This window comes from Medicago sativa, chromosome 5 (assembly GCF_051527215.1).
Source record: "Medicago sativa cultivar Bolivia chromosome 5, Bolivia_mono, whole genome shotgun sequence".
In the NCBI taxonomy this organism is placed as follows: domain Eukaryota; kingdom Viridiplantae; phylum Streptophyta; class Magnoliopsida; order Fabales; family Fabaceae; genus Medicago; species Medicago sativa.
The window spans coordinates 3120833-3181800 of NC_140753.1; the positions used below are offsets into that span (position 1 = coordinate 3120833).

The following is a 60968-nucleotide window of genomic DNA, read 5'->3' on the forward strand; positions in this document are numbered from 1 at the left end:
TTCTTCAATAGAAGGTACTGATGAACTACCAATTTTGAGCTTGTCAGCAGCAACTTTTGCCTTTTTAGTAGTTTGTTCAACCTCTAGATATTGCTCTGCAGTCATCTTCCTTTTTGACTTTCTGCCTCTGGCTCGTGGCAGAGCACCACCATACATTTCCTCTGGAATATCTTCCAATCTGATTCTCTCATTGGTTGCCTCAAAATGTTCCTTGATATAGTACATCTGCACTTCAATGGGATCCTTCTTGCAGATAGGTGGAAAGTCCTTCATAAGATCAGACTTAACAAAAGATTCACTTAAATCAGTTTGAAGTTTGGTGACTTCACTGACTAGCTTCATATTCAAGAGAGTATGAGCATTAATGAATTTTCCAGTTTTTGTGTCAAGTAGCTGATCTGTGAAGCCTTGAGATTGACTGAGACTGTCCAAGATACCTCCTTGATAGAATATCTCTGAGAGGAGTCTTCCAAAAGGAACCAAGGGTTTATCCAGTAGCTGACTCTGTTTCAAACACTCTACCAAGTACTTGAACATGTATTTGGGCACATTCACCTTTTCCTTCTTGATGAAGTGCTGGAGAAGGACCTTCTGAGCTAGATTTGGCTTCACACAGTCACCACTTGGAAACAGGGTCTCATTCTGAATCTTCAGAAGCATCTTGGTTTCCATGCTCAATTCAGCATATTTCTTCTCCTTCTCAGAATTGTAAATCACCAAGTTGGCTTGCTTTTTCCAAATGCGTTTTTCAGCAGCATCTGAAAGATCAATTCCAGAGTAGTATCCAGAGGCTGCAGCCTTGAGAACATACTCTATGTGCCATTGTGCAATTCTTATTGGAATACCACAGATGCTCGACCTGATTTCATCTTCAACAAATGGCGCAAGACCCATTTCTTCTCTTGTTTTCCCTTCTAATTCAGGATACATTAGCACCATTTGACTTTCCTCAGATAAGGATGCCGCTTTGTTGTAAAATTTTGCTCTTACCCAGAAGTGTCTAACCAGAGCTTCATATGTTGGTCCATTCAACATTCTGAAATAATCCATGAGTCCTTGCTCTTCATAGTAGCTTCTGATAGAACACCCATGAAAATTCAGAGAATCAAAGTCCACTGGATTCTCTATCTGAACTTGCAAATCCCATTCTTCCAATTTCATGCTTCTTCCTCTGTAGTCATATTCAGGGACCATTCTTGAAGTAGATACTGAATCTTTTCGTTGCGAGCTTGATGATGCCATTTGATGATTGACGAAGATTTGAAGAAGATGAAGATTTTTAGGGTTCTAAGGTTGAGAGAATGCGCTTACTTCGCAAACGGTTTGAGAGCAAATGTGTTTGTTGTGAGTGAGTAGTGTGTGAATTGACAAAGTGTTAAAAGTAAAACGATTGCAATTCAAAAGAGACAAACAAACATAACATTAATGACAAAATTGGGGGCGCGTGAAAAGTACTTTCAAAGCTTTTAAATCATCATTGCCCTTTTAGTTATACACCAACACATACAGGCCACGTAAGAAGTTCACAGAGTAACTACCAGGTTAGTGGGCCAGAAGTTACTTTAAAAAGTAACTCCCAACGTTTCCACTTATTCGACTATTCAGAAGCAACAAATCCAGCTTCTGGACTTCAGATGCTGATGTCATCATCAGAAGCGAGTTTTCCTCAGAACCTCAATAAAGAGCTTCTGATGGACTACTGCTTCTGAACTAACTTCAGAACCTAAAATCCTATTCAGGAGCAAGCAAACATTTAATCAGACACGAAGTGCATGTTCAAATTTTTCTTTATAAAATCAAATCTTTCAACAGTTAAAGGCTTAGTGAATATATCAGCCCATTGATTTTCAGTATCAATGAATTGTATATCTAAAATTCCTTTTTGAACATAATCTCTGATAAAATGGTGTTTGATTTCAATGTGCTTAGCTCTTGAATGCAAAATTGGATTTTTAGACAAACAAATAGCAGCAGTATTATCACAATAAATGGGAATACTGTTAGCAGTTATCTGATAATCTTCCAACTGATGTTTCATCCAAAGTAGTTGTGTACAACAACTTGCAGCTGAAATGTATTCTGCTTCTGCTGTAGACATAGCAATAGTTGTTTGTCTTTTGCTAGCCCAGGATATAAGATTATCACCCAGAAATTGACAATTGCCACTGGTTGATTTTCTTTCAATCCTATCACCAGCATAGTCAGCATCACAGAATCCAATTAGCTTATAATCTAAGGATTTCCTATAAAGGAGTCCAAGATTAGTTGTTCCCTTCAAATACCTGAAGATTCTCTTGACAGCAGTCATATGAGATTCTCTAGGATCTGATTGGAATCTTGCACACAAGCATACACTGAATAAAATATCTGGCCTAGATGCAGTGAGGTATAACAAAGAACCAATCATACCTCTATACAGCTTCTGATCTACTTTAGCTCCTTCATCTTCTTTGCTCAGGTTGCACGTAGGATACATTGGAGTGTTCATCACTTTACAATCTTCAAGTTTGAACTTCTTCAGAAGCTCCTTTGTGTACTTTGATTGATGAACATAGACTCCATCTTTGCATTGATTGATTTGAATGCCAAGGAAGAACTTCAGCTCTCCCATCATGCTCATTTCAAATTCATCCTGCATTAACTCAGAAAATTCCTTGCAAAGAGATGCATTAGTAGAACCAAATATTATATCATCAACATATATTTGCACAACAAGAATATCTTTCCCAAGGGTCCTTCTGAAGAGTGTAGTGTCAACCTGTCCTCTCTTAAAATCATTTTTGATTAAGAAATTACTTAGTCTATCATACCAAGCTCTGGGAGCTTGTTTCAAGCCATATAGTGATTTCTTCAATTTAAAAACATGGTCAGGATATTTAATATCCTCAAATCCAGGAGGTTGCTTAACATACACTTCTTCTTCTATGACACCATTGAGAAATGCACTCTTGACATCCATCTGATATAATATTATGCCATGATTAACTGCATAGGAAAGAAGTAACCTGATTGCTTCCAATCTTGCAACTGGAGCAAACGTTTCAGTGTAATCAATGCCTTCTTGTTGACTATACCCTTGTGCAACAAGTCTGGCTTTGTTTCTTGTTACTTCACCTTGCTCATTCAGCTTGTTTCTGAATACCCATTTTGTTCCAATAATGTTCTTGTGCTGAGGTTTGGGTACCAGATCCCACACATCATTTCTTTGAAATTGATTCAACTCTTCTTGCATAGCTAGGATCCATCCATCATCTGAGAGTGCTTCATCAACTGTTGTAGGTTCAATCATTGAGATTAGTCCAATCATTGACTCTTCTTGTCTGAAATGTGATCTTGTTCTTCTTGGACTATCTTTGTTTCCAATGATTAGCTCCTCAGGATGTGAAGACTTGTGTTTGAATGTGTTTCTGGGAGGATCTTCTTGATGTGAGCCATCTTGTGCTTCATCAGAAGCAGTTTCATCTTGCGCTTCTGATGTGGGTTCAGCTTCTGGACTATCTTCAGACTCAGCTATCTGATCAGGTTCTGGAGTAGCTTCAGGAACCTGTATCTCTGCAAAACTTTCACCCTGCTTTGAAGTTTTATCTTCAAGCTCCTTGTCATCAAATTTAACGTGCATAGATTCTTCAACACAGAGTGTTTCTGAATTATACACTCTGTATGCCTTTGACCTTTCAGAGTAACCTAAAAAGATTCCTCTTTGGGCCTTGGCATCAAATTTCTTTAGGTAGAGCTTGTTGTTCAGAATGTAACAAGTACATCCAAATTGATGAAAGTAAGAGATATTGGGTTTTCTTCCTTTAAAGAGTTCATATGCTGTTTTCTCCAAAATAGGTCTAATATAGATCCTGTTTTGAACATAGCATGCTGTATTCACTGCTTCTGCCCAAAAATGTTTTGGTAAATTGTTTTCATGAATCATGGTTCTGGCCATTTCTTGTAAAGTTCTATTCTTTCTCTCTACAACTCCATTTTGTTGTGGTGTTCTAGGAGAAGAGAATTCATGGAAAATTCCATGTTTTTCACAAAAAGCTTCAAATGGCTCATTTTCAAATTCTCCACCATGATCACTTCTGACTTTCAAAATTTTTGATTCTTTTTCAGATTGAATTTGAGTGCAGAAGCTACTGAATACATCACACGCAACATCTTTACTCTTTATGAATTTCACCCAAGTCCATCTGCTGTAATCATCAACAATGACTAATCCATATCTACTTCCATATAAGGATGCAGTACTCACTGGTCCAAATAAATCAATATGGAGTAATTCTAAAGGTCTTGAGGTTGAGACAATGTCTTTGGTTTTAAAAGATGATTTCACAATTTTCCCTCTCTGACATGCACCACAAAGTGCATCTGAATGATAGTCAATGTCTGGTAGCCCTTTCACAAGTTGTAACTTACTAAGCTTAGAGATTAACCTCCAGTTAGCATGTCCCAACCTTCTGTGCCACATCCATTTCTTATCATTCACTGATAGTAGGCAGATCACCTTCTGATCAGCCAGTTCAGAAAAATTGATTTTATAGACATTGTCAACTCTCTTTCCCTTGAACACAATGGATTTGTCTTTCTTGTTGATTACTGTACAGTTGGGTTTTTCAAAAAGCACATCATAACCATTATCACAAAATTGACTTATGCTCAAAAGGTTATGTTCAAGACCATCTACCAACCATTCATTATTAATTGAGGTAGAGGAATTACCAATAGTTCCTGTACCTATGATCCTGCCTGACTGGTTGCCTCCAAATTTCACATTTCCTCCCTCTTTCATTGTTAGGCTGAGGAACATGGACTTGTCTCCTGTCATGTGTCTTGAGCAACCGCTGTCTAGGTACCATGATCTTTGCTTTGGCACTGCTCTTAGACATACCTGCATCATTGACATTTTTAGATTTAGGCACCCATTGTTCTATGGGTCCTGGAAGGTTAGTACTTAAGGCTTTACTCTTCACTTCTTGTACCTTGTGCTGTGAGTTGGGTTGCTTCTGATTAGCCATCACCTTAGATTTTGGTACTTCAGAAGCAGTAACTGTCTTCTTCTGAAACTTAGACTTCAGAACCCCAGATTTTGGTTTCACCAGACTCTGAGGAATAGGTTCTGATCTTTTCAGGATCCTAACCTTTGAAGTTTTGGAATCAGATTTGATCATAGCCTTTGACTTAGAGTTCTTTGGCTTTGAAGTAATCTTAGCCTTAGAACTAGAAGCTTCAGGTTCTGATTGAACAACAGTTTCCAACTCAGCCCCTTCTGGTACAAAGAATGTTTTCAGACCTTCCTTGATGCATTCACAACAAGACTTTAGATTGGTTTTCTCCAGTTTCACTTCTGGAAAGCCAATTCCTCTGCCATTGTTCTTGTAAATGCTATAAATCATAGAAGCCACTCTGCTTCTGTCAATGCCAGATATAATGAAGTCTTCAAGAGCAATTTCATGATTACTTAAAGGTTTTTCATTACACTTTTCTTGTAGCTTCTGACATAAGAACCTGAGCTGGTCTTCATATGTTTTACACATGAAGTCAAAGCCCCTAAGTCCCTGTTCAGAAGCTTTCAGATCCAATAGAGTTGATTTTTGCTGTTGTACCAAATCAGCATATTTTTCTTTTAAATCCTTCAACTCATTGGTTCTTACTTCAAAATGTGTAAGAAGTTCTTTAAGTGACTCAACAAGTTCATCTCTGGGAATTTTGGAATATACCTCATTTTCATCTTCTGAGTCTGAATCTGATCCAGCTTCTGAAGTTGCTGTTGCTACCAACCCAACAGCTACCTTTGCATCTTCATCAGCTTCCTCTTTATCAGATCCAGATTCACTACCCAAATCATCCCAGGTTGCCATTAAACTCTGCTTAATCTGCTTCTTGAGTTTGCTTGGTTTGAAGGTAGACCTCTTTGACTTGTCCTTTGACTTTTCTCTTTGAAGATCAGGGCATTCAGCAATGAAGTGACCTGGCTTCTTACAGTTGAAGCATCCCTTCTGATCTTCTTTCCTTGAGCTTCTGGAGTTACCCCTTCTGGAGAGGAACTTTCTGTTCTTCTTGGCCAGATATTGAAGTCTGTTTGAGAGCATGGCCATTTCAGCAGCATCTGGTTCAGAGTCTGAACTTGACTGTTCTTCCTCTTCAGATTCAACCACTTTGAGAGCTTTTGATGACTTGCCTTTGGATGGAAGAGCTATTGATTTACTCTTCTTAGTAGACTCATGTTCATTAAGACTTAACTCATGAACTTTGAGAGAACTAACAAGATCTTCGACACTTAAAGTGTTTAAATCTTTAGCTTCCTCAATGGCAGTCACTTTTGGTCTCCATCTGGCAGGTAAGCTTCTGAGTATCTTGCTTACATGATCAGAAGCAACATAGCTCTTCTTTAGAATCTGTAGACCAGAAACTAAGGTTTGAAACCTTGAGTACATCTCCTCAATAGTTTCATCATCCTTCATTTTGAATAACTCATACTGATGTACAAGCAGGAGAGCCTTTGCTTCTTTGACCTTCTTGCTCCCTTCATAATTTGAACAGAGAGAAGCAAACATAGCTTTAGCAGTGGATTTGTCACTCATCTTCATGTATTCTGCTTTGGGTATGGCAGTGACAAGAGCTCCTCTGATAATATGATGCTTCTTGTAAAGTTTCCTCAGTTCTGGAGTATGTTTCTTTCTATCCACAGCAGCTCCTTCTTCATCAAGGACTAAACCACCAACGCCGTCTTCCAGAATATCCCACAATTCTTCATCTAGGCTCATGATGTAACTGTAAAAATTGGTCTTCCACCAAGAGAACTCTTCAGCATCTCCATTGAACTTTGGAACTTTTCCAACACTGGTTTTCTTACTATCACTATAATCATGTGAGACATTTTTATAGCTAGTATCACCATCAGGAGGAGGAGTAGTCATGTTTTTCTCAGATCTTTGACAGTTGCACGGTTAAGTGATACACAACAGACCAAGGCTCTAGATACCAATTGAAGGTGAGAAAAACACAAGAAGGGGGGTTGAATTGTGTTTTGAAAAATTCTTCGTTTCTCTAAATAACTGAATACACTGATCAGAAGCTAAGTGAGACAGCTTCTGAAGTGATGATCAGAATCTAAATGCAGCGGAATAAAACAGAGAGAGAGAAGAAGAACGACACAAAGCAATTATACTGGTTCCTTCCACAATCCGGAAGTAGTCCAGTCCCCCTTGCACTTCCAAGGAGATTTCACTATGAGTAATATCTGATTACAAATGCTCAAGCACACAAGCAAGAGACTTCCAATGCTCAAGCACACAAGCAAGAGACTTCCTTTGCTCAAGAACACAATCAAGAGACTTCCTGCTCAAGCACAACTGCAAGAGACTTCCTAACTAAACAAAATTACACAGAAAATTGTTTAAGGTTGAACACTTGATATACAATCAGAGGTGCTCACAATACAAATCAGATACAGACTCAATGGACTTAAGAATTTCTAAGATATGACTTTGAGACACAGAAATTCTAAGTGAATGCAGAACAATTTCAGCAGAGGTTTGGTACTTGTGAAAATCTTGTGAGTCTTTCGTTCAGCGTTCTTGCATTACCAATTCTCTAGGTCTTCACTCCTTTATATAGAGGTGTGAAAGAGACGTTGTGAAATTGCCAGCACACCAAAGAGTCGTTGTTGAAGCTTGATCTTTCACCAATGATCTTTTGCCTGATTTGGTTGTTGTCCTATGAAGAACAAATTTGAAATCCATTCCTTATCCAAAGGAACATCTATGCAGGCGAGACCGTATTCTGGAGCTGTTTTCTTGTCTTGAAGTGCAGACACAAAACAGAGTAGTGGAGAACGTGGTTGTACAATTCGTACAAAGTACAATGTCAACGCTTTCGTCCAAATTGCAAACACATGCCTTCAAACACCTTTGAAATGACCGTTGCAAACTCCACTAATCCTTTGTTTGTGTTTTCGAATCCAATAGACAGCTTTTGCATTGATAATTCTTCAATTCTTGATTCTTTGCAAATCCAGTTGATATTCAGCTTCTGGTGAAATGGCTTCTGATGAAGCAGCTTCTGATGAGGCAGCTTCTGATGATGCAGCTTCTGATGATGCAGCTTCTGATGATGTGACTTCTGGACCTCTTGTCTTCAGGAGCACTATTCTTCAGGAGCAGCTATTTCTTCAGGAGCAGCTTGACTTCAGGAGCGCTTTTTCTTCAGGAGCAAGTTGCCTTCAGGAGCGTCCAAGCTTCAAATTTTTGTTGTTTCCATAGCTCTTTATTTGCTCATTCAGAACCAATGATGATGTAACTTTATAATTATGGTCCTGTACACTTGAACAAATATTAGCTAATCCAATTTACAATTTTTAATACCTTGTTATCATCAAAACTCTTTAAGGTTTATTGTTAAACACATTTTGTTCCAACAATATCATTATAAATTGTGAATAATTTACCAAACAACTAATAAAAACGACCCACCTTAGTAAATTTGCAAGTTGAGTAAAAATTAATTTATGGATACCACTTTTAATTAAATTTACTTATGCGATGTTCATTGTTGTTTAATGGGTAGCCTAGACCTCACCAAATTAAAATGATAATTTGATACCAATATTCATAAGTTATATGAACAGAAAGAATGTGAATAATTAAACAGCCCAAATTGTCAAACCGACTTGGACTAAATTTAGAAACATAGCATCTGAGAAAAAATGTTAAAGAAATTCGGTAAGGAGACCAAAGTGTAGAAACACAGCTCATTCGATTCAAGACATGGTGAACCTCGTGAGACATAGGTCAAACCGCCAAGGGCCACTCGTTAGTTATTCATCAACTTGACGATATATGTTACTATCGTTAAATTTTCTGTTTCAAAGGAATGAGTCAAATTATAGTATTTAGTTGAGAGAATAGATTCTAGATTAGAAGCCATTATGGCTTGCATGGTCAACTTAATTAATCCCACATATAATATCGGCTCTCTTGAAAGAGTCTTAGTTTTTGCCCTACTTCCTACCGTAGCAAATTAAATGCGATTTTAGTCAGCGATCAAGGGAAGTACGAGAAAATTTTACTAGTTTCAAGCAAGGATTATTAAAGCATTTTCGGTTAGGGATTTTGAAGCAATGCAATTTTGTTTGATTTGCCATTACTATGTGGTTCTTAGCTTAAGGTGCAGATATAAAGATGACTTCCTAGTTGGGGTGAGAGTTAAGGAACAAAGTGATATATGATGGTCAACGATTCCATCTCTGTTGATCTCTAGATGTGATCTTTTACAATATCATGTCTTATTTAAATAATTTCTACGCATCAATTTACACCAAAAATATAAAACTTATCGGGTGCTTGATTGTCCACTGTTGGTGGTGTTGGTTCTTTAATGAGCTTTTGTTAGGGGTTACGGAAGTTTGAGGGTACTGATGGTTTTTCTTTGGGGTTTTTTTTTGTGTTTTTATTTTCTCTTTTCAATGTAATACTTGGGATTTAATCCCCTTATATATATATATATATATATATATATATATATATATAATATTTTGCCATTAAAAAAAACTTATTTACATGTGTATCCAATCAAATCAAAATAATATTTAAATGAAAATGTGAAACGTATACGTAATGTATAGTGTTTAAGCAAACCAGAAGGATGTTGAACTCAGGGGCGTAGCCCTTCATATGGGAGGGGTAGCCTTGGCTACCCCAAAAAAAATATTATTCATGAAGTGGTCGGTATGTATTTATATTCGGATACCCTAAATAATAAACATTGAGCTACCCCAAATAAATTTAGTTGCAAAAATTAGCATAAATAATAAAGTAAAAAAATTACTACAAGATTGATATATTTATTTGTATTGGTTTGATACTTTCGGTCTCAATAACAACAATAGAGAAACCTCTTTCAACAATAAAAATTATCAAGACAATAATCATAGACAAATTAAATGGACAATGAGTTTCTTGCGAATAACCTATTTATTTACATTTGAAAAGACATTATTAATCTATTATTAAACAGACAATTATTGATGAAATTGGGTTCTTGAAACGCATTTTGCCCAACGTTTCTAAATAGCGATTTTTATGTTAAGTTCCTAAGATTTGTTAATTTTAGTCCTTAATTTTTTGTTAGATATTAAATTCAAGACTAAAACCACTTTTTTTTTTGTAAAATTTTAAAAAACTGAGACAAAAATTGGATAATTTTTTTAAGGACTAAACCTAAAAAATTATAACTTATGGGACTAAAAAGTTGGCCCCTGCATAAATTTTTTGCGAGCTTCGTCGCTGGTTGAACTAAAACTGCTTTCATTTTAAATATGAGGATTTTTGTAGTCATAAACACGAGTTTAAATTTATTTAGACACACAAATGAAAAAGATAGAAAAAATAATCAATTTATTATTATTATTATTGAAATAATTAAACAATGGTACATTTGTGTTGATTTTGATTTGTGAACGTTAGGGCAAAAAATTATGCCTTAAACTTAAACATTTAGAGAGGTAAGCAATATGTGACATGCAACGTAACTATATAGTAATGCATGTATTCCACACTGTGTTGTCTTATTTTGTTAAGATTTGGGGTAATGAGTCCTATCAAAAAGAAGGAAAAATAAAGTTGCATTAACTATTAAATTATAGTAAGCCATGAAAGTATATGAAATGCAGGGATACTCGTTTAGTTGGTAAATAAAAAACAACGAGTTTTTCCTGAGTTTAGCTCAATTAATAGAACATTACATTATATATGTAATATGTAATGATTAAAGTTCGAACTTAGACACCCCACTTATTTATTTTAAGAGATTAATTTTAACCAATAAACTTGATAAAAACAATAGGTTCAATTCATCTCTCGTTTCAATTCATCTAAACATTGTATAATAAAAAAAGTACACATCGAAATTAAGTTGGATTTGACAAAATAATTGAGATTATATTGAAAATTTAAAGTCGGAATTTCCTCAAAACTATAGTACAACGTGATTCCAGTAAACTCAATCAATACAGATATACATAGATCAGTCTCATGGAAATTTTATAGGTGTATAATCTTCGAAAAATATTTCAAAATATTGAGAGACGAAATCAATGGTGTACAAATTATATATTTTAGATTAAATTTTTTGAAAGCATGCATGTATATACGATGTATAATGAAACAGTGATGTATTTGCTAACGTAATACTCATCAAGAAGAGTGGCAACAACAGAAGTTTTTGTGGTCGAAATCTTGTGACCAAGTCACCTACTCTGTCCCCAAATGTCTTATAAAATGGGTCCTATTTATCCAATTAATGTCCATGTGAGGGGCTCACTCACGTCTCTTCTAATATTTTTATCTTTTTCTAAGGTCCCTTATCATTACAATGCCATTTCTTTTTCTTATCCTTCAATTTCGACGTGCCATGCTTTCACTCTCCTATCGGCACCAACATTTTGAAATTCCTTTCCCCAACTAAATAGGATGATGATTGATGCACCTTTCATTTCTGTTCTCATGAGACAATCACTCCTTCAATTGAAAACAGTGTCAAATCTATCAATAATTATTTTATTTTATTAAAAAATAATTGATCTCTTAATAATTGATAAGATTATTTTATTCAATAAATTATTGTCTTTCTAGATTGTTCTTTTTTTAATTCAATAAATTATTTAATAAAGATTGTGCTAGATTGCATTTTGATTGAGTAAAAAAAAAAGTTGTATTTTGATTATTGTTTCACTTATTAATGAGGATATATAGGTGTGCAAGTTTTAATTAAGATTGTAAAAATTTCATAACGAAAGACTTTTAGGTCTATACCTTTCGGTTTTCAGGAAAAAGATGTCATGTTGTTCGATCGTGAGTGTTTCATAGACAAACTCGGGTGCTACTGATCTATTTAGCTAAACAAATGTTTCTTTGAGAGGTTAAACAAATGTTAATTAACCACTTGAATACAATCACTTATTTAATTGAAAATGAAATATATCATGAGGAAAAAAATGATATAGGAGAATTTGTGCCAAAAAGAGATAAAAAGAAAGTTTCTCATAGCATCTTTTTGTCCATTGATGGCCACAATGGCTACCGACTAAGACCCATCAAGGAAATTATCGTATGTAATGGTTCGTCATTACTCTTCATCAGATCTCCTCAATGCGCATATGCATGTCAATCACGACACAAAAATGCACACCACTTTTTACCCATACACGTTGGAATACTTGCATGTGGCACCCTCATTTTTGCTATAACGGGAGGATGTTCACTGGTCCAACCAACTTTCTTAATCTAATCAGATCAAAACAAAGTCTATAGGTTACAAATGATTACTCAATAGATCATTTGAATCGCTACCCCTTAATTGATCAAATCGTAACTTTTAAACTACTTTTTATGCAAAAACTCCAATCTAATTGTAACTTCCGATCGTCTTTTTAAATATCCGGCCATCAGTCAAAAAAAAATATCGGCCTTATAACGAAAAGTGAAATGTTCACAAGAAATTGCCCTTTTTTTCTAGGGTAGGCTAAAGATAAGGTGACACGCGTCAAAGGAATAGAGCATAACATCCTAGATGTGGGGTAGTGACCCGCCGCGATTTACTATCCGCCGTATAAGCCATCTGGCATTTATTCATTTATTTCTCCATTAAGATATTGTTCATAATTATCATATACTGCCAAAATACACCTTTTTCAGAATCCTCATTATTATTACCACGTTCTAGAGATACCTACACGCGTTATCACTTTATTTGCTCTCAATTATTGCTATGCATGTACCCTTCTTCTCCACCTAATTCACACTTTTACATAATTGCCCTTCTCTCATGGAGTACTCCATTGTAAATAATTCATTTTCGTTACTAACGTATAACACATATTTTAGTTAGAAAATTAATGGACTAATGACTTCATAAAAAATTAAGTTGTGAAACCTAATGCTATAACTATATATATATATATATGTTCCACCACTCGTGTACGGAAATTCTATATCAGTTAAAATAATAATATATGTATATAAAAAATCTTAGAAGGATTAGGATACACCGTTGACTGAGTGTGTAAACAGTGCATGTATCTAATTCTCATCTCTTGTTGTTATTAGGTAGAGTGGGTCACATGGGTTTACAGAAAAGGAAAATAAAGAGAATGCTTTTGAGCCTTGGAAATACTGAGACTGAGTGAGGAAGGGTTGTTTTCAGGACACGAGTAATGTCCTCCACATTTCAGAAAAAAAGGCCTACCATTTTCCCATACCTTTTCACATCTACCTTTATGTATTTAATATACCATACTGATTGATTGATGACTATTATCCCCACTTTCATGGTTAAAGGAACTATTCATTCATTCTTGTTTTAGTTACTTATCTTCTTCATAAATCATGGTACATTTGAAGACAATAATCTCTAAACTCCTCCTCTCCATTCAATTATATATCACTCTTTTCATGATTTGATTGCGGTGGATAATTGTGGCCTAACCTCTTGCTCTTCTAGTCTAGGTTTGGTTTCTTTGGTATATGGAGAGAAGAATGGACTAAAAAATTAAGGTGAAAAAAAGAGAATTTTTAAAGTTATTTGAACCAAGAATTCTTATCACTGCCGTTTCAGATTGATGTCGAGTGTTTAACACCTCTCTAGACCGATATTGAGTATTCTTAGTACCACCTCTCAAGGCTGATGTTAGTTTCCAACATTTCCACTTTAGTTTCATCACTTAGCAAACCATGCTCAACTAGTCTAACTAAACCTATGTCAGCAACATGAACATGGAAGGAGCTAGAAATTTAAAGCTAAGGGGACAGAGTATAAGGAACATAATTTAATTAAAAAATAATTGTTTAAATACAAAAAGGTATCTAAGAAACCCTAAACTAGTATTATTTTTTTGTTTGTTAAAGAAAATTATAACTAGATAGACGAAATTCCCTAAAAAAAAAAACTAGATAGAAGAAATGCCAAAGTCATTATAAACTAACACACACATGTGGAGATGTTGGAGTTCAAACATCGGTCATGGCGTCTGATCTAACAGTTTCGACAATTTTTGTCAGTTGAGCTAGAACTCATGATTTTGTAGAGACTAAAAACATATTTAACCCTGTATTATTTATGTAGTTTTGACTTTACTTACCTCCCAGCCGAACTCCGGATCACAATGACCTCATTACCGTAAGAATCAGAGGGTTAACAAAAAAAAAGACAATTGACTAAATAGAAAAACTTGTGTACGAGGGTAAAAGACATGAGATTTTTGTCAAAAGAGAATATAAGGGACAATACATTACAGACTAAACTATATTTTGTTTTGTTTTAAAATGGTCTTTTATTTTACAAAGTTATATCATTGTGGTTCAGTCCATTTAAAATATGTTATGGAGAGGACCATATCAATACATTTTATGACATATGAGATAATTTAAAATAATATAAAGTATAAAACTAATGATATTGGTTGTCAATTAATCTAGTAACGTATAAAAAAAATTACATTTTTTTTTGTAAAAAAATAACCATTTTAATTAGATTAATTGGGGGGACCTTGGCCTAATATATATTTTACTAAACATTTTAATATAGTTAGTTGTAGTGTATATTAAAAAAAATATTGAAAATGTGGGGGGTGCCATGGCCTCTAAAAGCCCCCTAGCCTTTCCGCCCTGTAGACTGACATTGAGTGTTTAACGTTCCTCTAGACTGATGTTGAGTATTCTTAGTACCGCCTTTTAAGGGTGATGTTAGTTTCCAACATTTCCAATTTAGTTCATCACCTGACAAACCATGTTCAACTAGTCCAACTAAACTCATGTTAGTAACATGAATCAACCTAAAGTCTCATATCTCAAGATTACCATGTGAGTTTTGACTAGCTAGTGATGCATAACCAATAATAATAGAATCATCTAACATATATAATCCACACACTTCGGTACCTCTACCTATTATATTTTCATCATGTGAAATTTCCATTATCATATGATGAATACTAGTGTCATAGCCTAACTCATCAAACATATGCACATTGATAGTAAATTTCTCCTAAGTTCAAGAACACACCTCACATCTTGCAATAGGAACTCAAATTGTCACACATCATAAGACGAACCGAACCCATACCTTAAACTTTACAAGCCTTTCCATTTCCAAGATGAATTATTGCATTTTCTTCTAGCTTTAGAGTCTCAAAGTATTCCTTCCTTGAGCACATGTGAAACGGGCATCTTGATTCCGTGACTCAATTCTCCTCAAGTTCCCAATTTGGTACCATCATTACACCCGCATTGTCATAATCCTCCTCTGAGTCAAATGCAACTTGCATGAAATCATCATTGCTCCTACTTCAGGATAATTCTTCTTGAAGTGATTAGTCTTCTAACAATTAAATCACTTCAACTTGTAACTGCTGGTTGATTTTAATTTAGCCTAAGTCTTCTATAAAACTCTCCACCTTCAAGTCTTAAAATCGGATATCTCATTTTCATCTTATGAGCCATTTGGACCTCATCCAAGGTGATAATGCATTCCTTTCCATAAAACATAGTATCCTTGAAGTGATCTAAATATTTAGGTAGTGCACACAATAAGAGTAAAGTATTATCCTTATCCTCAAAGGTTCACTTTAATGTTCATGGAATCATCTATGGTTTTATTAAATTCTTCAATTGCTCCACAATGGGCTTTAACTCGACCATCCTAAATAAACAGAGTTGTTGTTTTAGAGTTGTATATGAGCCAATTATTTGGTCATATACAAATACTTTAATATGGTCGACATTGTCGTTGTGGTCTTCTCCATCGAGGCCTTCCTCAACACCTTATCTCTGAGGCACAAGATAGTGGCACTAGTTACCTTATCACTCACCTCGATCTTTTATGTTTGTATTAGATTGTCGGCATCAACGCCTCATCATTCAAAGCTTATAAACATTTTTGTTGAATTAAAATTACTTATATCTTCACTTTCCATAACTTTATATCATTTTCATTGGAAAATCTCTTGATGTCCCATTTGGTACGCATGGTGCTCAGAATAAGAATTTTATGCATTCCCCCAATTGTTGTGAAGTCGAATTTCTTGTTTAAACCAACAAGAACAAAAAGTGTTGCAAATAATAATGGTAAACAACAATCAAATGGTCCAAGCAACCATAACCAACCAAGATTAAATCTAGTAACATATATCTGTAAAAAATCCACAATCATAACCAAAGAACAAAGATAAAGGAAGAAGAACAAACACACTATTTTTTTTTTTTGACATGATTCAAATAATGGATAACCATGACTTGAGTCTCCACGGCCAACAATTCAAAAACACACCTATCTAAAGTTATTTTCGCAAAAAAAAAAAATTACGAACAAAACAATTATGTTATTTGTACACAGAATTTTGAACAAAATAATGACACCACCGTATTCAGTTTTTTTTTCATTTCCCTCCTCTCCCCTCTTCTACAACGAAACTCTCTCTGCTACCCCCACCTTCGTCAGCCTCAACCCAAACACATTATCCTCGTCTCTCTCCATCTCTCCCTCTCTCCTTCTGCTCTGTCATCTCTCTCCCTCTACTTTGCCTCCCCTGTTTTTTCATCCCCTACCTCATCCGCTCCCTCCTCCACCTTGGATCTGACTGCCTCACTATCAACCCACTCTCTCGTCTCACTCTCTTCGTATCTCTATGAGACTCAAGATATGTCGACGACAATCAAGGTTGTTGGTGACAACGAGACAAATTGCGATGATGATTGGCGACAACAATGGAAGGAGAGGAAAATAAGAGTGTGAGGACGGCGCCAATGAGATGAAAGGGGGAGAGAGAGAGAGTAACAATGGAGAGAGAGGGAGAGAGAGAGAGAGAGAGAGAGAGAGAGAGAGATTCAGATATGCGAGGGAAGAATAGAGAATAGTGAGAGAACGGGAAGGAGAGGGAAAAAAGAGGGTAAGGGTTTGTACACTTCTACCCCCACTTTTAAGGTTGAAATGTCGAAAGTACCCTTGACGTCAAGTATTTGTCCCATTTTTGTGTTCAAAATACCAATACCCGTGTTTGATAACAAAAAGCTTGTAAACTCTATTTTTGCCACTCCTATGCGTTGACACATGCATAAAATAATCCTTAAAATTATGTATGGCTTTAATTCATTCAAAGTAAGGGGAAAACTGTCTAATGCCCTACATACAACTCCGAATTTCAGTCTCATGTCTACGCCTAAATTTTTAAATATAAAATAAAACAAGCTCCACGCCTAAACATTCAAAATTCAACCCTTTACAGTAAGTACTCTATGAAGTGAAAATAGGGTTCGGTATTCGGCATGTGCTCCCATACTGGCATCTAGATGATATAGTAACTAACTAATATGATTTGAGAGCTTATTTTTCTCACCCCCTATACCTGCACTTCAAATATATATTTTTGAAAAAAAAAATACACTTTTTACCCTTGTAAAGTATACTTCTTGATACAATGTTTAACCATTAAAAAATATAATTTTGAAAGAGTCAAATATGTATTACTGTATCAACTATCAAGTACAAGAGTAATTGAAAAGTTACTTTATAGTTGGCAACCATTAGTGTAAATACCTAGCTCCCCCATGTGGTTTTCTTCATAGTGCCACTATATATCACTGCACAAATATAGGATTTGTTTCTTTTTGCGGGAAAATATTTTGTGAATATTGACCAATTCTCACTTCTAATTGTCTACGACAGCAAATAGTTCAAAAGTATCTCAATCACATTGAATGATATAGATGTTTCTATCTCAAGATAGTTGGCATAGACACGTATGGTTGTAATTGCTGGCAGCTTGGAAAGTCAACACAAAAAGCTTATATTTATCCTTTATTAATGCTTATCCTCCAATGAATATGCTTGTAATCACATAAAAGAGAAGCATGAGAAAATGAAAAAATAGAAACAGAAAAATAAACTGTAATTTTAATTATCACCTCATGAATTTAATTATAAACTTAATTATGGCATTGAGTTTAGTTAATTTCATTTTCCTAGGGTTTTGGCTGATAACTTCAATTACAAAATAATAAAAAACAATGTACATTGATGCAAGAGTCAGATGGAAAAGAGGGAACGATTTCCATTGTTAGAAAGAAAATACCTCATGTACTTCGTTTTCTTTTCTATACGTCTCTTTACCCATTAAAAAAAAAGACGTTGTTGACGGTTACAAGATTAGAGTATCGAAAATTTTAGCCCTCAACAATTTTTTTTTAGCTTTAGTTAATTCTAACTCAACCTTACGGAATCGGCTCGTAAGATGGGTATTGCCTCCACTTATAAATGTATCTTCAAACACTCTCTCACTCAATGTAAAATACTTAACACACTCGTCTCCAAAATCGAACATCTGGAGCGTGACTCGAGTGGTGCAATAGTGGTGACCTGATAGAAGACGATCCAATGAATCTTTGAATAAACTCTAATATGATTTTAGAATTCAAATTGAGTTTAACTCAACCATACAAAACTAATTTATAAGGTTTGGGATTGACCTACTTATGAACTCATGTTCAGATTTTCCCTCATCTAATGTGAGACGACTCTTCCTCTATCATAGCCACTCCAGCCAGGATTAACATCATCACCCGGACCATAACCATTTTTACCATTGCGAAGATTATAATTCTTGGAAGAATCATGAGTTGAAAAGAATCCTAGAGTTACCAAATGCAACACCATGAACCTAACTCTCTTGTTGCAAAACTAAAGAATAAACTTTGCCAACAGATGGTAAAGGTTCCATAAATAAGATTTGAGACTTAGAAGTAGTAAAAGAATTACTTAAACCCTTCAAATAATAGATGGCATATTCTTATTCACAAAGTTTCTAAACCTTTGAAATGAAGTCACGAGAACATTTGATGGTGCAAGAAAAAGCTTCAATAAGTAGTAAATTTTTTAAATCATCCCATAGTGACTTAAAAGGAGTATAAAGTCAGAAACGGATCTTTCACCTTGCTTAATGAAATGAATTTTATGAAGAAGATATAAAAATAGCAGGGTAAAGAGTGTGATTGATCTTTCACCCTTGGTGAAGTGTTCTTTCAATTTATCTCAAAGTGTTTTTGTGTTATCAATGTAAACAACACTTGATGCAATAGCAGGGTAAAGAGTGTGATTGATCCAAGAGACAACCATACCTTGCAACTTTTCCAAAAGACACTTGATGCCAACCTTATGGTCGACATGGTTAGACCTACTTTACCCCTTGATGAATTAGGGTAATTTACCCCTAATGACAAGTAAGATTCGATTCTAGAACGAAGAAGATGGAGATCACATGTTGAATGAAGAAGATGAAAAAGTTTAATGTTCTTGAGATGAAAATGATAACTAATTGTAAGGAAAAACTCTATAGGTGATACCTACATTACCCCTAATTCATCAAGGGGTTATGTAGAAAAAACTGGCAGATATTCGTGACTTTTTGGTAAAAAAAAATTGGAACTTTGCCTTACATCATATAGAAAAAGCCTTTAATCGTTGTTCATGAGCCTCTTTGATGCATTTCCCCCGCTACATAGTTTTCAAAATCGTAAAATTGATTGTATAATAGAAAAATGTGCAAAATCATGGTACGATTGCAGTACAATCGCACAAGAACCTAAAATCACAGCAAAATTGACGATTTTGAGCCATTATGTGCAATTTTGGAATAAGTTAATTTGAGTTGGGCCTGTGCGAACCAGGTCGGGTGAAAATTAAAATTTGATTTCCAATATAAAATTGAAACCTGTTCTTCTCATTCTCACTCAGCCTTACCAAAACAAACCATAACCAAATGGCGATCCTAACTTGACCCTCTTCTGGAGAAGTTGTTTGTCGTTGTTGGCTTCAACTATGTTTTTCACATAACCCTTTTCAATGGCATGAACTGGTGATGTATCTTCTTCCGCCCCTACTAGGGTTTCAATTCCAAACAACGTAGTTGAAAATAAGACTGATTTAATATGGCAATACGTTGTGTCACTTGATACAGAATCAAGAAGGGTGACATGTAACTTATGTGAGCTTCCATTTGTAAGAAGTTATAGAGTGAAGCATGATTTACTGGAACTAATAGAGATGTTCAGCCATGTCGAGTGGTTCCTCCAAATGTCAAGAAACTTGGTTGGAACAAATAGAGATGGAACTAGCATAGATGAGAAACTTATTTTAAACTTGATAGTTTTTTGGTGTATTTTTTTTCTCTTTTTTTTTTTTCCTAACAAAAGAAGAAGAGTAAAAAGGACAAAGTTAGTATGTAAAAAAGACGCGTCGACAAGAGAGGACACACAAAAACTTTCCATGATACGTTCTGACCCGTAACACCACTCCTCGCTTTCCCATCAGTAGTACCTTATCACTGCAATCAATTTTAAAAGTAGCTTTTTCCTTTTTTCATGATGTACCACTGCAAGGACATCGACCCTTTATGGCCTACGCGTAAAAGTCAAATCTTAACCCCCAAAGTAAAAGGAAAGGATGCAATCAAAATTCTTGCTGCCTTTTTCATTTTAATAAATTAATTCTTTGTCACTAATATCTCTACTTATATTCTTTCTAGTTTTAATCAAGGATTTATTAGTAGTAAATCTTAACACCACTCCCCTCTCCTCAATTATGAGTTTTCACTCTTAATTTGCTTCTAAATGTCATACCCTAGTATATGCTTACTAGTACTTTCTTAGGTTGTATGAGGTAAATATTAATGGTCATATATAATATATCATATGGTTAACGAGAAACTAATCAAGTTGTTAGACTCAAATGTTTAATGAATTTTTTGTTTTTACGTTGCTTTCAATTCCAGGTAACCAAAGTTGAAGAACCAATTTTCAACCAAACGACTTCTAAGAAAACAAGCAATGATTAGTGAATGATGTTTAATCGGCCAGATTAAACAAGTTACAAAAAAATATTTACATTTACCTTACCCTAAGCAGATTAACCGGACTTGCCCTCGAGGACCCTATAGTCATTTAAGTCAATCCACAAAGACAATTGAGACGTTTTCCCAGTTGTGCGTGTGAATAGGGAGTGGGATTCGTTGTCTGATAAGCAACTATGCTATGCTCTTCTTGTTGCTAACTATAAATGCACCCCACCTATCCTATCACTTGCAGCAACCCATACATACACACATTTTCTCTTTCTCTCTCAACTTTTTCTTCTTCTAAGTTCTAACCTTCACTAACTCATAAAGAAGGTACCAATTTTTTTCAGTAACCTTCTTCCTAATACCATAATCATGGAGGGAATGCAAAACAGAGATATTGGATCATGTTTATCAAATCTCATATTATCAAGTTCAACAAACACACTTGACTCTATTTTCTCAGATATTCCTTCAACAAACACCACCACAAACAGCACAACCTTCTTGGGCTGTTCAAATCTTGAACCTTTAGGTTCCTCTGTTTACCTTCGCCAGAGAGATATTTTACAAAAATTCCACGAAGAAAGCCGATTAAACGGCTCATTCGTTCCATCTTCATTTTCACATCAATCTCTACTAAACCCTTCACTATACACCACAAATTCAAGTTCAATTTCAAGTTTTTCAAGTTCAAGTTCGTTCACTTCTTTGGTGAATCCTTGTAAGAAAAAGCTATACAGAGGAGTGAGACAGAGACACTGGGGAAAATGGGTAGCTGAGATTAGACTTCCACAGAATAGAATGAGAGTTTGGCTTGGAACTTATGAAACTGCCGAAGCTGCAGCTTATGCTTATGATCGTGCAGCTTATAAGCTTCGAGGCGAATACGCGCGTTTAAATTTTCCAAATTTGAAAGATCCAACTAAGTTGGGTTTTGGAGATTCTACTAGATTGAATGCTTTGAAGAATTCTGTTGATGCTAAAATTCAAGCTATTTGCCAAAAGGTGAAAAGGGAAAAAGCTAAAAAGATTGCTGCAAAGAAGATGAAGAAGAATTCAGGTAGTAGTAATGATACAAAGAGTGATAAAAATTCAGACAAGATTATTAATTCATCTTCTTGTTCTTCTTCTTCGTCTTCGTTACCGCTATCACCTCTTGTTTTTTGTGATGATTGGGTGAATGAATTGTTTTCACCAACTGTTTCTGAGGATGGAATTTGGAAAGGGGAGAATTCGCCGAATTCTGTTTCGACAATGGTGACAGAGGAAACAGAGTTTGAAGATTGTTCCTTAGCAAGAATGCCATCTTTTGATCCTGAATTAATTTGGGAAGTTCTTGCTGTTTAGGGAAAATAATAACAAAATTATAACGTTTTCCTTGCATTATCTAGCTAGTGTAAATGAAGATTAGTTTTTATTCTATGGTTTTTATTTTTCTAAGTGGGTGTGTTATGTATTTTATTTAGGTGTTAGATTTAGTAAGTGAGAGGGTTCTTTAGCATTTTGAATGTAGGATTGTTGTGGCTGTCATTTCGGCTTTGCTTTTTTACTCAAAAGCTTCAGGATATTTTTCCTATGGCAGTTGTTATGTTAAAAAAATGTTATACTATCTATCTCTTGGTTATAAAATTTTACTTATTGAGAGCAGTAATTTTTATCTTTTTTTGATAATTCAAAATATCCTTGCGCATAATTGAAGAAATTAATCGTTCTAGAACGATGAGATCAATTTAAGGAATTGACAACTGCAGATCTTTATATCTTTTTTAGTACAATCTTAATTCTGGTTTGGGTCTAATTAGTAATAAATTTAGTCTATTAATTTGGTACTCTAGTTGGGAGTGGAAGTATTCGTTATGACTTATTTAGTAATAATTTGTATAAAAGAACAGTACTTAATCAATCACCATCACAATATGCAGTTTTGGATTTTTTTTCTTTTTCTTTGTTTCTTTGGGTAAGATGTTCTTTTTACTCGTTAAGATGAACAAACTACAAAGACAACAACAGGTCATGCTCTGGTCCCTATACAGTGTGTCAATTCTACACGATACCAACTTGTTAAGATGAATTGTACTACTACTGTGTTGTGTAGGGAAGACAATCTTGCACCCATAGACACCTGTTCCAAACCATCACAGACGGAGTCACGGTGATCCACTGCGGTTTTGTAAAAGCTGCAAAGTATTGTTTTTGAAAAATTACGATAGATCAACATGATTCTGACAAACTCACTATGTTACTAAACATAGGTTAAGATCTAAGGATCTATTACATGTCATCAACTATTTTTTAAGGTATTTTTTAACATAGATTCTGATAATGTTATTTCTTTGAGAAAACCCCAAAATTCTCTATTTGTTCCCATATAATAGATACTATAATTTGGAATAATTGTTAGCTACCTAAGATACTGAGATGGAAGATTGATAGAAAGAAGCAAAAGAAAAAAACAATTAATTTTGCCCAATGTTGAGAATAAGATAAGATAGAAATTTCTATTACAAGTCTTCCCTTTTTTACAAACAAAGCCACAATTATGTGCACTCAAATTTCATAAATCTTAACATTTCTCTTCTACCATTGCATTGCATTGCATCCTCCTATTAATTATGGAAACAATTAGCCAACTACTCTAATTGTCACCAAGTCCCTCTCCCTCTTATGGTTTAACAATACCTTAACTTGCGTGTGAAAGGGTTGACAATGTAATAGGATCAAATTCTTTAAATAGATTGGAATCATTTGGGACACAGATACAGCCTAGAACAAGGACACATTACTGTATGCATATTGAATGGAAAGAAAAAAAAATTATTTGCACATTTACTTGTCGTTAATTATAATAAGGGAAGGTACATGTCTGGTTTCAACTTCTAAAAGGCAAAAGGAATTAAAGAAGAAAAAACACAACTCAAGTGTTAGTACACATTTGGTCATACTCAAGCATGTAATAAAGACACTTAACAAATTATTCACACTTTCATTTTTTAGTGTAGTTTTAATTATCACTTAGTTTACCGTTTTAAGTGATAAATACCACATAAAACTTACATGTACAACGACGAAGTCTCAATTTCAAACTTTGGTGAAGGTTTTTAGCCTAACAATATCAACATTGTCAGTTGAAATAGACTGTCTAAACTTTAATCGATACTATGTGAGTCACACACAAATTATTAGTATGCTCACTTTACATTTATATTTATAATAATAAAACTAAACCAAGAATTAATAAAAATTACTAAAATTGTTTTTTTAAAAGAATTTACTAAACTTGTTATTCTCTATCTTTTATTTTTTTCCAATCATTCGAAAATAGTAAAATCTTATCGTTATTGTGGGACAATTTCTGCCTATTTAATTGCAACTGGATTTAACTGGGGTGAAATATTGAGTCACCTTAAGCTCATTGTATATTCACAAAAATAAAATTAAATAAGCTCATCATATATTTTTTTTGAAAGGAATAAGCTCGTTATAAAACAACTGCATGTTGGAAATTGGCATCAATCTTCCTTGTGACACTTTTTTTCAAGTATTGATTTTATTATTTAGTATTACTTTTCCCATCCTATGGCTTTCCTCGCGCGCCTTATGTTTTACAAAAATACCCTTGACGTTTCCGGATTTCATAATCCGGGATGGTGTTTTCCTTTGTTAAAGGGTGAAAAAATGAGTTACGAATTTTTCCGGATTTCGTAATCCGGAAACTCCATTTTTCCGGATTTTGTAATCCGGAAACTTCAAAAAATAGGGTGGGCTACATGATTTTTTCAAATTTCATAATCCATGACATATAAAGACTAGTACTATTTTACAAAGAAAAATGTGCTTATTGGTTGAACATATTTGTTGACAGAGGCAAAAGAGTGAGTTAACTTATGGTGTCTGCACATTAGAATATTCAGACTCAGAGGATGTCCTGTTCTTAAACTCAGGATGTTTAATTTCCTCAATCATTCTAACAGCTTCATCCATTCTAGGCCTCATATCTGGTATCTTAGCCACACATGCAAGTGCAATCTGAAGCATCTGCACCACTCCCTCTTCAACATATTGTCCTCTAAGAAGTTCTTCATCAAATACTTCAGCTGTCCATTCCTCTCTCACAACAAATTTAACCCATCTTGGAAGATCAACAACATCCTCATAACCAGGATATCTCATTGGAACCTTTCCTGTTAGCATTTCGAGTAGCAGCATGCCAAAGCTGTATACATCGGACTTCTGTGCGATCTTCTTGGAATCGGTTACTTCTGGACAAGGTCGTCTTAACAAATTTGTTGGCCCTGTTTTGGTCTTTAAGGATGGAAAAAAAATATTAAATTTTGGGTCCCAAAAGACTAAGTAAGACTAAATAATGCACTAAAAAGAAAATTAATAATAAAAAAAATAATGCACTAAAAAGAAAATTAAAAATAAAAAAAATAATGCACTAAAAAGAAAATTAAAAATAATGCACTAAAAAGAAAATTAATAATATAAAAAGAAAATTAATAATAAAAATTACTCTAGTGGATTACTCTAGTGGGAGTTGAACCCACATACACAACCAATTCTAGGGTAGGCACGCCACTGAAGCACATTGATTTCTTTGATATATTTGTGCATTAACTATATATAAATATTAATTAAGTGCCATACATATTAAAAAAAATGTTTTGGGCCCCCAAAAAATCGAGGCCCAGTGCCATAGCCCAGCCTCGACGGGCTATGGGCCGGCCCTGCTTCTGGAGCTCTATATCCATTGGTTCTTGACATTGTTGCTGATGCATTCATCAGAGGTGGTAATCCAACATCAGAAATGCAGCTATCAAATTCTTCTGTTATTAGTATGGCGGTTGACTTGATGTTTCCATGTGTAAATTTTGAACCTCCTTCAATGTGAATGAAAGCAATTCCTTTAGCTGCTCCAAGTGCAACCTTCACTCTTGAATTTCAATCATGTAGCAATTCCTTTTACTGAGTTCATAACGTCATGGATTATGAAATTTGAAAAAATCATGTAGCGCACCCTATTTTTTGAAGTTTCCGGATTACAAAATCCGGAGAAATGAAGTTTCCGGATTACGAAATCCGGAAAAATTTCTAACTCATTTTTTCACCCTTTAACAAAGAAAAACACCATTCCGGATTATGAAATCTGGAAACTTCAAGGGTATTTTTGGAAGAAAAAAAATAGGGCGCGCAAGAATCTCATATGGTGGGAAAAGTAATACTCTTATTTATTTATTTTTCTGAATCGAACAGAGGTGACTGGATCAAATAAGGGAATAGACCAGGACCAGGTTTCTTTTGGGCATTCAATGTGCCTATTAAATAGGTTGCTATTACAACTCACCTTTTTCATTAGTACACCACTTCACGTTTTATTTCTTCATTTTTCAATAATGAGGGATCCTACAATATTCTATCCAAATATACAATTGTTTTTGTTTATATTTAAAATTCTAAAAAATATTTAAATTTAATTACTTTAACTATATTTTTTGAAGTTGTTTCTAAAACACTACTAGATTATCCTTAAAAAAAAAACACTACTAGATTAATTAAATTTTATTTTTCGATGATTTTTTTTCTCATAAACAAAATTTCATGAAGGTCAAATTTAATAATACACTACTTATATTTTATAAGAACATAGTTGATCAAAAAAAAATGTTATAAGAACATAAATGCATTTAACAGTAGTTTATTATTAAAAAAATATTATCTCCGTCACAATGAGTAACATATGCATTTGCTAAAAAAAGTTATCATAAAATGAACAACGCTTTAAATTTTCAACGTAATATAATTAATTTTTTCAAATTGTACTGTGTAATTAATACTACATAGGTGAACATCAAATCAATTTCTTTCACCTCACATCATGGATAACGGTGGGTACACAAATATTTAATAAAAGTTTCTCTCAAAAAAATATATTTAATAAAAGTAGTGTAAGAAAAATTTTATTATTTTGATTTCATGTATACATTTTTTTTAAGATAACATTTTTTATAAAAAACATTTAAGAAAAGAAAATTATATTTGATAATGGTGACGCTAATTGTAGTATTGCAACTATTTAAACGACATCTCTTGAGATCGTAAAATCATGTTCTTACCGGGGACAATAACCGTGTGCATGAAAATTTTGTAGGTACTACAAAATTTACAAGGAAGGTTATTAAAAGGAAGGTTATTCTTATTAGAACAATTTACAAGTGGTATCACCTTGACAACCAATTTCCCTCTTATTTTATTTTGCATATATATCTCAACAAACCAAATCTATTATATTTTATTTTATTTTGTATATATATCTCAACAAATCAAATCTAATTTTACTTTTTTAATTTTATTTTTACATAAATATCTTAACAAGTGTTCTTTTTCTTTTACATCTAACTTTCTTAGTTGTTTTTTTTTCTTCTTCTTCAAAGTAATGATTTGTTAGAAGATTCTTAATTAATATCGATCAAATCACAAATGTACGTATTGTCAAAAAAATCACAAATGTATGTTGTTTTTTTTTACAAATTTACAAATTTTATTTTGTTATATGCATATTAACAAAATAAAATGATTTTTATTTAAGTAATACGACAATTGCATAATTTTACTAATTTAATAACAAGTACGAATTTCTGCGAATCTGAGTACTTAAAAAATGTTTGTTTTATTCTGTGTTAATAATTTTACTAAATCCAGTTAATTTCATCATATTGTGGATTTATTAATTTTTGGGTACTTTAAAATATGGTTTATTTTATTCTATTCGTATGTACCCATTAAGATATATATTATTCACGTATCAATCCGTGGTCAATTTTATTTGCGGATACAATGCATACACAATTTTCATCATTCTTAATTTTATGTCTAACCCGGGTAGCGTCGGGTAAACACGCTAGTTAAAATTAAGTAAACAATAAATTTAAAAGTCCATATTTTGTATTGACTAAAAACTAAAAACTTATTTAATCCTTTTATCTAAATTATTACGTAAATTGTTAAACAATATTTTTCAACACACTCGATTAAAATTCATATAGTTCCACCAAATTTACATATAACCACTTAATTTTATACTTAAAAAAAAAACCACAGAATTTATATCTCTGTATTAAACAGGGTGTTCTTAGGCTTATCACAAATATAAAACCCCTCCATTCCTTTATTAAATACGTCCGCGAAAGGAGGAATATATGCACTGCAAAGGGAAAACAAGATAAAGCAATGTACATTAATGTCCGCAGAGAGTGGACACCAATAAATATTTATCCAACCCTAAAATCTGCAAGGTTATTAATCATATACATGCATTCATGTTTAATTTCTGCATTATTATTACACATATCTATTATCTATACTATACCACGTATTGCATATAACATGCTACGTATGTTAAAACAACAAAACAAAACAAAAATACAAAATCAAAGTGAAGTGCTTCAAGACCGGTATATATATACTCTTGTCTTGTCTAACACTATATGTCACATGAAATCTAGACGCCGTTCAAAAACTTGCGGATCCTTTTGACAAACGTTGACCCATTGTCCTTAACCTTAGCTTCAGCTTGCTCTTGATGGCGTTGGTTATAACGTTCATAAACCTTCCTCAGTAACTCACTATTCTCCATTGCTTTGCTACGTTCACGTGAAAACATTATTGGATCATTAATATTGTTGTCATATCTCATCCAATCAACCGGAGTCCAACGCGCTACCGTGTCAAACTCCTTACCCTCAACATCATTGTTGATTTTCGTGATTACCACGTTATTAGGGCGGCGAGGGAGGTGGCGATTGTTCCATGGCTTGTAATGTTGATGGGCATGGTGGCAACGGTGGTGGATGGGACGACGGGATAATTGAGATGGTCGCGATGGACGTCGAGGAATACGTGAACTGTCAATGGGACCAAAACGGAAAACTGTTAAAGGAAGAGTTTTAGATTCTTTCGATGATTCTGTTGTTGTTATTGTTTTTGTTGGTGCAACAATTTTTGGTTCTTGGTATTCAATGGTTTCTTCAATAGGTTCGTCATATTGGACTAGAGTTGCATGTTTGGAATCAGGTTCGGGTAGATTCTCACTAGGGAGGAAAATAGAGTTTTGATCAAGAGGATTCTTAACAGACATAGGAAATGATGAATCATGGTTGGTTTGGTCAATATCGTCGACATTGACATTATTAATCTCGGATGAGTCGAAGGAAGTACGAGTAGAGGATGAAAATGTACATAAAAACAAAAGGAAAAGTGTGACAATGATATTGAGGGAAAAAATAATGTTTTTGGCCATGGTGTGATTAATTGTTGATCAAGTAACGAATTTGGAAAATGAATTGATATATAAGGTGTTGTGTTGAATATAATGTGAATATAGAGATACAAAATAGATAAGAGTTCTATTTGGGGGGTTGAGCAGCAAAGAACGGAAAGATGGATGGAGAAATAGAATCAAACAAGGGGTAACCGACCACGTGATTGGAGCCAAAAACCAATGTTGTATGTGACTTGGTCTTTTCTAATTCTATTGTGTTCACAAGCTTCAAATTTAGGAAGAAAAAAATACTCTTAATGTATAAACCAAACAAAAAAAATTAAAAATACTCTTCGTCTGTTTGGTTCGATTTAAAAAAGAAAACGTCAACAATTAAAAATAATTGTTTTGATTTGATTTTTGTAATTATCTTATGAAATTTAAATTAAATCAATGAAAAATAGGCTGATTTGTTTCAGTTCAAACATATGATATTAAAAAAAAAAAAAAAAACCCCTAAAAAATGTCTACATGGAAAAGGATAAGATATGCATTTCAGCAAACAGAATTTCCCTAACAGGATGTGGTACCATCAGCTTTATAAATTAGACAAATATTGCAAGTACAGTATTTCTATAAATGAACAACATAAATAACAAAGATAAGGACTGATTTTCTATCAACTATCTTCTGGAGATAATGATATAACCAGAAAATTGTACTCCTAGTTACAAAAAACATCTCATCATTTTATCTAAATTCCATGTAACTTGCATCAAACAGTCAAGGTGTTGAAAATTATGTGTGCACTAGCTAGTTGTTGTAGTCTCATAGACAGTGATCGGCGATCGCCCTGCAGACGCATTGGTATTTGGTAAGAGAATAAGATATGCATTTCATGAGTTGGAACTTCAACTCAAAGTTAAACACGTACAACTAACATGATCACTGGACCCTCTCCAGCAGCTTTTCAGCCATTATTTTCTGTTGGACACCACTCAATGTCTCTGAGTTTATAAGTGCATTAGCTACGATGATAGTTGTAGATGGAGATGAGGCATTGACCTAGATGAAACAACAATTTCAAGCGGAAAACTGAAATTAATAGAATGAAAATTTTCAAACACCAGGTCATAAATAATGGTCAATGCTTCAAATGAGACAAGAAATAAAATATGGCACGCTGAAACTACAAGGTGTCTGCATACCCAAACACGTCCATTTAAGCCAACTGCAATCTCGAACGAGAGTTTCTTCCCTATAGTATCAAGTACTGGACATGTGGGTGTGCTGAGAAGCCTACAAACAACATACAATTTCTCATATCATGATCTGTTGAAACTTGAAAGTATGCATGGGCAGATAAAAATAAATAAATTACATACATTCTTGAGAGACCAGTTGAACACTCAAACATATAACCTTCTTTTAGGGCACCAAACTCTCCAGCTTTCCCACTAGCTAAACAAACACCATAACAAAATCAAAGACAGAATTGTGTTTGCAAAACTAAAATGGAAAGAAACATAAAATCAACCTGAGAAAAACTCCATGATTTAAAGGTAGCCACGAAAAGGAATTTAAAAATGAAGTCAAAGAATAAGACACCAACCATCAGTGCATGATAGCTCAGGATTCATTCCAGGGTTTGCTTTAACGACCCGAACATAAAGCAAAGCACCTACCTGCATCGTGAAGAATTAGGCAAAAGAAACAAAACCACGGTGGTAAAAAGGAAACCTGAACATTATATAACAACAACAGGGGAATGACAGGTCAAGTGTTAGTTAGCCGGATAGAACAAAAGAGGGAAAAAGAAACATGTGAATTATTTTTGCATGTTATCTCTAACAATGATTAATAAAGCATGCTTCATATGTGCTTGTTTGGGATGGAGTTTGCAAGCAAAAAAGCAAGTTTGGGGGATTTCCAAAGCAAATTTGCCGTGATTTTTAAAAGCCAGCAATTGGAGCTTTTGAGTTAAAGTGGGTTCTGCCGTGCTTTTACAGAAAACGTGGGTAGAAAAACTCTGTACCAAACAGGCTAATAGTCTTGGTCAGATCTTAAATAAAAAAATAAAATATATATACTGTGCTGATTTATTCTCTTCACAATTAGTGAATCCAAAAGTTTTGGGTGGAATACAAGATTAACCTGCAACGTGCGTTCTTAGGAAACATTTGATAATTACCAAATCCCATATGGAGATAACCTATTAATCCAAATGCATGATTCAGACCAAGAAATACTTGAACCTGCTCCACATACGTCACTAGTATTGATTTTCAAATATTCCTGTGAGCATTCTGAATGTACTCTTTTCATTTCGTTTTTCTTGATTGATATAGCATTGCCTCAACCTCAATCATCCTGGTCATAATCTTATTTATTAGATTGACAAACCTAGTAAAAAACTATACAATGAAATGTTTTAACTTGGGCCAAGAAGTACTAACAAATGGGGAAAAGTATTCAACAATAAACTTGGAAAGGCATGAGTCGTTATAGAAAAAATAAAAAAAAATTGCCAGGTGTTCACTAATCTGTTTTCTGTTTGTGATCTTTGCTATTCATCAATAAGAGAATTATTAATCAGAGGTATTCTTAATTCTGTTCTACCAGTTCTATCATAGACAAGAGGCAAGATTTCTCAAGCAGGCTACTGACTTGACATAAAGATCAGTTAATGCCTTCGCACATCCCTCAACAGCCACGATAATTGTTAATGTCATAATTCATAAAGGAAAGTAACTAGATGTTGTCATGACTTAATGTTGAAAAGGATACCACAGAGCGAAATAATTATCCTAAACAGGTTTCTATTATATATAATAAAGTTCTCTACCTGCCATAAAAAGATAATATTATATACATAAAGTATTGCACATTTCTACCACTAGAGAGTTCTAAGATACATAAATAATTTTTACACACCTCAAACTTAGGTATATTCCTTCTTGTTCCTCCTTCAAATGCAAGAACTGGTAGAAATGCCAATGCAGGTCCTTTTATATCCACGAGACAGTTCTGCACAGATAAGAATTAGAATTTTAAATAAACTCTTAAGAAAAAAATCAATTCATTTTATGATTTTATAGTAATTTTTTAAATATCTCAAAGCATTGACATGTTATTGGTTAAGATTGAACCACTCCTAATTACAGTCACGAGCTTGTTGTGTTTGTATAAGCAAAACAAAAACTATAGTTTTGAGGGAGGGCAATATCACCATGCAATGACTAATTCTATTTTCTTAGTCAAAATTAAGGACTTAATAGAGTGGATAAATACTGATGTAGAACTATAAGCCTAGAGTACTCCTCTAGGACAATGTACTAATGGGACTTGGGTTTCAGAAAGTCCGAGGTAAAAGATATCACAATATTAAAAGATTATGCGAAAAGGAACCAATATTTTTCTGAATATAGACCAAATGTCAAAATAAGATAACCCTATTGTATGGTGGAATAAGACAATCCAACATAGAATAAATACAAAAAATAAAAATAGTCTGAAATTGTTAACCCTAATTTCAAAACTGAAATCCTAAAACTACTTGCCGAATTGACACCACATACTTTATAGTTAACATAACCTATAAGAATTGCATTCAACAAGAAAGTAGGGCAGAACTAAAAGACTGGTATGAACTGAAAAACTGAACAACAAATATATAAACTTTCTTACATCTGATCTGGAGTCAACAATTATTCCAAGAACGGAATCCTCTGCATGTGGCACATACTGTACAAAACAGCATAATCAAAATATGGAAGGAAAGACAATAACATTGCTCTGATCCTACAAGTTTATTCTTTATGAAACAGGCAAGGTAAATTATATAATATAGTCCAATGCTGAAAAGGAAAAAAAAAAATTATGTGCTTCCAGAATGCAAGCCTACAATTCATCTTAAAAAGCAAGAATTTAACTCTCATATACTAATATGTACAAAGTGTGTTAAGGAGTGAAAATTTAAAAGAAAAGCCGCGCACGCACACACACACCTTTCACAGTAACAAAGGACATAACATAACAATGAAAAGCAAAACAATTTATTTTGGTATATTATTCCCACCAACTTCCACTTTAGCCCTCTTGTTGTAGATCAGAAACGGTTAGGCCAATTTATTAAAAAGTTATTTTCAAACATTTTAACCTTTTTACAAGGACTATTTTCATACTTTGCCCATATTTTTAAAAACAGAGTGAGGATAAATACGAAGAATCCAAAATTACAAATAGCAGAGAAACATGTTATAAAACAGAATTGAATTGAAGCAGTAATGCTGACCCTCTTTTGAGAAGTTTGAACCCAGTATTTATTGGGCTTAGAGAACCTAAGCCTGCCAGACTTCATTACAGAAATGGCATCACAGTCCTGACGTAGACCACCTCCAAGCTTAATTGTGTTGTTAGTCATGGACATGGTAGATAGGTCAATAACTACATCTCCCGGATACTATAAAAACAAACCATAGAAGTCATGAATGAATTTTATTATTAACAACAAACAACAACCACTCACCACTAACTTATCTACAAAATTTGGAATCGAAATTTCCATTTGATGAAGAAATAAGAAAATGATGCTGCAAAATCAACGGCTATTCAGAAATCCCAACAACTTTCTACTTGAAAATTAGGTCAGTAATTGAAAAATAAATCAAACTAACTTGCAATTGCAAATGAGTAGTGAGTGAAGTAGCACTCGCAGTGACGCAACAGGAGTAAGGGAGGAGGACGAGCTGCCGAGCTGGTACTTGTGTTCTGGCACTCTCTCAGGAGGTTCTTGAAAATTGCTCTTCTCCAAAAACAAAAAAAACAAAAAAAACGCTGACTCTCATGCAAAGAGACCAAAATCCCGTGAGTTAACTCACGCAGACTATAACCCCAGCAAAGTTTTTTTTTTTTTTTTGTTTTTTTTTTTTTACGGTAAAAGCAAATTCATTCAATCAAAGCAAATGCCACAAGGGCTACATAGTGAACCGTGTTTGGACACATCTTCAACATGATAAAAGAAAACCATTACAAATAAAGTCTAACAAGATATTATAATCATCACTAAAAAAAATTGGCTAGCAGTTAAATTGATGTTGGTCAACCAACATCTACGGACTAACAATCTTGCTTGCAAAGTCTTCCGCACACGATCAATGACACCGAAGATGAGGGAATCCACAGTCTTTATATCTATCTAGTTTCGGATCAAATTGGCTACGGCTGCAAGCTCAGTTCGACTATAAGTGGTCTCGATTATGTCAAGATTGATCACATGCTTGGATGAGAAATGAAACAAAGAGGAGTTGCACAAGTTGGTATCAGCAACAAAATGTGACTCTGCCCAATCCTTCTTACCCGACAACATCCATCTCATTTGGGGCATTTTAACAAACATGTAGAGTGCAGCTTTACTATTGACATCTTGGAAGCACAAGTTACCCAAAAGGGACATGGTAAAGGCACTTACAACAGCAAAAAAAAGCAACAACACAAGTAAAACATAGAGAACAAGGACACAACAGCACAACACCACACTTTACGTTAAACACAAATACACAACAACACAAGTAGAACATGGAAAACAAGGAAACATCACAATAAACAAAGTTGACCGATTTTGAAATAGTCACCCTTGAGGACTCAAGTCTGTCGAAAAATCCATGGTGACTTTGGTAGAGCTCTCTTCCTGAACGTGTTTGCTGGTGGAGGAGGGACTGTGACATTGAGGGAAGAAGGTGGAGGATCTGGTGGTGGGCGTGTCATGGGAGGAGAAGCTATGGCAGTCAAGGGTTGTGAAGACCAACACATCAACCATTTTCCTTGATTCCATCAGTAACGAGATCTAAATCCAAACATAACCACTGTGAAAAGAAAGAAACAGGAAAAACCAGGAGACCAGGAGGTGCTGGGGAAGGCCAGGAGGTACTAGGGACAACCACCACTTAGATGAATAGGGTATCCCTAAACAGAGCTCGGGAGGAGAGGTAGAGAGAAGTTAGAACTTCTCTCTCTAGAAAGTCCATGCATCGCGCTTGACCCCTTCCATAACCCTAGCGAAGTTAACTCATGTAGATATAGGTTATACTCCCTCCCTATTTGTAAGCACCCTTTAATTAAAGATAAAGGGTGTTTACATACGGAGAGAGTATTTTAGTTTATCGAAAGTGAGTTAACTCACGCGGAGTGTATTTTGGTAAGTTTGTATGAGAGTTAGCGTTTTTTTTTTAGGAGAAGAGCAATTTTCAAGGTTTTTTAAAAAGTTAAATAAATTTTTTAAATTTGGTTTTTAATTCCTCTAAAAAAATTAATTTTTTGTCTTTCAAATATTTTTCGACACTGCTTTTGATCCTTACTTTTAAGTCATATCATATGTATCCTTTGTATTTTTTAATGAGTTTTTTCATGAATATTTATAATATTATAAGAATTTCTTTTTAAAAAAATTCAAATTTTTTAACAAAATATTAATTAAATATAAATTTTTAATATTATAAAATTTATATTTAATTCATTGTTAAAAAATTCTAGTAATTTGAAAAGGAGAATTCTACAACGTATTAAACATGATTGTGTTTGCGCGAGCTTAACTTAATTGGTAAGAACATTGCATAATATATACAAAGATCGGAGTTCGAACCTCTAACACCCCAGTTATTCACAATAAGAGGTGAACTTCAAGTCATTAGACTACCTGACAAAAAAAAACCATGATTGCAAGATAAAAATTCAAATTTTGAATGAATCCACGTGAGCATAGTTATAAGTGGTATCGGAAAATATTAGGAGGACCACAAATGGAAAAAAAAAATTAGAGAGACTAAAAGCAAAATTTAAAACATTTATAGGGACCAGATACTTATTTCGTCCAATTTGAAGAAAAAAAATTGTATAAAATAAATTTTATATATTATTGATAATATTTCTCTACGACTTGATTTGACTATATCAAATCAAGTCCCTTGAAATAACGATTGGTGCCAAAATCAAGAAGACGAGTCTTCGTGATAATAACTTCAACCAAATTGATAAAGGCAAGAATTTGTACGATATGAAAAACAATGTTAGATCCGTCCTGATAATAAATCCAACCATTGGCACCAATCGTTATTCTCATTCTCTCTTTGGTCGTTTCTTACGCCACTTTTTAGGTGGTGTGTTAGACCCTTTGTATTAAAATTATGTAAAATAATAGCCTCTTCAAAAAAAAAATTATGTAAAATAATCAAGTAATATGACAGTAGCAATCATATGACCGTGATATGGAGACCGTCATATTCAATGTTGAGGCAAATACGTCGAACACAAAGCTTATGTATTTTTTTTTTTTTTGACAAAAACAAAACGATATTTATTCATTCAAATTGATAGAATCGATAGAATACATCAGAATCAAGATCGCTAAAAACGTAAAGGATGAATCTGCGAACAAACTCACATCACCCAAGTTAATAGCATACAACGGCAAAATGCCTACAAATAATATGATAAAATCTAAATCACCAGAATACTCTTGCTTCTGGATCTGCAACGTTGACGTCCAAATCATTGATTGAATCTATGATTGACTGAAGCTGATCTTTCAATATGAACCAACGAAAATCGCAACAAGATGCCAAACCAAACAACGCCGCACAAGACGACGAACAACACAAGGTCGCACTCAGACGACGAAATCACAAAAAAAAAACACAAAAGAAAACGCTTGATATTTGTGAAAATCACTTATTTAGATCGAAAGAAATGGAAAAAAAAAGATGCAGAGGGGTGATTTTAGGTCAAAAAATGACTTAAAACCACCCCTCCTCGATGAGGGAAAAAGAAGGAAAACTTAGAGAGATGTTGGAGTTTCTCTCACTACGGTTAAATTTTAGGAGATGTTGGAGATGTTATACAAAGCTTATGTATAACAAGTAGACTCAAGAAGATTTTAGGAACCGAACCAAAACAATCATTTTTATTGGTTTGGATTTATTTTTCTGAAAAACCGACCCAAATTGACTCGCTAGAGCCTTAACAACAAATGAAAATAAACAAAGGAGGGGAAAAGATACCGAGATTGAATGGGACGATCAGAAATGAAGTGACGAAGAAGACCAATTGTTAAAAGGAGAAAACGAGACAAAAGTGATGTGGGAATAAAAATTTGATTTCCAATTTCTTTCAAAAATTGGACAAATTAGTCTCTATTACATGGTGATGGCATTGAGTTGACTTACACCTCTAGGCTCTATCCACATAAGTTAACAAAAAACCAATATGTTTGAAATCATAAAAAATAAAAATAAAAAGTTTTTTTTTTTCCTATTCACAAATGTCAAGAGATCAAATGATGGAATTTAGTCTAAAAAAAGAATGATGGAATTTAGTTATAAGCTATGAAGCCTAGATACTTCAAAATGGGTGACGTACCGTATCCCCTGCGTATCATGTACCGATACCTGCCCGATACTTTCCGATACGTATCGGAAGAGTATCGGATCATTAAATTTTATTTTTTTAAAAATAATTATCCGATACTTTTCCGATACTTCCCGATACGTATCGGATAATATAAAATTTAATTTTAAATTATTTTGATTTATGCTTTTTTCTTTAAAAAGTAAGAAAAAAACATTATATTACTATAACACTAACAACGTTCCATTGGGATATAGTATAACATTGATGATGCTCTTTTTGGGATATATTGTATATGTAATTGACTAATCATCACTCTCTTAATAGTCAATATTACTTATATTTATGTTGATATGCTACGAGCCTATGACTGGTTTCTTGTGTTTGTTAATATATTTGCATATTAAAAAAAATTGTTATAATTATATTGTACATTTAATTATATAATTTTTTTATTAGCGTATCCCGGCCGTATCGTATCTTGATTTTTTAAATTTTTCCGTATCGGCGTATCGGTGCCGTATCGTATCCGTATCGTATCTTGTATCCGGGCTTCATAGGTTATAAGTTATAACTAGTGATGAATTGGTGGTTGGTCCACCTTGCGAGCGGTAGCAATAAACAGTTGACCGCTAATAGCTATAGTTATTTACGCCCTCCAGTCATTATTATAAACAAAAATCTATCCTTTATGTTCATTCATTAAATGTTGTATGTAACCTAAATATAGACCACATACAACATCTAATGAATGAACCTAGAAAATGAATTTTTGCTTATAATAGTGACCGGATGGTGTACATATTTCTCGCTCAATTTATAATTTAGGTATATGTTAGACGTTAGTTAGGAGAGAGTACGTAGGTATCAATAGAATATTATTACACCATGTTGCAGAGTCAAATTGTTGTATCTTCTTTCTTAGTAATACCCAGATAACAAAAGGAAAATCATGTGTAGGACAAACGGTCAAACTAATTAAATTAACCTTAAACTATGTACTAAATACAAAATCTCTTTCCATATAAAGCTTCCTTGAGACATGGAAGTGTCAAACCTTCAACGAGAAGCAATACAAATAATTCTTTAAAATCCAAAACAAAGTTTATATGCTAGAATAATCATGCCTAGGAGAGAGATATAATTGAACAAACAAAATAAAAGTCCTAGTTAAATTTGCTTTATCTTCACTTCTTTCTTTTGGCGGAAAAAGCATCAGCGTGTTTCATAATCCAGAATCTCTCTATTTCTTCTGCTTTACGACCTGGAATGCGACCTGCTATCAAATTCCACCTGTTGCATTGTGTAGTTTCTATAAATCAATCCTTTCATGTAAAAGCTTACGACAAAATAACATATGTCTCTAAAATGTCAAAATAACATTTTGTCCACCAAACATCATACAACATAAAAAGTTGGTCAATACTTTAAAGGTTTGTCATATGTTGTTTGTTGTGTCTAGTATTTGCTTTTTAGCCTATCAAACACATGTTTAATAAAATCTCTCCTCACAATCACATTTTATCCTTCACCGTGTTTCTAATTAGTTTCTAATAACTTGGTCTTTCGGTATATGATACTAATTGCATGTTTGGTAACATGGTGAATTTGTCGAAATCACGTTGAGTCGTCATGATGATTTAATAAAAGCTACACCCTATAACTTTTGCAAACTCATAATGACTCACTGACCGTGATTTTGAGAAACCCTCGGCTTCTTTATAATTGTAGTTCTTGCAGAATTATTTGTTCTTGTCTATTAACCTTAAAACGTCAAAGCTTCTTTAAAAAAAAAAAAAAAACTCAAAATGTCAAAGGAATATAGACAAAGTATTATATATGGTTAATTACCTATCTCCAACTAGGTCGTACATCCTCCGAATGAGATCCTCCTCTTGCTCGCTCATCTCTATGAACTCCCACTCAGTGCTGCTCACTTCTGCACCAGCTAACATTTAACAAACAACAAACATTAAATACTGGTATGAGGTTCAGTTAGTTATACTCATAGATGCATCATATACTGGTATGAGGCCATTAAAGAAAAAAATTGAAATTTGAAAAAGCAATAAAGAAAATAATGGCATGTTGGGGTGTGTGTGTGTTGGGGGGGGGGGGGGGGGGGGTAAATTAGAAACCACCTTCAGAGGTTTGACTTGTGTTTGGGGAGATATTTGCCTTATTTTGGGAACGTTCTTCCATATTTTATCTACCTGGTGGTTACTGGATATAGAAACAAGATGGGGCAGAGGCTGCGGTTTAATAAAGGTACAGCTGAAACATGGGGAAATTTATAGTACGTAGATAACTCTGCCCCTCGGTCAGTCAAACTAATGTTAATTAATAATTTATTTACCTTCTAGATGATATGAATGAAATATGCACAACAACTAGGGTACGTTCTAATTAACGTTGTTTAATATTCAACACGATTTCCACCATAAGTAGATAAAACTTTTCAAGTTGCTCAAGTGTTAGGAACATTATTTTGTTAACACTCTCTATAACATCTATTTTTTATTAGATCAAATTAATATGAATCCTACATTTTAAAAATGAGTCTCTTATAAAATGATGCGACTCTTGTGTATTTGACTTAATAAATAAGTAAGTGGTAAATAGAGTATTGAAAACATAATGTTTCTAGTACTCTTCAAATAATAATTATATCAAGTAAATCAATAAAAACTTAAGAATAAGATATAAGATATAGAGCTACATCTTTCAAAGAAAAAATATAGAGAGGAATAACAACATCATAATTTCATAAATTTTATTTCTATGTGTTGGTTTTTCATTGATTTATTAAATACTAAGGTTGAATAATTATATTTTAACGAGTCTTTGAATATTCATCTTGTAATCAATGAATATTAGGTATCACATGGTTAATGTGTTTGAGTAGTAGTCGATAATTGAATAAATCTATGATGGTGGAACTATTCAACTCTTCATAGAAAGATATGGTTTGAAATCTTACGACTATTCATGAAATAATTAACAAAACCATTGAAATCATAAATGAAAGAGTTGTGTACTTTCTCAATAGATATATGTCTTCGGATATGAGCAATGACTTAACTCTAATTAAGAACTTTTAACTATTGTAAGAGACTTAATGTCAATGCATGCACATTGGTTAAACCTTAAGAAAGAATAAGAGGAGTATCATATCATATAATCATTCAAGAACATCAAATCAACATTAAAAGGATGACTACAAGCAATAAGTTTTTTTTTCACATTTCTTCTTATCATTTTTTTTAACGGCAAAATTTATTAAAAACTTGATCTCTGCTCAGGACGAACAAAGACCAGCATTAGAGATTACAGAACCAAGGCGTCGTATATATGCGGAACATCCAAAAAAATATCATAAAAGACACAGTACACCCATCACCTAACCAAGACCTACCTTCAACACTCAAAAGAACAACAACCACCAATACCAACTTCACCACCTAAATCAAACTCTGTCACAAAGGGCCACTGAATTAAGGACTAATTGATTATTTATTGGACATAATATTTGTCATGACGTGTAATATATTCTAAATATGTGTCATTAGAGCATTTCATTTATTTCATACACATTTCTTTAAAAAATATATATTTCATACACAAAACAAAGGAAAAAATGATTGCAAAGTAAATTGTAAAAAAGAAGTGAACTTTCCAAGGTTGCCCTCTCAAATCTTTTAGGAGGAGTCCGGGATTTGATATCATTTGTTGATTCCTTTATTGCAGAGGGTGTATATGTTAAACTACGTTCCATTAACATATATCGACTTAAATGCAGTTTGATTCTTCTATTTTGTCAAAACCGTAATTTTGGGTTTTTTTTATCTCTATACTTGTGCAATTTCGGTCCCTCGTTTTAATTTTTTGACTAATTCGTTATTTTAACCATCTAGTTTGATGACATGATAATAAACTGGTTACTACTAAACCTTTTGTGTCATTTCGGTTGATCTTCTTTCGACCGTATATACTTGATCATGACTCAATTTAACACCTTAATTTTTAAGAGCCTCAACAATTAGGTCATTTGTTTTTATGTCAGGTCGCCTAATATATTGTCACATCGTTAAATTAGATAGTCAAAATCATAAATTGGTCGTAATTTTTTGAAGCGGGCCAAAATTGCACAATTAAAATTGAGGATCAAAATTATGGTTTTGACAACATAAAGGACTAAAACTACATTTTAAGCGTAATATAATTTTTGGTGCGAGTTCAACAAAAAAAATTGCCGTCAAAATAATGTAGTTATATATATAGCTGACTGCTTGGTGGTGGTACAAACCGATCGATGTAGATTCATAATGCTATAAGTATATTGACTGTTAGTTGTATATTTTAACCTTTTCAGATTGCAATTATATGCATTTCACAAAAACAAAAATGACACAACTCTCTCTTTATATAATAACCGCCAACCAAATATATATAAACTCGTGTTCTTTTTTATTCTATTTTCAAAGTTCTTTATTTTATTTTAGGGGATTCTATTTCCAAAGTTAACATAATGTACCCGTATATATTACTCCCTCCGTTTCAAAATACATGTCCAATTTTTACAATGTGCACTATTCACTTGACTTACTTTGACCATACTTTTTTACTAATGTATAAATACAAATATTAGCATGTAAGATGTTGTTTGATTTGTCTCGACAAATATTTTCAAAATATTAAATTTTTATAATTTTTTACTTTAGATAATTAAAGATATTAACGGTCAAAATTGTGCATTGGCATATGTGAAGTTGTTGACTTGGACATGTATTTTGAAACGGAGGGAGTATTTTCAAAGTGGACTTTCTTTAATTTAACTATAATTTGTTTCCGATGAACTAATAGTTGTTTTTAAAAATAATATTATGTGATTAACAATATTTTTTTTTTGTTGTCTAACAATCTAATGACTATAAATTCAATTATTAAGGTGAACCAGAATCCGGAGTTTGAACTCCGACACTTGCATGTTGAGACATAGCTCATAGACCGATTAACTTTAATTTTTAATTGACATTATTAACTACAATCCTTATAAGATGAATCGATAGCTAGCTGCACTTTTTTTTCTTTTTTTTTTCTTCATTTTGCTAGACGCAATCACATTACTACGTCCATAAAAAAATAATGGTTTAAATGTGTAATTGGTCCTTGCACTTTCAACAGATTTTGGTATTGGTCCCTGCACTTTTTTTTGTTTGGCATTGGTCCCTGCACTTTGTAAAAATATTGTCATTGGTCCCTGCACTTTTTTTTGTTTGACATTGGTCCTTGCACTTTGTAAAAATATTGGTATTGGTCCCTGCACTTTGTAAAAATTTTGGTATTGATCCCAATCATTTCATGCCACGTGGCACCAATACCAATATTTGTCCAAAGTGCAGGGACCAATACCAATATTTTTACAAAGTGCAGGGACCAATGCCAAACAAAAAAAAGTGCAGGGACCAATGCCAATATTTTTACAAAGTGAAGGGACCAATGCCAAACAAAAAAAAAGTGCAAGAACCAATGCCAAAATCTGTTGAAAGTGCAGGGACCAATTACACATTTAAACCAAAAATAATTACGTTGCTGCTTGGTGGTGATAGATTCATTTTTTATAATTTAGTTGAATGGTTGGTTATATTATCCAATTCTAGAAGCTTGCTTTTTTAAAAAGGAATTGAATAAGGATAAATAGATGACCGTATAGAAAGTGAGCTCCTTTGCTTCTCGATAATCCCTTCTTCGTAAATTCTAGAAAGCCATGGGCCCATGTCTTAGACTTGTCAATCATGTTTGTAAAGATTTTGTTAACTAAAAATAGATTGGGTGGTGTTAACTTGTACCCTTAGGGCACATGTTAAGAAATCCAAAAAAAAAATATTCTCTAAAATTTTGTGCATTCAATTTATTAAAAAGTTAAAGATTAAATGTAATACACACATTACAATAAAGTATTTCTATATTTAGTTGATTAATTTGTGCCTTGAGGGCACAAGTTAGCATTTCCCAAATAGATTATACTTCCTCCGGTCACTATTATAAGCAAATTTATACTTTTTAGATTCATTCAATAAATGATGTATGTGGTCTACAATATAGACCACATACATCATTTATTCAATGAACCTAAAAAGTTAAAATTTGCTTATAATAGTGACCGGAGGGAGTATATGTTTAACTATGTTATACTACACTGGTGACGTACGGGCACAAGTTGCACAATATTTAAAAATGCTTAATAGCAGTTTTCGTCCCCTAACTTTCACGAAGTTGCGATTTTGGTCCCCAAAGAAAAATCTACAAAATTGCCTCCTAAGTTTTGCAACTGTAGCAGTTTTGGCCCCCCAAGGCTAAAAAAATAACAGTCAAAATTGGTATTGGAGCCAAAACTGCCATAGGTGTAAAACTTAGGGGCTAGTTTTGTAGTTTTTTTCTTAGGAGTTAAAATCGCAACTTTGGAAAAGTTAGGGGGCTAAAACTGCTATTAAGCCTTTTAAAGATTGTTCTATACATACTCCATTTCATATTAAGTGATATAGTTGATAATGTCACATATGTTAATATATAACTTTAATCTTTAATATATTTAATTATTTATTTAGAAAAATTATAAAAATTTAATATTTTAAAAGTATGTTATTTAGATAACTTACATGGTCAAATTAAATCACTTAATATAAAAAGGTTAAATTTCAATCATTTCTTTTATTAAATAGTGTATAATATGTTTGTCCAAAAACTAGTAGCCTGAAGATTCTCTTATTTTATAGGCAATTTTTTTTTGGTGGTGGTCGGAGTTTGAACCTCAGATCTTGCATATATTATGGCTCTGTTTGGTAAAATTAGCTGATAGCTGATAAGCTAGCTGATAGCTTTTAGCTGATAAGCTAGCTGATAGTTTTTAGCTGATAGCTTTTAGCTGATAAGCTAGTTGAAGTGTTTGGTAAAATTAGCTGATAGCTTTTGCTTTGAATAATAAGGGTAAATATGGAAGAAAAATGAGAAGCTAAAAGCTATAAGCTCAAAAGCTACTTGAAGTAGCTTCTGAAAAATAGCTTATAAGCTCCTGAAATAAGCTATAAGCTCGTTGTACCAAACAGAGCTAAAGTGTTACCAAACAGAGCTTTTTTTGTCAAATGAGCTTATAAGCTAAGAGCTAAAAGCTCTTTTTTTGGGTTTACCAAACAGAGTCTATGCATTGTCTATACCAACTGAGTTTTTTTGAAGAAACTAAATGAAATATATTAAAGAAACAATCAGTCCCTCAAGCACAAGGTGTGCCGGAGAGAGCTGAAGAAAGTTAATTACAATACAGCAAGGCTAAAACAGCCATAAATCAAAAACAAAACAAACATTACATGACAGTCTGTAAACAACATAAGGGATTTTGTCTCCAAAATGAATAGTCAAAAACAAAAGTGATATAGTTTGCTTTCAACCACCAATATGTTTGAAGTTTAACCCTTTCAATAAGAGCTTCCAGACGATCACCGTGGTTTTGAAAAATCCTCTTGTTGCGATCTTTCCATATAACAAATAAGACCGAAATCCATATAATAGTAAAAGCTGTTCGAGAATTCTTTGAGAACCCTCCAAGATCACAAAACTGATTAGCATGTGTATTTAAATTGCCATGAAACACCGTAACTATACCAAGCCAAGTCGATATCAAGGGCCATAACCGACTATAATGATCACATTGAAAGAACAAATGGTCCCTTTCTTCCTCCTTACCACACAAGGCCGCACAAGAAACATTAGTAGCCTCAAGGACATTCCTCTTGCGAAGATTGTCCTTTGTAGCAAGTCTATTCAGAAAGAGACGCCAAACAAAGATGTTAACCTTTAAGGGAACCGCTTTAAGCCATAAAAATTGAGCAAAATCTGCATTGATGTTGAAGTCCACCGTTGTTAAATAAGAATAAGCTGAATGCACCGTGTATATTTGTGACGAATGGAGTCTCCACACCCACCTATCAGAAGTGTCTACCTGCAAAACAATGTTAGCCAACTGCTCCACACACTCCCCCAACAACTCCTCCTCCCACGCAAATAAACTCCGCCTCCACCTCCATGCTCCCCCATCTTCCCCCCACCCTAACAAAAACATCTCCATCACCGTAATCTCTTTATTTTCCGACAACTCAAAAAGTCTAGAGCAAGACACAGCTAATGGAACATCTAGCAGCCAAGGATCCTCCCAAAACATGGTGGTGCTCCCATCTCCTACCTTCCTAACTATGTTATCAACCAACCACGAAGCATCTGCCAAACCCACACCTGATCTAATTTGGTTTAAGTGACGCCACCAAATCGACCCAACTCCCTCACAAAACCGCACCCTCCCTCCAACCTCTCCGTACTTCGCTCGCAGTACCACATTCCACAAACTCTCCCTATCCTCTAACACCCGCCACACCCATTTCCCCAACAAAGAAATATTGAACTCCCGCAGCCTTTTCACCCCCCAAACCTCCATTCTCCTTCTTCAAACAAATATTGTCCCATTTGATCCAAGAAAGTTTCCTAGAATCCTCACCGCCACCCAAAAAAAAATTAATAAAAATAGAGTCAAGGGTAGAAATGATACCTGAGGGAGCTTTGAAGAAAGAAAGGAAATAAACCGGAATGGACGACAGAACGGACTTTAGCAAAACCAACCGACCACCTAAAGATAAATTTTTACACTTCCAACCTAATAACCGGCAACGTATCCTTTCTACCAACGGATACCAAAAATGAATTTTCCGTGGACCTCCACCAATGGGCAGCCCTAAATAAATAAAAGGGATCCGACCATGTTTACAATGCATTACCACTGCTGCCTCATGAAGCCAAGAATCATTAACATTGACTCCGAATAACATACTTTTGTGAAAATTAACTTTCAACCCTGAGACAGCTTCAAATAACAACAGGATTGCCTTCATAGCCCGAACATTAGCCCACGACTTAACACCAATCAGTAAAGTGTCATCTGCAAACTGAAGATGGGACACTGCCACAGGTACATGCGCCCCAACACTATATGGTGTAAAAAATCGTTTGTAACCACCGCAGACATCATAACGTTAAGACCTTCCGCTGCTAACAGGAACAAGAACGGAGTAAGAGGGTCCCCTTGACGAAGACCTCTCTCCAAATTAAACTCATCAGTTGGGCACCCATTTACTAACACGGATGTTGTTGCCGTTGTTACACATTCCATTATCCAAGAACGCCACAAACGTGGGAAATTCATTTTAACCATAACCTCCTCTAGGTAACCCTAATCAACTGAATCATATGCTTTCTCGAAATCCACTTTAAACATAAGTAAATCTTTCTTTTGACACTTCGCATCATCAACTAATTCATTAGCAATCAATATCCCATCAAGAATTTGTCTGCCCTTTATAAAAGCAGACTGAGAAGCAGACACAACATTTCCCACCACCATTCTCAATCGATTAGCCAAAACTTTGGAAAGAATTTTATAGACACTACTCACCAAAGATATCGGACGAAAATCAGCCACCCGTTGAGGATTTTCAACCTTAGGAATCAAAGCTATAAAAGTGGAATTAAGGCCTTTAGTAAGCTTACCATGATGATAGAACTCCGCAAAAAAATTCAGCAAATCAACCTTCAAGACTTCCCAAAAATCTTTGAAAAATCCTAAGTTAATACCATCTGGGCCAGGGCTCTTATAGCTATCACAGTCCCACACCGCTGCCTTAATTTCCTCCATCAGAAAGGGTTTAATGAGATCAGCCCCTTCCGTTCCTGTCAATGACTTAAACACCAATCCACCAATGTCCGGCCTCACATGCGGAATCCTCTTGAAGTGATTATGAAAATGTTGAAAAATAGTTTGCCACACTGGTTCCACGCCTTCAATATTAACTCCATCAACTAACAAAGAAACAATAGAATTCACCCTCTTTCTGGAAGACATAATACCATGAAAAAATTTAGAGTTTGCGTCACCTTCCTTCAACCAGTTAACCCTTGACTTCTGCCATTGCATACTTGTTTGGAGTTTCGATAAAGCCATGATGTCAGCCGAGAGCATGTGAAGCTCGGCTACCTCCTGATCACCCATTAAGTTATTCTCACCAAGAGCATCCAACGTAGCCATACAATCCTGAGCCTCCTGAATTTTACTATCAATGTTAAGAGTATGATTCAAATGCCAACTTCTCAAACTTTGTTTTAATGCTTTAAGTTTTTCTTTCAGAATAAAACCACTCCACCCTTGCACCTGAATCGATCGCCATTTATCTTTAACAAAATCACCATAGCCTGGAATATCCACTCAACATTTTAGCATTCTGAGGGGTTTAGGCCCCCAATTTTCCTCATCAATGGTTAAGAGAATAGGACAATGATCTGACAAACTTCTAGGAAGAGCCAATTGAATACAGTTAGGAAACATAGACACCCAAGATTCTGATAACAAAAAACGATCTAGACGGCTCATGGTTACACCATCTCCCCGATACCAGGTAAAATTACGACCACACAAAGGTAAATCAATGAGAAAGTTACCATCAATGAACTGATTAAAAGGAGCATAGTCACCAGAAAAGGAATTTTCCGCTCGCCCTCTTCTTTCTTCACTAGACCGAACGGCATTAAAGTCACCAAGAATACACCAAGCAACTTCACCATGTACCTGAATCAAGTTAGTCAAAGCGTCCCACAAGTCTTGATGCCCCCTGATATCGCATGGAGCATAAGTATTGGCCAAACAAAACACTTCATTATTTGTTATGAACTTCCCTTTAACAATCAAACAATTAGCAATATTTACCGACAACCAAACATCCAACACACCAGGGTCCCACATTGTGATAATACCACCAGACGCTCCAACTGAACGTTTGAAAGAAAAAGCCAACGGATCAGATCCCCACAACGAACGACATAAGAATTCATCTACCACCTCCAGCTTAGATTCTTGAATACACAACACAGTCGGCTTCCTCTCTGACATCAACCTCCTAATCTCCCTCTTCTTCTCTGTTGCCTCTAAACCTCTAATATTAACAGATAAAATCTTCATTTCTACCACCAACTCCCCACACACCACCACTCGACCCCCACACACCCTAAACCACCCTCGCCCCCTTCTCCCTCACCTCCCCACCACCTGATGGCCCTCCACGTCCACCCTTTCTAGAAAGAACCTGAAAACTATTACTACACCGAACACCGATAGCTTCTCCCACATCTACAATGTCTTCCTCTATTACCTTTGCACCCCCATGAAGGACTGACCAATTCTTCCAATCTTTAGAGTTAGCTGAATGTCCCGATCCCGCAGACAATGACACCCCATTTTTCTTACAAGAAGATGTTTTGGATGAAGTTTTAGAGTTCTTCCCCGTCACTATATGTTTTTTAGAAGTTTTGGATTTTTTCAGAGACCGAATCAACGCTAATCTATCAGTTTCTGATAATCTCGCAATTTTTTTCAAACCAACCAAAGAAGGAACCACCTTGTGCCTTTTTGCTGAGCGACTCTTCTTAGACACTTTCCTCAACCCGTCATCTCCCTTCTCTATAGAATTTACGGCCAAGGTCTTTGCTGTTGAAGAACTCGAATTTTCCTTGACATCAACATTGTCCACTTTATCTTGAATAGGCTTGATACTATCGGACTCACCCAACTCCTTAGCATTATTAGAACGTTCCACCCAATCCTCTTGCATTTGTTGAACAAGAGCATCAACTAAAGGTTCCTCCTCTTCCATACAAGCTGGGGCTGAACAATGTGAATTAGTATCATTTTCATATTCTACTAAACAAGCGTCTTCAGCAAAACCAAACTCCATATCTTCAATAAAATGAATAAGATACACCCTCCCATCAATCTTAAAATTGACAACAAAATTTAACTCTTTTAATTCGGATGTAGCAATCAAAAAACGAGCAAAATCCATTTTTTCTTTATTGACGGTAACATCATCTATCTTGATTAATCTACCTCTAGATGAGGCCAACTCTAGGAAAAAAATATCATTCCAAGCATGTAAAGGCACCCCATAGCACCTGACCCAAGCACCCCTCTCATAAGGCACACTAACATCATTCGTCCAAGGTCGACAATCACATAGAAAATTACCAATAAATTCTGCCGCTGAATTAAATAATTCCATAACATCACCGTCCACACACGGATGTAGCAAAACAGTATCCCCACCTAGTGATATTATCTTAAAATCCTCAAAACCAGCATCAACAAAAGATTGTTGGATAACAGAGAAACACTTACCATCCTTAATTTTGGCCAAGATGCATTTCTTAGCCCATTCGACATCGTCATGGAAAGGTAAATATTCATGAGTCGCTTGTGCATTATTACCACACGCAGATTCTGTTTCCTCCCCAACAATAGGCTTCGGCCTCCCATCATTGTTCACCTCAACAACCTTCGACTTAACACCTTCCTCCGTCCCCACCTTCAGCCCCTTCGAACCACCACACTCCACCTCCCCCACCGTAAACACCCTCTCCCTCTCCCTCTCCAATTCGCTTCGAATGGCAGCCACCTTCACCTTTTCTAAAGCCAACTTCCGACTATCCCCTCTCACGTCCACTTTCCCCTCCAACTCCCTCGGTTTTTTTCCTACCTTATCACCCCTATAATTTTCTCCCTCAACCCTCTTACCACCAGTCCCCTCCTCACCACCAGCACTACCTCCTTCTACATCAACAAACCTATCAAACTTTGCGACATTTGCAAACAGCCTAAGATCCCAAAATACAACATTATTGAGTGCCCTTTTCAACTTTTCTACATCACGTACCTTCAAAAATTTAGCAAAACCAAAGCGTTGTCCGCGCACATTACGAAACCGAGAAAGATAAACGTCTGACAGAATTCCACACACCTCCAAGCCTTTCTTCAAATCAACAAACAGCAGACGATCAGGAAAATTGGTGATATAGAACACTGCTGATACCTGAATTGCATTGCTTTTGTTTCCGTTTTTGCTTCCCACAACCCGCATTTGATCTGTGTCACTACCATTGTTTCGAAAACTGCCATGAACTGCCTTGTTAACCTGCGCGTCACCAACATCAGAGTTCCTATCTGTCCTATGCCGAGCCACGTCTTCTCTAGAGCATGAAAAAGGACGTCCATAACGATAAGTTAAAGATCTTCCACGGTCTGAACCATGAAAAACCCTAACCCTAGATGGTGCAACACGCATTCTGTCCCTGCCAACAGACCTGTCACGAGAATGAGCCCTTTCATAGTAACGTCCCTGTCGTTCCGGTGAATAAGCCAAACCTCCATGTCTGTTGTCCCGCCGCTGTCCGTACCGTCCGTCCTGTTCCGGTCCCAATGCTTTCCTTCTCCTATTTCTCACCCAGGTCCATTCCCCTTGATCCCACCCCGTTTCTGCCTCCCCGACATATGGCCCATCCCCCCCATTCGAACGCACCACCAACGAAGGAAAACGACGTGAAGGTTGCCGGTAACCTGCTGGTCTAGCGCTCTCTCTCCTATCTCTCATGTTATATCAGTTTTTATACCAACTGAGTTAAGCTCACGAGAACCAATTTTTTTTTATTATATTAAAGGTGCAATGTTTCCACCAATTGCGACCGCCATTATTCTTCTAGTAGAATATATAGAGTATATACGGTGTTAAATTTCTTACCACTTAAATCAAATTTATTGTTGGTTTTTTCCTCAACTTATCTCCATTTAATAATACTTTTTATTCAGTACATAACAAACTTACGTTAAATTATCGAGGAAAAAATTGAATTGAAAATGTGAATAAAACTTTTGCTTTTAAAAAAAGAAGTGTACAAAACAATAAAATCTAAAAGCTTTAGGCCAAAAGAAAAGACTTAGCGCCATAAGAAAAATTGCATATTTTGTTTTTATGTTGAGATATGTCTTCCTGCTAAAATAAAAATTGAGACATGTCTTTAATTTGAGTTATAGGATAATTAGGATAAGTTAGTTGAACAGAACCTCAGTGCATGAAAATTGGTGTCCCGTTAAGCGATGGTAGGTGTTCATGCATGTGCCGGTATCCCAGGCGGGTTGGTTTGGTTGGTGGGTTGCATGCATTCCAACTTGTTCAAATTTGGTTTGAAACTTGGTAAAGTGAATGAATATAATAAAGTTGGGTGTTCGCGGTTTGGTTTGGTTTGGTTCGATTTTGAAATCAAAAGTCATCTGAACAGTAAGATAAAAATGCATGCGGTTTGGTTTGGTTTGGTTGACTTTTAAAATACAATCCGAACCAAACCAAACAAATATGGTTTGGATTGGTTGGTGCAGTTTTTTTGAAACAATATAATTTGTGTTTCCGACATTAAAATCAAGTTAAAAGCTAAAACACAACATATTTTCGTTCTCTAAACGTGGACAAAAAGTAATCTTATTTTATAAGAAATGCAAAAAACTAATATTTTATCATTCTCTAAAAGTTCAAGTAGCACATAAATAGATTTTGAAATAAAAAGCAAACAAGAAACTTAACAAAAGAAAATATATGTCATTTCATAAAAAATTTCCATTGAGTTTATTTGAGTATTGGTCTAGGTAATATATGTTTAATTAATGTTTTTCTTATGTTGCGGTTTGGTTTGAATTGATTCGGTTGGTAAGTAAAAACCGCAAACTGAACCAAAATATACGGTTGAGTAAAAAAAATGATATGAATACATTCGAACCAAATACAATTTTTTGCGGTTTTGATTTGGGTTGGTTCGATTTGCAGTTTTTCTATTGGATTGGTTCGGTTTTGAACACCCCTACAATAAATTGCTTATTTAGACTCATGGTTCTTATGTTGATATCCTATATAAATTTTTACATGTTAAAAAAATTAAAATTGTAAAATTGTATTGAAATTTTTTTTTTTAGAAATTTTATACTGAGATTTATAAATTTTATATAAAATATATAACTTGAAATATTGAATTTATTTATCGAAAAGTCAAAAGTGATTTTAAAAACTTAAAATAGATTTTGTTTGTTCTACTCCCGATTCTAATTTTGAAAACTTAAAAATGTGTTTGCAGTTTTGATATATTTAGATTACAATACTTTTTTTGTACAAGTCAAAATGAATTAGATTAACACTAATAGCGCAATCACTTCAGCACAAGACGTGCCAAAACAATCATGAAAAATACAAACAGTCTGTCAAAGATACATAAAAAGCTAGTCGATACCCAAACACATAAGTGGGTTCGACCACCACAAATGAGTACCGAAAACAAAGGTAGCCTTACTAGCTTTCAACCACCACAAAGAGTATGATTTTACTTTATCTAACAGATGTGGAATAAAACTTTCTTGGTTCTTAAATACTCCCTCCGTCCCTTAATACTTGACACAGTTGATCTTATTACGCATGTCAATGCATAATTTTGAGCTTAAATATCTTGAATAATATATTAGAAAAATTATGAAAATTTGATATTTTGAAAATACTCATCGAGACAAATCTAACGACATCTTATATGATATTATTTATCTTTGTAAATTAGTAGAAAAATATGGTCAAAGTAAATTATGTCAAAATTACACATTTTCAAATGGGTCATCTATTGCGGGACGGAGGGAGTAACCTGTTATTGTGTTCGTTCCACAAGACCCAAACACACAAGAGCCATATCATATGAAAAAGGGAGCGCCGTGATTTCAGACCACCTGCATAATTAATGAATTGCAAGAAGTGGTCTGAAATAACATGTGAGTCCGCCCCATGAAATCCAAGTCACGCCCGCACCAACGGCCAAATAGCACTAAAAGTTGGACATGACAGAAAGAAATGTGTAGTGCCCTCGACGTGTCCACAACCAGCCACACACAAACGCGCTTTCGAAGGGATGATGCCGCGAATAGACAAATTTAATTTGTAGGTAATCGTTCCCTAAACATTCGCCAAGCAAAAATAGAGAATTTTAGAGGGACATGTTTATGTCAAATCAATTCCATGTTTTGATGAAGATGGGGATGCTCCTGAGATGTCAACATGTCATAAACACCACGAACGAAATAACTCCACTCGGGTCCAAAAGCCACCGCCAAGAAGATGTATCTTGCAAAGAAACAATAAGCAATAATTATATATTGCGTTCGTATTAGATTACAATACTTAGTTTTTTTTGTTGCAACAAAACTGAATAATTATATAATATTATGTTTATTATTATTTAATATATACTCCCTTCGTTCCAAATTATATGTCGCATTAGAAAAAAATTGTCTCAAGCTATATGTCAATACCAATGAAACATTAATGTTATTTGTCCTATTATATCCTTAATGATTTATTAGTCCATCTTCTTTTAATTATTTCATTTATCTTTTTCTCATATCATTTATTAATGACAATTTTGTAAAACAACTCAAAATATATCTTTCCAACACAAAATTAATTACATTTCTTAATATGTGTGGAATGTCCAAAACGTCATATAATTTGGGACAAATGGAGTATTTGTTTTAAATATTTTGAAAATCATTTTTGAGATACTAGTTATATTTGTGTGTGATTTTTTTAAAAAAGAATTGTTGTTAAAAAATGATGTTTACGTTGAGAATGAGTTAACAATTTCGATTAGTTTTTGAAGAAATTTAATTTGAATAGTATAGGAGAGAAAAACATAGTTTATAACCATAATTTGTGTGTAACCAAAAGATAAGTTGTGTGTGTGGATACGTGTGAGTGGTTGTGTGTCGGTGTGAGCATGGGGTGACTATGAAGAAGTTTCTGCAGCCATTGGCCCCATGTATAACGAAACGAAGTGAAAAATTTATCAACGAAGTGTGGAACGTTACATATTGATTAGGGTCTCGTTAATGATTGTCTTAGGACACTCTTTAAATATTTTAAAATTAACAATTATACTTTAAAAAAAATTAAATATTTTGATTTCCATTATATTGAATACACATATTTTTATTAATATTTAATGGTTTTTAAAGAATATCTCGGAGACACTCGTTAATATTTTCCTATTGATTATTACGAAGAAGGTTTAGATTTTGAGCTTAGACTCTTTTTTTTAATGTCCATTAGACTATGTTGTTAAAAGACATAAAGATAAAATTTTAACATTGAAGACAACTTTGCACGTAATGAGAGCAGGACTTTGTGTGAAGATGAAAATTTCAAATTAAGAGGAACTATATTATTTTTTTTGAAGGAAGAGGAACTATATTATTAGTAATTTCAAATTTATCATCGTCAAGAAGTATTTAGAGGTGACATAATATCTATTACAAAATCTAAAATTGCTATGATAATAGAAAAATGTACTAGAAATTATCTAAATAAAAGTGTGTATTAATTAAGAAGCTCCTAGAAGTGTGTAAGTTTTCTACTTGTACATCTCTTGTACTTGTGCTTCAAAAAAAATCTCTTGTACTTGTCATTTTGAAACAAGAGGAACTGTGAGTTGTCTCTTAAAAAATACTTCCCTTACTCTAACAAAAGGGAGATGAAGAAAAGGAATTGAAATCCTTGAAAGCATAAGAACTTCTACCAGGAATGTCAACACGATGGGAGTGTGAACTACTCCTCCGCCCCCAATGGTACTGTAACACTCATATTAAACGTATCTAGAAAGTTTAGCATGAACGTTGTTGTTGGTACTGGATACATAAAATATACAACATAAATTTTTTTGAATGAATAATATTTACATCAAGTCACGTTCGTATAAATAATATTACAATACATCTCATCCATACATAAAAATACATCCTTGATGTCCATGACGTCCTGCAGCGGTACGAACGAACCCTTGAAGTAATATCCATCCGGCTACGTACATGCTTAATCATCCTGCTTATCTGAAACAAATAAGGATTGGGATGAGACATAATGTCTCAGTAAGTTCCCCTAAACCTAGGTTATAGGTAACCTCAAGGGAAACCTACGGTCACCACGTGTCTACATTACAACCTGACGGTTGATTATATGTGTGTGGGGAGTTGCATACTTAGACGGTAGTGCATACTAGAGCCGTCATATTCATATCTTAACTTGTTATAGGCTTCACTTCCTATACGTGTCATGGCGGTTGAGGGGAACCTAGAACCGCGTTGCCAAGAATACACTCTATGTATCGAGGCCTAAACATAACATAATCATGACACGACTCTAAACCGGACGATTAGGGGAAACCTAAGATCGTCGTCGGTATCATGTTCTTTACTTGCTCTATTCCATGCCTTATACTTGTCATATAGCATCTAATGCTCTTGTTCTTAAACATAAACGTGCATGGATTCATTCTTGCGTGATCGTGAACATATCATAATCATAATCATGAGAAACATAATCATATTCATATCGTACACAAACGTATCTAAGTTCATTCATTAGGTTAGCGTTGAACAAACAATTATTATCTTGATTCATTTTACGGATAGTCCCGGGTGGAGTAACCCCGAGATCAATCCCATACATGACCGATGTACGTACATCGGACTCCCTCGGTGTCGTGCGGGTCCCTTGCGGCTTGAACCGTTCCCCTTAGGTCGAGAACCTCCTGTATCCCCCTGGCGTGGATAACAAGAGACACGAACACCTAGGTCTTGTTAATTTCAGTGACATGCGGGTCCCTTACGGCTTGAATCGTTCCCCTTAGATCGAGAACCTCTTGTATCCCCCTGACGTGGATAACAAGAGACATGCCACCTACTTAAAAATAATAGTCTTGTCGTACGTATACTTAAACATATTCATACTTGCTTGCCTATTACCTCGGACCCTTGAGTCGATCCGATTATCGGTAAATACATACTTGTTCATGCTTGTAAGTTCTTAATCATGGTGAAGTGATTAACTAATCAAACCACGACTTAACATGCTTGCTATCTTATTCTTAATCATGTGAGAAGATAGTATACTTCGCGTCTTAACATTCTAGGGATCTTGCTAACTAGCTAGTTCTCGACAACTATGTCGAGGCTCTAGTTTTCCCTTGCTTAATGAATATTTTGCTACCCGATTCATGACTTGTTTCTCTCGTATGCCATGCCTTACTAACATGCTTGATACTTGCCTCATCTCATAAAAATCATGATTTCTTTGATCATAATTTAGGACCTTGGTTTGAGGGGTTTACATTCGTAAAAAGACACCACGGAGAAAACCGCATCGCGAATCCCCATGCCTGCCTGAAGCAAGCAAAACAGTGAGATTTCTGACTGTCTTACTCGCCTAGGCGAGTGATTTCACTGGGGAGGCGAGTGGTAGCTCGCCGTGGCGAGTTGGGGGCGAGCAGGACCCCCCTTTCGGAGTTCTAGCTCGCCGTGGCGAGTAATAGCTCGCCGTGGCGAGTTAGGACAGTCCAGAACACTTAAAAATGGTATTTTTGACCCAAAAACCTCAAACCAAGTGTCTCTATGTGTTTTGGAACATATTTGATCATTGGAAACTTATAAAACATGCATATGGCAAGTATTAACATGTATAGCATGCATGACATAAAAAGGGGCAACTAGACTAATACATAAACCCTAGAATTTCATGTTATTCATACTAAACATATATGGCATAATCATAATCCCAAAGGGTAGGAAAACTAGCTATGGAACTCACCTTAACATAATCTTGCTAATTTTACAAGCTCCAAGCATCAAAACCCTAACTTGATTCTCTTACACTCTTAACCCATACCATTCAAACTTGTCATCCTATTCTTGCAAACCAAGACTCCTTATCAAGCTCCAAACCATGCTCCTAACATCACCCTCAAAACACATAATCAAACCTTAACATCAAGAGGAATTCTTTGTGAGGAGGGATAAAATATCAATCCATTTAAACTTAATATTATTACCTTGATCATGTAGAGACCATTCCTTGTACCAATTTAGAATCCATCTTCACCATACATCAAACCCTAGTTTTCCAATCACTTCTTCAAGAGGAGAAAATAGGAGAATCAAACACAATACACACTTCCTTAATCTTAAGTGACCATAAAGGAACAAGTTTGGAACTTACCATGTGAGGATGGAGTGTCATGAAAGATTGGTGAAGAGAGAAAGAGAGAGTAGCGTGAGGGATGAGAGGAAAGGAGAGATTCCAACAAAACTCTAGCTTGCATACATCTCTATGATCTTGGAGAAACATAGATCAAAGCCTTGCCTTGAGGGAAGAAGATTTGATAAATTTGTGAGGTGGGAAGAGAGAAAAGAAATCGATGGAAGAAGAGAGAAGGAAGAGAAAGCTTATGCCAAAACCTAGAGAGAGAAACACAAAGGGAAAATGAGATATTTTGGCCCAAACTTGCTTAAATATCCCTCTTTCGTGAAATTACCAAATTGCCCTTGCCTCAAGCGTGTTTAAAACAACTCTGATACTTTTCCCGTAAAAAGCTGACATCTCATAAAATATTTCCATTAACTTACTTTTCATGAATTAAATTCATCTGACACGGTCAACGGGTAATATACCGATACTGACAGGCGGGATATTACATCCTACCCCCCTTAAAAAAATTTCGTCCTCGAAATTTAGAGATTGAATACCAATCCTCATGACAAAAACTTACCATCTATGGTCTGAGCCATACATTTCCATTCATACATATCCAATGGGTTTGTCGCATCATGTCCTCATCTTGTTTCTTAACCCACACGTAACTGAACATAACCTTCTTGACCTTAGTATCACTCAAACTTAGAGTTACCTTAGTATATCATGATTTGGAACTTATCTTGTTACACATAGACTTATTGTCTCGGACTCATATCTTACTCGCTTAACATAAACCATTCATAAAGATGTCTTATCATAAACATGAACACTCAGGATTTACCCTTTAACTGGAGTCCTACCGGAAACCAGGTTTGCCCTGCAGTGCTTACTTGTAACTTTAAAACATCTTTTCATGCATACATAATTTTATCGGGTAAACATATAATTCATACCTCGGTTTTCTCACTGAGTCTTGAGACACACGCCTCTTACTTGCATTACTCATATAAATCATTCCATAAATCTATTATCTCTTTTCAGTGCCTTAGGAAATCTTCTGATTTCATTTCAATCTAATTGCATCTTATTGCACCCGAACTATGGGGTAACTCATATAACTTGACATGAAGATGTGAAATCAACAATATCATTCATCTGACAATTAATCACCAACATCGTGGTTCACATGCTCTTAAAACTTTCTAGCAATCTACTTGCACATACATCAAACATTCTTAACACATTTTAGTGTATCCTGTAGGATATGGGCTTCATACGAACATTCTCGTTTCCATAACATGTGCATACTTTCAAGTGCCACTTCTTGTTAAATGATAACGATACGTGTTTTTAAAATCTTTCTTGAAGAAATTTTTCTTAAACTTTGGTATACGAGTTCTTGGAACGGATAAACACTTAGCTAAATAAAATTATCATTTCGAAACTGAGTCAGTAAGGGTACTTCATAACCACAAGACGAGTCTTTGAATTTTGAAAAAGATTTTACTGCTCGTCCTATGTAAACTTGCTTGCGACATACCTCTTCAGTTTTGACAATGAAAAGTTTCATGTTTAAAATAAGCATCGTTCCCAAGTTCCTTAATACCAACCTTAACTTTTAAAAGTTATAAAATCATAACTCGACATGTCTTAACAAGTATCGTTTCATTCAAAAAGTATTGCATACAAGGGCATAAAGCTCATTGCATAAAGCTCAAGAGTTGCATCTCCTTTCTTGATAACATGCTTTGATTCTTTACTTGAGTCACGAAAGGTACCTTCTGAACCTTACATATTTCCCATATCATCATTTACGCATCCTGGCCAATTCATATATGGCAACACTCGTCTTTTTCATCTTACCTAGGTAGAGATACATACTTTAAACTTTTACCTTAGCCAATGCTGACTATATAAACATCCATACTTACTTATCACATCGAGAACTCCTCGCATGTCTTATGATGCATCCCTGTTAAACTTGTATTACCAACCGAAAATTCTTCACGAAGCTTCATACATACTAAAATCCCATGTTTCTTGATTTTACGATTAGCTTCCATGGCGCTACTCTGATTCTCACCGGTTGGCTTAAACTAGTACTCTAACCCGTTAGAGCAATTGAGACTTCAATTCATGCTTATCACTTGAATACTTACTTCTTGAACTATCCTCAAAATCTTTCATGGTGCAACCAACATCACAACCTTACACTTGTCTTGTAAATTCAAAACTTGTGATAACTTATCTTATGCTTATAATACTTGACTTGGGGGTAAACCTTATGTTCTTGCTGGTTGCATTTACCATACATATCATATTTGAACTTGTTTCCGAGTAAACTCGAAATCCGTTAACAAACCCATCTAGCACTTGAACATGACTTTCTTGAACATCTAACCTTGTACCTTCGCATTCTCGCGTACTATATGTTGCTTAATCATACCAATGCTTGCTCGTTGATTTTTCTTTTCTTTTAAAGAAAACTTCGTAAACTAACGCACGGGTCATTGACGTTGAAAATTGTTCTACTATATAAATTGAATTTAGGCCCCGGCCATTGCTCTAAAATCATAGAACGAGTTGATAACACATATGTGCCATCAAACCTAGACTCGAATAAGTCTAGCCCGCTCTACGAGTGTCGTAGCAAACCGGTTCCTAGAAAATCTTGTGAATTTTCAAAATGACAACTTCAATCACCCATACGCGTAAATCCTTTTTAAAATCCTTTAAACCTTATAGTTCAATTTCATAACGTGCCTTAGCAAGTTAATTAAGCAAAACATAGGTTCGAGCGATACGTCATAATTTCACATAATCGGTGAACTTTGTGATTCTTCATAACTTAGCACCACTTTAACTTCTTACTTCATACCTCATGCATAAACATTTGTGATTTTCCTTCTAATTGCCGGAACTTCTATACTCTTGGTCTTGGCTTGTTCTTGACTCTTGACACATTAACCTCCAAAGCTACCTTAAACCGTACCGATTTCGTTGATGGTTGCCCATGTCTTTTCCTTGAAAATCTTAGGATATGATTTGCATTCGTTACTTGATGTCATAAATTATTTTCGTCATATAAAAGATTTTTGTGAAGACATCTCCCCAATAATGGTTTCAAACCATTGGAACGAATTGGTAGAAAACGGAAAATTTCGTCCCAGGCTTGCTATTGGTGAGCTTCTCCAACTCTATTTTTCAAAAACATTCTTTACATGAAATTCTTATTCTCAAGCATACAATGCACATCATTCATTCCTATCGTCGTGAAATATTTTATAACATATGCATGGCAACATCAACCTTTTCGATACAATTCTTGGCACGTCGGAAATCAATGTCTCAATCCTGATAACATAAAACTTTCTCTTGAATCCTTAACTTCCTCCACTATGAATAGCTTTCCTCATTACATTGCCACTTACACATCTTTCTGAACATACTTGTCCTTAACTTCATTCACATA

The 60968-nt window shown here is 34.6% G+C and overlaps 4 protein-coding genes across 12 annotated transcripts; 1 reads left to right on the forward strand and 3 right to left on the reverse strand.

Moving 5' to 3' along the window:
* Positions 1-21117: 21117 nt before the first annotated feature.
* LOC146919175 (Integrase-type DNA-binding superfamily protein) lies at positions 21118-22519 on the forward strand. Its single transcript, XM_085712408.1, has one exon. It carries the CDS (start codon positions 21245-21247, stop codon positions 22217-22219), a length of 975 nt encoding a protein of 324 aa, XP_085568534.1. The 5' UTR covers positions 21118-21244; the 3' UTR covers positions 22220-22519.
* Positions 22520-29657: 7138 nt separating this feature from the next.
* Positions 29658-34641, reverse strand: LOC146919176 (uncharacterized). 7 transcript variants are annotated; one of them, XM_085712421.1, is made up of 10 exons: positions 33806-33932; positions 33658-33721; positions 33424-33591; positions 32817-32873; positions 32064-32156; positions 30742-30814; positions 30515-30590; positions 30338-30428; positions 30071-30194; positions 29658-29982 (listed from the first exon to the last, which is right to left on the reverse strand). In XM_085712421.1, exons 2-9 carry the CDS (start codon positions 33694-33696, stop codon positions 30075-30077), a joined length of 717 nt encoding a protein of 238 aa, XP_085568547.1. In that variant the 5' UTR covers positions 33697-33721; positions 33806-33932; the 3' UTR covers positions 29658-29982; positions 30071-30074. The 7 variants fall into 7 exon arrangements, with proteins under 7 accessions (XP_085568547.1, XP_085568546.1, XP_085568551.1 ...); XM_085712420.1 differs by having other exon boundaries at positions 30064-30194; XM_085712425.1 differs by lacking the exon at positions 33658-33721 and having other exon boundaries at positions 33806-34641.
* Positions 34642-38486: 3845 nt separating this feature from the next.
* On the reverse strand, positions 38487-39818 carry LOC146919177 (transcription factor TRY-like). Of its 3 annotated transcripts, none has more exons than XM_085712429.1 (3): positions 39671-39818; positions 39381-39468; positions 38487-38822 (listed from the first exon to the last, which is right to left on the reverse strand). In XM_085712429.1, the coding sequence occupies exons 1-3, from the start codon at positions 39729-39731 to the stop codon at positions 38717-38719; spliced, it is 255 nt and encodes an 84-aa protein (XP_085568555.1). In that variant the 5' UTR covers positions 39732-39818; the 3' UTR covers positions 38487-38716. The 3 variants fall into 3 exon arrangements, with proteins under 3 accessions (XP_085568555.1, XP_085568553.1, XP_085568554.1); XM_085712427.1 differs by having other exon boundaries at positions 38487-38825; positions 39381-39477; positions 39671-39815; XM_085712428.1 differs by having other exon boundaries at positions 39381-39477; positions 39671-39814.
* An 8775-nt stretch (positions 39819-48593) lies between these two features.
* Positions 48594-51043, reverse strand: LOC146919178 (uncharacterized). The gene has a single exon (XM_085710674.1). It carries the CDS (start codon positions 51041-51043, stop codon positions 48629-48631), a length of 2415 nt encoding a protein of 804 aa, XP_085566800.1. The 3' UTR covers positions 48594-48628.
* Positions 51044-60968: the final 9925 nt, after the last annotated feature.

Coding starts and splice junctions, on each gene's coding strand:
- LOC146919175 (XM_085712408.1), top strand. CDS start 21,245: ATGGAGGGAATGCAAAACAGAGATATTGGATCATGTTTATCAAATCTC.
- LOC146919176 (XM_085712421.1), bottom strand. CDS start 33,696: ATGGAAATTTCGATTCCAAATTTTGTAGATAAGTTAGTG. Junction 32,874..33,423: donor TTCAAACTTCTCAAAAGAGG/GTCAGCATTACT, acceptor TGTTTTGTACAG/TATGTGCCACATGCAGAGGA. Junction 32,157..32,816: donor TTGTTGACTCCAGATCAGAT/GTAAGAAAGTTT, acceptor TTATCTGTGCAG/AACTGTCTCGTGGATATAAA.
- LOC146919177 (XM_085712427.1), bottom strand. CDS start 39,731: ATGGAAGAACGTTCCCAAAATAAGGCAAATATCTCCCCAAACACAAGT. Junction 39,478..39,670: donor CACAAGTCAAACCTCTGAAG/GTGGTTTCTAAT, acceptor GTTAAATGTTAG/CTGGTGCAGAAGTGAGCAGC. Junction 38,826..39,380: donor TACGACCTAGTTGGAGATAG/GTAATTAACCAT, acceptor TACACAATGCAA/CAGGTGGAATTTGATAGCAG.
- LOC146919178 (XM_085710674.1), bottom strand. CDS start 51,043: ATGAGAGATAGGAGAGAGAGCGCTAGACCAGCAGGTTACCGGCAACCT.